This window comes from Hydra vulgaris, chromosome 13 (assembly GCF_038396675.1).
Source record: "Hydra vulgaris chromosome 13, alternate assembly HydraT2T_AEP".
NCBI classification, from domain to species: domain Eukaryota; kingdom Metazoa; phylum Cnidaria; class Hydrozoa; order Anthoathecata; family Hydridae; genus Hydra; species Hydra vulgaris.
In genome coordinates, this window is record NC_088932.1 from 46,111,044 (window position 1) to 46,182,500 (window position 71,457).

General features: G+C 27.8%; 2 protein-coding genes across 2 annotated transcripts in view; both read left to right on the plus strand.

Moving 5' to 3' along the window:
* Positions 1 to 9,662: 9,662 nt before the first annotated feature.
* Positions 9,663 to 53,966, plus strand: LOC136090140 (tropomyosin-like). Its single transcript, XM_065816244.1, has 5 exons — positions 9,663 to 9,953; positions 29,673 to 29,763; positions 30,110 to 30,212; positions 41,197 to 41,312; positions 53,407 to 53,966. Exons 1-5 carry the CDS (start codon positions 9,735 to 9,737, stop codon positions 53,454 to 53,456), a joined length of 579 nt encoding a protein of 192 aa, XP_065672316.1. The 5' UTR covers positions 9,663 to 9,734; the 3' UTR covers positions 53,457 to 53,966.
* Positions 53,967 to 70,077: 16,111 nt separating this feature from the next.
* The window catches only part of LOC105843350 (cytadherence high molecular weight protein 2), a 46,486-nt gene continuing 45,106 nt past the window's right edge, over positions 70,078 to 71,457 (plus strand). Inside the window, exon 1 of the mRNA XM_065816245.1 lies at positions 70,078 to 70,422. Coding sequence (XP_065672317.1) covers positions 70,207 to 70,422 — 216 coding nt within the window. The 5' untranslated portion in view covers positions 70,078 to 70,206. The remainder of the gene's footprint in view (positions 70,423 to 71,457) is intronic.

Sequence of the window (71,457 nt, forward strand, 5' to 3'; positions counted from 1 at the left end):
ATAATATTATATTACGAACTTTATATACTTTTATTAGTAAGTTTAATTTTGTAATAAAAAAAAAATTGAACAAAAATAAATAAATAACAAGAATAAAAACATGGAAAAAAAAATAATATTTAAAAAAATACAAAAATAGTAAAAAATATATATATAAAAGAAAAAGAAAATAAAAAAGAATGGATGTATGCGTATCTGTCAACATATGTATGTAGGCTACGTTTGGAGGTGAACCATCCTTTCGTAGTGGCATGGCGTTTTTGTCTTCAGAAGCGTAAACGTTAATTTATATATTTGGCAGTGGCTTAGCGTTTTTTTGTTGTCAGAAGCGTAAACGAAAAGTTGGTAATTTGGCTTAACACACAGCGATAATCATCGTATAACCATCTAGGTCCTTTAGCACAACCTTTTGAACAATCTGGAAATGTATCATATTCAGTATAATGGCTTTAATGAAAATAAATTTACCTTAGGTATATTTATTGATCTAACTAAAGCTTTTGACACTGTTGATCATTCCATCTTGTTAGAAAAATTAAAGTATTATGGGGTAATTAATAAGGACTTCAGTTGGATTAAAAGTTACCTTACTGATAGAACACAATATGTTCATAAAAAAGAATACGGAATTCTTAAAGTCCCTTGTGGAGTACCCCAAGGATCAATACTAGGCCCTCTCTTATTCTTAGTTTATATAAACGACTTAAGTAATGCATCAGTGAAATTAAACCCAATTATGTTTGCTGATGATACAAATCTCTTTCTTTCCAACTATAGTATCAAGCAACTTTATGCTGACATGAACTTTGAATTAAATAAGATAAATGATTGGTTTCAAGCAAATAAACTCTCATTAAACGTTAAAAAAACAAAGTATACATTATTTTATAAAAAGTCGCAAGGAGTAAACCTTCCCCTCAAACTACCAGATCTTTTTTTAAATAATAAAGAAATAAAACAGGAAGACTCTTTAAAGTTCTCAGGGATACTTGTGGACAAGCATTTATTTTGGCTTCCCCATATTAAATATTTACAATCAAGAGTTAGTACAGCCATCGGCATGATGTACCGAGTTCGTCCTTATGTTAATATTATATGTCTTAAATTAATTTACTTCTCTTTAATTCATTGTTTTATCAGTAATGCCAATATTACATGGGGCAGCACGCAAACTACTAAACTTAAAAAAATACTTTGTGTTCAAAAACATGCGTGTAGAATTATATACGGAAAAAAAAGAAGGGAGCACACGAAACCCTTAATGCTTGACATGAAAATGATGAATATTTATGAAATAAATATTTATCAACACCTAATTTTTATGTATAAGTAAATTTTAATTGTAAGTTTAAAAGTTTAAAAATATAAATGAAAAGTATTTCCTTAGAACAAACCAATCAAATTTCTTTAAATTGCCTAAGAAACTAAACAAGTTTACAGAGTGTTCAATAGCATTTCGCGGACCAAAAATATGGAACTATTTTAAAAAAAAAGAAGCTAAAAAAGATAATATGGTAAAATCATTAAACTCATTTAAGTTGCTAGCAAAAAAACACATTTTTAATTCGGAGGAATTACAAGAACTCCGTTTAGTTTTATCAAAATAGTTTTACTTTTTTATTCTTTGAAAAATTTAATTGTACATATCTTTTGTAGTTATTTATGCAATGGTGTATATATTTTAAATCCTTGAGTATTTAAATTTGAAGTTTTTACATCTTACTTTTATCTGCAGTTTATTTGAACATTTTGACGACATTTTATTTTTTCAAGGAGCTCTATGAAAAGATTGTGGTGGTATTGTATCACCCATATCTTCTTTGAGTCCCGGTCTGTTTTTTAAATTGTCTTATTTGTTTATATATTTTATTACGTGATAATCTTATGTAACTTATTTTATTAAACAGCAAAATATATTCTAAACTAAAAAAAAAAAAAAAAAAAGTCTGGAATTAAGGTTATATTGAATATGTTCAGTGATATATAGTGAATAATATACAGCGATGAATAAGGTTCAGTGATTATTTTCGACAAAATAGATTGTGCGCAAGTGATTTATCTAGAAAATTATGGACATTATTGTTCGCATGACACAGTTGGACAAAGTGTGGAAAAATACCAAAAAATTAATGTCGGCATTGCACGGTGAAAATTTGTCATAATGGTGAAGACATGTTTATTAGAGGAAATATCTAGTTAAAAAAACATTAAATTTTAATTTAAGCGTAACTTTATGCGATTATTTACTCGTTAATTTGATATGTGTTTCAAAACGCTATTTTGCATTTTTTATTTATCAACTTTATTACGCTACTATTGTTTTAAATTAACTTTATTGACTTTCATTTTAAGATATGTTATTTTAATTAACAATGTTTTTTTCGCTTATACTTTTAAAAACAATTTAATGTAAGTGTAATCATTAGTTTTTATGCATCAAAAACAGACAGTTTTCGATATTTTTTTTTGCTACTAACCTTTAATATTACGTATCAGATAAACTATCCTCCAATATCCTCCAAACATTTGACTATGTAAATTTCATGCTAAATGTATATAAATAGCCATGCATCAGAAATAATTTGCTACTTTTTGCAATAAAAACAGTTATAACAAAAGATTTGTCTTCGGTTAATGGTCAGTTGATGAGAAATACTGAATATCTAAAAAAGATGTTTTGTACGTAAAGAATACATACAAAATCTTTCATTACTGTTATAATATATAGTATATATAATATAAAGTTCTGTAAATATAAATTTAAAAAAGTTATTTTATGACAAATACATGCATTGAAAAGTATGTATTACATAGTAGTACTTAATAAAATGTAATACATACTGTGTATTACATAGTAGTACCAGTGGCGGATCAACCGGGGGGAAGGGAGGGGCTAGGGGGGCTATAGCCCTGGGCCCAACAATTTTAGGGGTCCCAATTCAAAGTAAATAAATTTTTATTAACTCTGAAAGTTAAATCTTTTATTAACTTAAAAGAGCCAAAGTTAAATTTACTAAACTGTCTGAAAACAAAAGCACAAAAATAAAATAACTGTCAACAAAAACGCTGCATAATATATTTTTTCCGGTCTTTAACAACGAAAGAGCGCAACTACTTCTACAAAAAAAAAATTACTAGATTGGTAGCAGCGCCTTATAGCAATAATTGAATGTAATATTTGTACAAATTGCTACAAAAACAATTCCCTTCAGAAAATTATTAATGACTTGAATAATGATATTGTTATTGAAAATGCATTAGCGATTGCAATTCTACAATTCTTTTGTACTTCCGCACAAAAGAGTTCTTGTATGAATGCATTTAATAGCGGAAGCGCTAAATTCGTGAAAGAGAAAAAAAGAACAGTTTAACACTTTTCAGGTTATACAGTTATAATTAAAATGCTAAGAAAATATGAAAGTGGAGCTTCTAAAAGAAGGTTGAAGAAAGAGAGAAAGGAAATGGTAGCTAAACTTCCGAAAATGACAAATTGTTTTTCATCAAACCAAACTAATATGCAATTTCCACAAACTGTAGATAATAATTAAGACAATGAGAGAAAAGATGAAAACAATAACACGGAAAATGAGGTAGCCTGCCAAAGTCCTTCAAATGAAATTAAAGAAGTTGAAAGTGTTGAATCTACAATGCATAATAATGAGCTTGACTCAGGTACTCCAATTTTTACTATCTTTAATGACACCTCTAACATCTGCTAAACAAACAATTCACTTTTTAGGCAGTTAATATTTTTATTCTATAAATTTTCACTTATTATTTTTTTATTAGGCTTATTTATCATGATTTTTTTTCTTAGATACCATTCTACGCGAAGACCCTGCTTTATAGCCATTACAATTAAAGGAAAATGAACGTATGAAGTATTTAAACAAGGGGTATGCTTTTTTTCAAAATAAAGAATCTTCGAAGCGGATGTTCAAAAACCAGTACAGATATTATTCGGTTAAATATTTTCAAAAAGTGATGAATAATGTCGAAAAGTGTGACCAAAAATGGTTAATGTTTTCTGAATCCACTGGATGTGTATTTTTTTACGTTTGCAAGTTGTTTTCAATCAATTACGACAACGTATTTGTCAAAAGTGGCTTTTACAATTAAAAAAAAGCTAAACAAACTATTTTCGGCCACGAAAACAGCAAGGAACATATTCAATGTATGATCAAGTGGATAGAATTCATAAAACAAAATACTCATGTCGATGAATATATGGTATGCCAGATTAAAAGGGAATTGAATTATTGGTCTGCATTAATTATTGGCATAATTATTGGTCTTAAATAGAATAGTAGCGGTTATTCGTTTTTTAGCCGGAAGAGGTTTAGCATTAAGTTATAGGATCGTCAAATAACGGAAATTACTTAGGCATATTAGAACTGTTGACTCAATTTAATCCAGTTTTAAAGCAACACATTGACACTTTTGCAAATAAAGGCATAGGTAATGTAAATTATTTGCCTAAAACTATTTGTGAAGAGCTAATTGGTATTATGTCTCAAAAGTTTTTAACGCACATTATTACCGAAATAAAAAAAGCAAAATACTGGGGAATTATCGTAGATTCGACTCCTGATATCTCACGTGGATCAACTTTCTGTGATATTTCGTTATTATCTAGATGGCCACGTGTATGAGCGATTTTTTGTTTTCTACAAATTAAAAGCCACGACGGTAAATCTTTGATTACTGACATTTTAGATCTACTGGAAAGATATGATATTGATATAACCAATTGGCGGGGACAGGCATACGATAATGCAAGCAATATGTCTGGTAAATACTCTGGATTACAAGAACGTTTGAAAGAGCGGAGTGAATTAGCTTTTTATATCCCCTGCGCTGAACATTCTTTAAATTTAGTAGGGCAGTGCAGTGTCAGTGAGTGCATCCATTCTAGCAACTATTTTGGCGTTCTCCAGAGTTTGTATTCATTTTTTGTTGCTTCAACACATAGATGGGATTTATTGAAAGGAAATCATGCTACACTCAAGCGCCTATCAGATACACGATGGTCATGTAGGTCAGATGCTTCAAAAAGTTTAGTAGAAAATTTTGATGGGATACATGTAGCGCTATGTCATATAGCTGAGGATACAGAAGAAAAACCTGATACTCGTCATGAAGCTTTGTGTTTATTAAATAAGATCACTAAGCTAGAGCTTGCACTCATGGCTGTACTTTGGTATCACATAGTTAAGAGGTTTAATGCAGTTAGCAAATTTCTTCAAAAAGTTGAATTAGATTTGCAAACAGCAAGCAGTATGTTACTTTTACTAATTGGCTTTGTAAAAAACTTACGAAACGACTTTACGAGATTTGAGAATGAATCAAAAAGACTTAGCTCGTTTATTGAAAAAGACTATTCGGATAAGAACAAAAGAAAGGTAATTAAAAAATTGAGTAACAGAGAAAACCAAGTTGACTCTTTAAGCGTATCCGACAAGTTTCGAATGAATACATTTTTTGTCATTATTGACAAACTTGTGACACAATTAACTATAAGAAGCGATGGTTACAACCACGTAAATAAGTTATTTGGGTTTCTATCGAAGCTGTTAACTATTAGTACCATGGAATTGCAAGTTAGCGCGAAAAAAATTGTAGAAGTGTACTCAAATGATTTAGGAGATAGTTTCATATTTGTAATAGAACAATTTGTAACATTATTAAAGTTGCCGCATCCGGGGGTTTTTTCGCATAAAAAAGATAAATCTGAGACTGAAAACACATTGATTCCTCTGCATGTTTAGAATTGGATTGTTGAAACCGATATTATTGATGTATTTCCAAATGTTTATATAGCATATCGCTTGTTTCTAACTATTTCCATAACAAATTGCGAGGCTGAGAGATCATTCTCTACTCTTAAAAGAGTTAAGAACATGCACCGATCAACAATGGTCCATAGTCGTTTAAGTAATATAGCAAGATTAACTATTGAGTCAAAATTATTAGAAACTTTGGATTTCAGCGATGTGATTGCAGAGCTTGCGGGGAAGAAAAGCAGAAAAAAATCACTCAATTTAATTCAATAAAATATGTATATAAATAAATATCAGTGATAGCGTTTTCAAGAGCGTCTTTGTTTTACTCATTTTTGTCGTTGTTAGTGTAACGGGGCCTCCTACTTTTAAATAGCCCCGGGCCCCGAAAAGTCTTAATCCGCCACTGAGTAGTACTTACGTCGAAATCGATATTTCAATAGCAGGGTGAACTTTTTTCAAAAGATATTCAAATAATAGTTCATTTCGTACTTTTTTAGGTAAAAGTTCATCAAACTACAGTACAGGAGCATGGGGTTGAAAAAAAGTCATAATTCTATTGTGTATTAATACGCAGCCTTTTCAATAAATGGTTAAAAATTTTCTATTAAGGTGGTACTAGCCCATAAAAATTAAAACAGTCAATTTATTTAATTTTGATGCAATTTTTTTTTTAAACTATGTGCATTAAAAAATTATTTAGAGTAAATATAATAAAAAGTATTAGTATACTCGAAAACATGCTGAGTCAGCAAAAAATATACAATTTTAACTACATTTTTAAACAAGGATTTCTCATGAAATAGTCAGTGTGTGAAGCTAAAATTTTGCAAAAAGGTTAACAACATGTTGATTGAGGGATTTGACCAGAATCACCATCAGAACTTTTACAGAATCAAAATGGCTGCACTTTAAAAAATAATTTTTTATTTTTATGTAAAATTTGTGCTGCTAATGTTAATATCTCGACAACAGCTAACTATAAAAGTCTCTTTTTGGTCAAATCCCTTCACAGTAACCTGATGAACAATCTGTGAAAATTTTAGCCATAATCTCCAAGTAGTTCAAAAGATATTCTTGTTCAAAGTTTAAAAATCTGTTAACAGAGAAAACGCAAGAAAACAAAATAAAACAACTTTAACAATATATATCTTGAAAAATTTCCAGACACATAGGAGTCATCCTTGCTAAATCCTTTTTTTATACCTCTCAATTTTTTCCTTCTTGATTTTGTCACTTCTTTTTCCTTCCTTTCCATATGAATGATGCGATTTTTGTCTTTTTTAATTGCACCGAGAAGGAAATATTTTCCACAATGAAATCCAAGTTGCTTAAATGTTTCTTTATGGGAAACGTAACCTCCATTAAAAGATATAACTGCAGAGAAAACAGCTAACTCTAAAACATTTTTTGAAACAAAATGTGTTTTGGGGCATTTTTCCCAGATTATTTGATTAAAAGACTCATTAGGATTTTGGGTATAGCTGTGTAAACATTTTGACAAAAGATTGTCCGAACTAAGTTCCATAAATATTGGGTGTAATAGGTCTTTTATAGCAACTGGTAGGTTTAACTTGTTTTTATAAGTGCATTGTCCTGTAATCTTATCCCTTTGCCATTTGCACCAGCTAGTATTGGTTCTGGGACAAAATTGATGACGCGTAGCTGCATCACCTTCGCAGTAGTGCCATAAAACTGCAAGTACAGCTTTTTTCATAGGGTAGAGTTTATCATTCTGACGAATAGCCATACCAAAGTAATTCTGCATTAAGTTAATACTTGCATCAGTTAGTCTTCCTTTACCTGAGAGAGTTTTACTGTCATTCAACTTTTCTTTTTTTTTTATTGCACGTAAATTCCGAAGTCTTGTTCCAAGTCTCTTTTGAACATGACCGAGACACTCTAGTTTTTTGGTATCAACATTTCTCCATAAGGTCTTGCTTCCCTTACTTTGCTGTATTCTTTAGTGTCCCCATCTCCTATGTAATGACTGTACCTTAAGTTAAACTTACTTAATGAAGAACAAAAAATTGAAATAGCACCAGCGGACTCCATAGCACCAGATGATTCGTGATGATTAATTGCACACTTATGTCTTGTTTTCCATAGTTCATAACCAGCTGATCCTTTTTTTTTTGAGCAAATCTCACAAGATTTACAAAATTTTGACATAGTGTAATAGTCTAAGACCTTTTTATTATCCTTTAAAATTGCAGATACCACGCCATTCAGGGATGAATAACCCTTTTTTTGCCATGTTCCATCAATAGAAATATGACAGTCAACAATATCATTGCTACACGCATTGATGTTAATCATTTGACGCACTTCATGAGCAGCTTTGTGGGTACTTTTTTCAGCAGATTTTTCATATGCACAATAAAGAGTCTTATTAATTTTTTTATAAGTAGTAAATGCAATAGAAAATGGCATATTCATCATTGTTGTAAATGTTTCAATTCCAGCATGACCTTTGCCTATCTCGCGAAAAGCCATAACTGTGCGATAGTTAATTTCATGTGCTTTTTTTACAGTTTTACTTTTTTGTAAAGGTATATATTGAGGAGAAGTATAAGAAAATCTGCATGCTGAACAAACACTACATTTTATACATAATTTAAGTGAAAACCCTTTGTGTTCATTTTTATTATGTGTAAGCTTAACAGGTGAGCTACACTCAGAACAGCGTGAGAACTCCTCAAATAAATCTTTCATAATGCCAAAATGTATAAATATAAAAAAATTAAGGTCGTTAGATGTTTGTTTATTTTTAGCTGAACTGCCAATACAATTAACTGCTTTGTTCAACTTTTTAGCACTTGTACTATTAGTACTACTAAACATATTTGAATAAGAAGCATTTTCAGGTGAAATGTTTTGTTGATCAGACATTTTATGTTGATTTCCATGAAAATAATTTCTTTTTATTCTTTTGCTATTTTTTTTATTTCCCATCTAAGAATAAAGCAGTAAAATGTGAAAAATAAATGCAATAAATTCAATAAAATAATCATAACAAACTGTTATTGATATACTGTTATAAATTCACTTCCTTCTCACTATACAATTCAATTTAATATTATTAATGGAATTAACGTATTTGCAAAGTTGATATAAAGCAAAGGAGATATATATGAAATGTAGAATAATAATAGAAATTAATTGTTTGATGAAATTTAAGTTAGCCCAAAAGTAAGCATTGTTTATTGTTGCTATGCGGTTGCTAAGGGCTTCTTTTTGAGATCACATTACCAAATTAACATTTTCTGTCACTAAATTACTTAAAAACATAGTAAAACAATACATTTTTGAAATCTACAATGATTTTATTTTTCAAATTTAGAAAAAAAAAAATCTGAAAATTTTGAAATTTGTCGGGCTAGTACCACCTTAAAGTGTTGTTTCTTCTATTAAATATATTTAATAGAAACAGCAACACTTTAATAGAAAATTTTATTTACTCTTAACGAATTTAATGTGTATTTTCTTTAATTTATCATAGGCTAAATTAAATAAAATACAAATTAAATTAAATTTAGAGTAAATAAAATTTCATAAGATATGAAGCTTCAAATGATAATGAAGCAACTCTGATGCGCTTTTTACTTGGCTTTAAGCGCGTCAGAATAAAGGGTGTTATTCTACATGGTTTTTACCCACCCGTACATTTTTGATTTACCATTTTTTTCTCAAACAGTATAAAAGATCGATAGTTTTTTAAATATATTTAACAAAAAATGTATATGGATTTATTAAATATTTCAAAAATGATAACAAAATTCAATCAGGTGACATTTGTAATAAGAAAATTGAAAAAGAATAAAAATAATTTAATACCATTTTATATAGAAACAAGGTTAAACAGAAGTCGCAATCAAAGTATCTCCGCGTCAGTAATTGTTTTGTCATTTTTTTGAGTAGTAATATAACATTTCTGTAATTATTGTTTATATAATGGGTATTGGTAGTTTAATTTATTATATTGTACCTGCAATGGTTTTGGGGGCAACGGTATACTATTCCTGGTCAATAACCTTGGATAATGCTGATTTAACATATAAATTAAACGAATCTAACTTGGCATCAAAGTATGCATCTTCTCAATTTCAAGAAGTTAGTAAAAAAATGGCAGAGGAGATAAGTGTTAAAGATCAGTTTTTAAAAGACTTTGATGTAAGTATTGTACTAAGATTTGAAAAACTTAATTTTAAACCTAAAAGTTTGTAAAAGATTATAGTTGCTGAAATCCGTGTTTCTAAAAAATATTGTTACAGTTCAAGGATACCTAAAAATAGTATGCAACAAATCTGAAGTAAATATCCAATTCAATATTTACTACTCTTTTACTTTAATTTTATAATTTTTGTAAATTTCTAAATAGATATTAATGTACTTATCATTAATTGTTTATTAAAACATCAATACACAGGCCATTGTGGTCCTTAATTTTGCTTTAATTCTTTTACAACTGTTGTAAAACCATAGTAAAAGATTCTAAAATTCTTAAATATTTTGGCTTTTACCAAATATAAAGTTAAACACAATTTAAGAACTACAAAATAGATTATATAGCATATTAATTATCCATAAGTAATTGAAAAAAAGAAGAGGTTGTAAAAGAATTATGCAAAAGACATAAAAATCCAATAACATTATAGCAAAAGATAAAGAACAAACACCTTGTCTAGGGCATTTAACTAGTTTCTGCATTTAATGTGTACAAAAAAATTGATCTGATAGTCCTTGCAGCTATGATCTTCAAATTTGCTATATGAATGCTATAAATAGATAAAAATAGAAAATACTTTGTTCTGCTTTTATATATTAGGATATTCCTTAACAAAATATATTTACTTTTAACTGATATTGCAAACCTTGATCACATTGTAGTGTTGAAAAATAACTCTGTAATAAACTAGGTTAATAGCTAACTTAAATTATAAAATAAGAAAAAATGGTAGTTGAGTTTTAATTTGTTAATACACTTTCAGTTAATTTTACTGTTAATACTATTTTAGAAAATAAAACCATTTGAAAAGTTTCTTTATAACAAGCTTTTAAAATTTAATTAAAACTGTAAATATAATGTGAAATAAGCAAAAAACAAGCCTTTTCAATGTTGGGATAATGGATTTAATATGGATAAAACAAAATGGATTCATTCAATATGATGTCAGGAATGATCTCTATTCTAAAGGTACACTTCTACTGCTCAATGATAAAGCTGGATTGATAGAAAAATTTAATGAATTTTTCCTAAGCATACTATAATTTTTTAGCATTCTGCTCTCAGAACTGAATGGCTGGTGATTGATCATGAATGCTAAAATAAACATTTGGTTCTTTTCAAAAACAGTCAGGTGATGTGATTATGTTTATATTATACTTGGTAACAAAGGTATGCTCCCTTGAAATATTATAGTAAAATCAATTTAAAAACAAAGAGTTACATTCATAGAAGAAGTTTTTATTTAATTTTATTTAAACAGTAAGATTTTAATCATTTGGGAATTTTTTATTTTTAAATAACTATATTTAAAAGAGAACAATTTTAAAAATTTAGGTTCAAACATTGATAAGTTATAAATATTTTTAACAATTTAATCATAACAAAATAACCAAACGGTTTTTACTGTCTTGTGTATTAAAAAAAGTTGAAGCATTTTAAAATCTTGAAGTAATTCAATAACACTTTCAATATTCTGATTTATTTTAACAAATTTTGCAGATATACTACTCTTTATGTTATTGACTCATGTTTTAAGAGAAAACTTCAATATTTTAAATATTTCAATCATACCATAGCTTGGCTTTAGTGTTGTAAGGGCTGTATAAACAATTTTTTGAGACTCATTTACAGTCCTGCTGTGTAGAGTTAAAAATCGTTTTGTATATTCATAATTGAGAACTTTAATAATGTTAGTGCATTTTTTTAATATAATACACATCCAGGCCTTGTTTTAAATAAAAAATACTTAATGCATTAGCTTTTAAAATTCTCTTAATTTTTTTTATTTTTTAAAGACATAAACTTTTTTAAACTATAATAATATTAATAACTTCAATAATATTAATAATTGTAATAATATTAATTACCATAAAATGACTTGAATATTATTTAACAGCTTTTTTATTATTATTATAAAGGAATGTTGTTGTTTTTTTTAATGTTTTTTTTTAATACTAAATAATTAAATTTATTATTACATTTAAAAAAATGTTTGATATTAACATTTTCTTTTGATATCAACATTTTTTTTTCTCGACAGTTGCATAAATGAATTAAAATATGTTAATTTTTTGAGTTTTTAAAATGATTATTTTTTAAATTTCTAATTACGGTTTTGCAACTACAATTAATTTTTTATTTAAAAGATATAGACGTGTAACCAATTAAAAATTACGTTAATTTATTTGCTTTATTTATTTAAAGTTTATTATTAAAATTGCATCGCTAAATATATTGTTTATTTAAAAAATAATCGTTGCGATTTAACTTGCATTATAAAAAAAAGTTAAGCTTACGTTTTGTGCAAACTTTTGATGCAGCCGTTTATTTAAAACTTAATTTTAAGTAAAAAAAAAAACATGTTTAGGAAGGAAAAACGAAAAAACAATTGCAATAAAAATAAGCTGATTTTTTTTTTAAGAACAAAAAAAAATTTAAAATTGAACAATATTTATTAATATCTTTAAATAGATTTGACAGTTAATTAAAACCAAACATTAACTTTAATTTTAATAAAGTTTAATACACATTTAAATTAAAATTAAATTTTATATTTTTTAAATCTAAATTAAATTTTATATTTTTCTTATCAGAATAAAATTAAATATTTTTATTAAATTAGTATTAAATTAAATCATATATTTTTCATCAGTAATTAAATTATGATTTTATGATCTTTGCTTCAAGCTTAAAAAATCAATCATCACAATAAAATAAAAACAAAATAAAAATAAACTTTAAATTTTATTTGAGTTTTTTCATTAGTAAATATTTATTAATGAAAAAATTTATTATTTAAATAGCGCTTATATCAAACATAATTGTTATTCAAACTTTTGTAACAAATATTTTTACATAAATGTCATTCAAAAGTTAATGTGACTTTTTTTAAAATTAATTACTTCTTTTATCTTACCACTTAAAGTATAATTTAGAAGTTAAAAAATGATAAAAAATCACTTAATCGAATTCGCTTACTGCTTACTTAAAATCGCTTAAGGCATGTGTAAATCGCTCTGAGCTTAATGCTTTAAAACAAGGTCTGTACATGGTTGTTAATAATCATTTATATTTTTTTCTTACATCATTGATAGCATTGTTTTATTTGTTGTTTTAGGCATTGAATTTTTAGTTATGACCATCGCGGTTACTACCGTGACGCCAGAAAAAACATAAAATTGCTTGTATGTTGATGGTTTTTAATAGCTTAAAGAGTGTCAAATGTTGCGACCCCCACTTGCAGAATTACCCATATATATACATGCGGTAGTGGTGTAGTGGTAGAGTGCTCGCTTCATAAGCGAGAGGTTCCAAGTTCGATTCCCACCATGTCCCTGGTAGTACCGCGCTCAACTTGTTTCTCTGCACAGCGGCCTTGTTTGTTGAGGTTTGTGTTTCGAAGTTATAGAGTTGAGAGAGGGTTATAACCACAAGTAGCCTTCTCATCTGTAGTGGCCTTCCTGGCCTTGGGGAGGTGAATTACAAAAAATATATATATATACATATGTATATTTATTTATATATATATATATATATATATATATATATATATATATATATATATATATATATATATTTATCAGACCCTGTTTTAAATCTTTAAGTTATTTTATGTATATCTAAAGCAATTCTGGTCAAGCGACTTTTTAAAAGTTTAAAGATGTCTTTTAGATTGTAAGATAAAAGAATTAAATGTTATAAAAACCACTTCAACATATAAATGATGATTATGTAAAAAAATTTAAAGTTTTTTTTACCTCATTCAAAATCCAAATATTATTTGGATTTTATCCACCAGTTTATTTGAAATGAACTGCTTGATGCACTACTAAAACATAAAAATGTGACTTAGTTTGAATGACAATTACATTTAATATTAGTGCTATTTAGTTTTTCTTTAAAAAAATAAATTATTTTTATTGCAGTTTTTATTTATTTTTTTTACTAAAAATTAAATTCCTTTTAAAAGTGTTTTAAACTATGAGACCTGACAAATGTGCAAACTTTTGATTAAAAAAGGCATGGCGTTCGTTTAAAGTTTTTAAAAATCAGCACATTACTTCAGCAAATTTTTTTCCAAATAATTATGTCCAAATATAAAAAACACATGTTTATGATAAAAAACATTCAGTTACAAATTTTAAAGATTTTTATAAGAAACCATGCTAAAGCATTATTACTTTTTTCAATAGAGTTTCTTTTCAATAAAATAATTTAGTATGCTATCGAAGAAAGTAACTGTGTTAAAACAACTTTTATTTTTAGTTCCTTTTATTTTATTTTTTTCAAGTTTTCTTTTATTTTGTTAATCGTAAATAAATTTAACAAACTAAACTGAGAAAAATTCACTGTTTAGTGTTAATAGATAACAGTTCACAATCAGTAGGTCAATGCATATTAATTATCATTAATTTGTGCGCACTTTGTAAATGCTTAAAAAATTGTTTTGAAAAAATAAAAATTGATTAAGTTCAATAAGGATCTTTGGTATATCTTATTATATATTAACTAGAATAAAAATTATTTAAAAAAAAAAAGAGTTTAAGAGATATATTTGATATATATATATATCTCTTAAACTTGATGTTCGCCGAAAAATAAAGATGCAAACATCAACGTTCATTAAAAAAAACAATTTGTCATGCCCTGGGTTAAATTTTTTTTTAACATAAATTAAGTGAAAAAAGTGAAAGTGCAACAAAAAACTTTTTTTTTTCAAAAATGATACTTAGAAAACTAAAATAACTTTTGCTTTTACAACTGGTAAATAGTAAATATTGCCATAATAAAATATTGCCAGGGCCAGGTTTGTGACCGGGGCTGCATAAACATTTATACATCCTAAAGTTTTTTATCCAAAATTCTTGTTATATATATATATATATAAATATATATATATATATATATATATATATATATATATATATATATATTTATATATAGATATTATAATATAATATTCATAATATAAATATTTATATATATATATTTATATATATATATATTTATATATATATATATATATATATATATTTATATATATATATGTGTATCAGGCCTTGTTAAGAAGTGTTATGCAGCTCGCATTTTGCCTGCGAAAAGGTGATTTGCCTACGCACTCAGCAGTTTTGCATTACACAAAAACTTTTATCTTTTAGAATATTTAAATTATCTTTTGATATCGTTTATGTGACGTTTATTCAGAAGAAATAAAGTCATAAGTGAAAGCATTTAACCGTAATTGTAAACTAATAGATTTTTTTGTTAAAGAAACAGTTTGTTTAATAATTTTTTTGTTGTTGTTAATAATTAGTTAAAAAAAATAAAGTGTTTTAAGTTTAAACTTTTCATCATATTTAACTTTAAGTTTTATATTTCATAAGTTTATAAACTTTCATTCACAAATAATGTTCATTTTACATGTAAATTTTAGTTTATTTATTTATAGCTTTTAAATAATTATTTTTTTTCTTCATCCCTTTAAGAAAGTACTAATAATGAGTTGTTTATTAAAAAATTTCCTCATCATAAATTTTCGAGACCCAGGTGTGATTTCACGAGTTGTATGGGAAGGGGATTGTTGCCTCCCCCTCTTCCCATATAAAAAGAGGGGAGTTAACATTCGACTAACAGTTGAATTTTTTTTTTTTTTGAGACATTTGTCACTTTTGAAGGATTCACTCTCCTCATTTCGTTCCAAAAATTGCCCCTGGCTGGACCATTCGGTAATGATATGTTAGAGAATTTAGTTTTTTTTTGTGAATATTTACCAATTTTAGAAGTAAATGATTTTTTAGTGTCAAAGTTTCTTTTTTGCATATGTTTCCATTATCATTAAATTTTTAGATTGATCTTAGAAAGAACGTCAATTAGAAATGATGAACTAGTTTATGATCAGTAGACAAATACTTACTAGTCAAGTTCTTTCAAAAAAATTGTTAACAGATTTTTTGCTTTGTTTAAGCACTGATTAAAACTGTAAAGTAGTATGAAACTATAATTATATTATATAAATAATTAAAACTTGTACTACTACTAGAGAGAAAGAAAAATAAGATCTTTTTATTTCTTGTAATTTTAAGCCAAAATGGCGTGAGATAACTTAAAACTTATATCCGGGTAAAGGCAGACGACGCTGTTTTCGAAGTGGGTAAGGGTGGGGGTCTTGACACACTCCCTTATATAAAAAAAAATTGTCAATTTATAGGTCAATTTCTTGAAAAAAAGGGCCTCTAAATAAAAAGTGGTGATATGGTGGGGGAGGAGGTATGTGCCCTGCCCCTCCCCCCCCCCCCCATGTGTTGTCGGGTTAGGTTGCACTGCACTGTTGCGGTACACTGAACCCCGGCACTGCGGGTTAAGCTGCAAACGATAGTTCAGATTCTGTTACTCGAGTATTTCAACTAAAATTAACTATTATCAATGATATTTAGGGAAAGGTTTACAAAAATATATTTAAAACAAGTACTTTAGAAAAAAACGCTAATATTTAGCATAATTGATTTTTTCTTATTTATGAAAATGTTTTCTCTGTAATTACGATGATATTAGGATGGTTTTTGGTAATGAGAGCTGTTACATTGCTCACAACGAAAATGTTACTTAGTTAATAACTATCGGGAAAAAAAAAAATTTATTTCCCGATTCAGAAAAAAATTTAAGACATGTGACTATTTAATTATATTTTAAAGTACAACAATTATTACACTTAGTAAGGCTGCCTATCATTTAATGCGCATTAAATTTGTTTTTTGGCTAGAATTGCTTTTTAAAAAAGATAATAATAAACGTGATTATAATAAAACAAAATAAACTTCTAACTTTTTCTAATTTTCTTTATAAGGGGTTTCATATTTGCTAAGGATTTCAATAAATCATTTAACCATTCTATATTTTTTTAAATACATAATCGAATGGATAACATTTTGAATAAAAACAGAGTAACTTTAAAAAATTTTTAAAAATGGAATCTTTCTGAAGTTTTTTGTACAGAAACTGCTGAGAATGGAACTATATATGTTGTAAAAATCTTTTGTAAAGTATGTGCTCTTCATCCAGAGAATATCCTGGCCAATACCAAAGGATATAATAAGAATTATATTACGATACATAAATGGGACATGCTACATTCAAAAAGATGGTGTTTCTCAACATTTACAAAGTGATGTCCACAGAAATACAATCCGATTTTCAAATGAAGACCTAAATGAAAACAAAGAAGCAAAAGCAAACAACAAAGAGTAACAGGTTAATAGTCAGACTTTATATTCATTTTATTTTTTAACCTCTAATTTTAAACAAAGATGTTAAAAATTTGAATTAGTTCACTTTTTATAAATAACAATCATTTTAAATTTTCAATACAAAATAATTATTTACTACGTCAATGAAGCCTTTTTAAAACAAGGTCATCAAACTATCTACTTTCCATGGAATTCGTCATTATTTTCATATATTTAAAATAATTATGATAATTTTTTTACAACTCATTTATGTCCTTTTAAGAAATTGTATCTTTTATTTCTATAAGGTGGAAACCAACAAACTCAGCACTAGTTCGTGTGTAACAATATTGAAAGAGAAAGAAAAATCTACAAATAATTCTTACAAAAACTTGGTAAAAATAGCTTATGAAATGGCTTGCCATCCAACTATGCCTCATGCGCATTTTTCTGTTCTCATAAGTTTTAGTTTCTTGTTAAATTTTTTTTTCAGCAAATAAATGTTAATTTTTTAAATATGCAAACCAAGTTCAAATAAGTTTAAACTTTAATCGTAGTTCCTAATTTATTACCTAAAAGTATTAATTTTTGACAATAATATTTTATTATATCTTCAGGTTGATTGTGCATGCATCACAGGATCAAACTTTATAAAATGTAAAGAAACAGGATTCGCTGGCAGAGAACTTATCAAGTGTTGTGCCAATACTGTGCGTGAGAAATGCTATAAAGTTCTCAAAAATTGCAACTTCTCAATTCTTAGCAATGAAAGTCAAGCACAAAAATCTGGAAAAGAAAAAATACTTGTTTTAGTCCGTACGGAGAAAAAATACTTGCTTTATTCCGTACGGAGCGCGACGGAATCCCAATATATATGGTTACCGAGTTGTTGGAGTTGTCACAATTTGGTGGAAGCAACTTAAACTCAGTAACTGCTAGTATTAACAGTGTCTTTGAGTCGGATAATTCATTTTTCAAAATATCTTACTGAAGATTATGATAAAAAACTAGTTTCTGCCACAGCTGACGGTGCAAATCTTAACTTTGGTGTAAAGAATGGTACCCTAACACAGCTAGAAAAATCTTGCAAATGGTTATTGAAAATACATTATATCAACCACAGAAAATATCTGGTACAAGATTTATCGGGCACAGGAGAAGAGCCCTTTCTAGTCTTCTCGAGACATGGCCAGCCTTTCTTTCAGCGTATGAAAATTATGCAAGTGACCAAAAAAATGGCAAAACAGTTGTAAAAGTAAAAGGTTTATTAAAATTATTTAAATGTCAATCATTTCTTTTTCAAGTAGGTTTATATTTATATTGTTTGGAAGTTATTGTCCCACCAAAAATTTTCTAAAAAAATGAGTTATTATCTCACGAAATTCCGACAACTATCTAACAAACTTTAATAAAAATAGACAATAAAATAAAATCAATTGGGGAAGAAGATGAATTTTATGACAGCTTTGTAATTCGCTATTTGGTCACTGATCAAAACGAAATTGAAGGTTCCCTTCAAAGAGCTGGTGATAAACAAAAACACCCCAAAAATCGTTCTTACATTAATGTAGCAATGGAGATGAATAGTTTTGATCACGAAAAAACAATTCAAAAAATGCATGAAATTAAGAGTGATTTTTCCTAAACTTCATGAGTTACTTGCGAGTAGATTTTAAGATTACTCTTGTAAATTTTCCATTTACAGAAGTATGAATTTTATCAATCCAATACTTTGGATAGCTGAAGACAAAAACTTGGGAGTGACGCAAATCAAGTTGATTAAACCATAATAAAGCCCCATTAATAAATGCTGGTTTTCAAAGAGATGCTTCATTACGAGAAAGGAAATTACTTAAACTTTTAGTCACAACTGAGTACGAGTCTCATCCGGTAAGATGTTTATGGTAAGTAATTTTTAAACATAGAATTAAAGAGTTTCCCAATATATGTCTACTAGTTTCTCTTATTATGTCTATATCCGGATCGAACTCGGAAGTCGAGAGAACTTTTAGTATTGTCACAAACATATTAGCAGATAAACGCCTATCAGGGAACCACGACACACTTGCCGATAGTGTAGTAATTCTCGGCAACAAAAGTATTTGGTCGAAAGATGAATACGATAATATTATTGACCTATCGTTGTTGAAGTATATGAAAAAACGAAGAAAATCTGATGTTGGTGATTCTAACAAAGTTAAAATAGCAAATATTCAAGATATACAAACATGCAGTGATACTGATGACATAAACAACAAAGATGATATGGTAGCAGACAATCTTAATGAATTAAATATATAAATTCCTTTTAAATATATAAATTATTTTTTGTCATAATAGTTTAAAAAATGCATGATTTCTTTTGATGTAAATATTTTATTAATAAGATGTTTTGTTTATTGTCAATTCAATTACGTAAAATTTTAATGACGTTCGTTAAATTTATGAAAATAAATTATGATCACGAATATGTTATCAGTAACTAATAAAATTCTTTATTGTTTAAAAACATTATTAAAAAGAGTTCACGAAATAAATAAGAAAAAATTTATTAACAGTTAATAAAATAACCAAAAACCAAAAATAAATAAAAAAATGTGTTACGTTTTTTTCAAAATAAAATTTAGTTCCTTTTTGAAAAAAATGATTTTTGAAATAGGAATTTGGATATTATTTGTAACTTTTTTTATAGTGAGAAAAAAAAACTGTCTGTATGATTTTTAACGCGTTAATACAAAAAATTTCATTAGAATGCGGTACTTGAAAAGATACTAGTGACGTAATATAACTTCTAACAATACAAAATATATTTGCTGAGTTGAGTTACTTTGAAATGCGTTACGCGTTTTCATTACACAGCGAAATCTTGTAACAAGGCCAGATGTATATGCATGTATACTGATATATAAACATCATCAAAATTATTATCATCATCAACTTTAGCCTTTAATTTTTATACCGCTTTACAAATATAAATAATCTTAAGCATTTTTTTTCTTTAAATAAAGCTTATTGATACAATATGTAACACACTCTCTCCAGGTTTTTTTAATTCCTCCACTACAATTATCTTCTGAAGCTGCTACCTCTCTATGCTGATACCCAATTTCTTGTCTTGTTAGAGTTTCACATATCCATCTGATCATCTTCTCTTTTGGCATATACTACACTATATAAATACCAAAGTTTATATAAATATGTAAAGATATTGTTTGATAGCATCTAATTAAATAGCAAACCTATATGTTAATATTCTTTTGTTTCCATATTATATATGCATAAATGCGCATCTTACCTTCTTTTTTGTCAGTTTTTAGCTAAGCATCATTCTACTCCACGTTTTTCACCTTCTTGTGCACTTGCTATATTAAACAGTAATCTTTTTTTTTCTTGTTTTACAAGAGCATTTCTTTTGAGAACAAATGTCTTTTTATTATTGCAAGAAGTCAATGTAAAAAGATGCTTTCTGATGTTAAGCTCTATTATTTTCAGTTAACTAAATCTTGTATCTTATCTCAGATGTCCAGAGGTTCTAGAGACTTTTTTAGTCTTAGTTACTTTGTGACTCTTGCTTAACGGAGTTGTTACAGCCTGTTAACAAACTCTTATAGCCTTAGGTGCAACATATTGTGCCTATGGCTGTAACAGTCTATGTGCAGCGCAAATTATATTTATAAAATAATATTTTTGCATGTATATATCAAAATAATAGCTATTTAAAATTGGGATTGTGTTTAGGATAGTGATGTTAATTTATACAATGGAACTATTGGGGTGAAAAAAAACATTAAACAGACTAAAAAGTACTAATTAATTAACTCAAAGAAGCTATCAAAATTAAAGACATTAGAAAAAATTGTTTATATATATTTTTTTTTTTTAGGGGACTGGGTGTTACAAAATTGTTGCTTAATATGGGGAGGGGAGTTAATAAAATGTTATGATACATTATGAGGTATCAAAAAATGTCAAAACCGTGCGACATAATTTATGGACAACCCCTTAACTAATTGTAAAACATCAAAATCACTCTGGCTTTCAATACTTAAGTTAATTCCAATTAAACTCTTATACAGCATGTGGTTCAGACAAGACTTCCATTATAGTCTTAAAAAAGTGTTCTCCAAAGCTCTCTTCAATTTATTCTGTTCGCTTAATTCAACCCTTGCTATAGTAAATTAAATAGTAATTCAAAAAAAAAAATGAAAACACTCTATAACAACAGCAAACAAAAATAAAAATAGTTAGCAACAACAGCACAAATAATGACAAACTTTACGCAAACAAAAAAGCAAAACACAAAAACTACAAAACGAAAATGCAAACACAAAAACTACTCCAAAATAAAATAAAATAATAATCTTTTGTTATTTTTGAAAAAAAAAGATGCAGAAAAGTTTGCAATTTATTTTAATGCTTTAATTAGTTCTTTTTATTATTATTTTGAACATTTGTTCACCTTTTTTTTCTTTTAACTTGGTACTTTGCTTTTAATTTATTTTTTTGCTTTGTTTTTGTTTTATTAAATCTTTTTGTTCTTTTGTTAATTTTCTTGTTTTATTTTTTGCTTCAATCTTTTTGTTTGTTTTTTTACCATTCAATATTTTTCTTATTTTTCTTTGTTTTTAACTTTTTAATACTTCAAAATAATTTCCTTTGTTTTTTTTTCTCTCTTTTTTTTTCTTATTACTGTTAAATAAACCCTTCCGTCTTTTGAATAAATGCTTCCGCCTTTATATATATATATATATATATATATATATATATATATATATATATATATATATATATATATATATATATATATATATATATATATATATATATATGTATATATATATATATAACTCCTGACTGGTTGTCAGAAAGTTTTGTTGACAAAATGTAAAAATTAAAATGCAAGACCGGAATTTTTTTTGTTACTTGTAGACTGCCTGCTCCAACCAAACCCTCAGTCGATGTAGCAGCACTCCCTTGCGAGTCAGGCTATAAGATAGTCGATGCAGCAATACACCATTGCAAGTCAGTTTATTTGTCAGTCGATGTAGCAGCACTCCGTTGCGAGTCAGGCTATAAGATAGTCGATGCAGCAACACACCATTGCAAGTCAGTTTATTTGTCAGTCGATGTAGCAGCACTCCGTTGCGAGTCAGGCTATAAGATAGTCGATGTAGCAACACTCTGTGCATGATTTACAATTTAAAAAAAATAAAAATAAAAACATTTAAAAAAAGATAATAATAATTAAAACATTGTTTATATTATTAAAAACATTAGGAATGTTTTTAAAAATATTCTGGTCAATTAAATTTGCGTTTTTGTGGGTTTTTTTTAAAACGATTAATTTGTAATTAAATTAATGGTTTTAACTATCTGACAACACACAAATGTTGGACGAAAGTCAAAAGTAATTAAAAGTGATGTATTTGTTGGCATAAGAATCATTTTTTTCCTTCCGTACTCCCAAATGTAACAATCTATAGAACTATATATATATATATATATATATATATATATATATATATATATATATATATATATATATATATATATATATATATATATATATATATATATATATATACAGTAGCGGCCGGTGACAATACACTTTGGTGGGGCCAGGAAATATTAACCGAACAATACTGCAACGACTTGCTGTCAGCTTAATTGATGTTTTGGTGTTTGTTAGGACGCTAGCGCTTTTTGATTAGTTGAGAGAGTTAAGGGCTAGCATACTTACATAATAAAGTATTTAATGACATTGAATCTTTTAAACCTACGTAAAAACCAGCAAAAAGTGACTGAAAACTGCCCTATAGTTCAAAAGTGTTTTGACTCTTTTTAAAGTAATAAAACACCATTCAGCATCAGCTGTAGACACAGGCGTGACCAAAACAAACTCTATCAACTTTGATACTTCAGAAAATACTTCAACCAGGTTATTTTCATGCATAATTGGATAGGGCATTAGTTGTGCCGATATCACAGCATTTTCAACAAAACAGTAATTCCGATATCAACTTAACTTCACTTAGTATTGGTTAGTTATTTTAATATTTTATATATGATTCCGAGGGAAATGTTGTTTATTAAAGTTGAAATTTTTCGGATCCAAAATTGGTTTTCAGATCACAATGACGAGAAATGTTTAGCCAATAAACTCTCAATTTTGTTCATGTTAATTTATCTTATTAATGAACCTAAATTATTGATAAGATAACTTTAAACTATATTGTAACTATGACTTTGGCATGATTTAAAAGCAAACTTTATCAACAGTAGTTTAGTCAAGAAGGGCTTCTTAATTAAGAATCAATAAAATAATAAAGAATGTAACATTACATATAAATTGAACTCTCTGATAGGTTCACATAAATTTTCTGAGAATGGCGAAAGGGTCAACAAAAACAAAAAAGATACTTTTACAACATTAAAAAATTTTTAAACATGTTTTTAGAAAAAAAACATTTCAATAAAACGTTCTGATTATTTTATTTCTATGGTAATGGTAAATGTCAAACATTTTAAAATAATCTAAACTTTGTATATTTTTTTAATTAGTGTCTTTTTGGAAGTATCAATTATTGAAGCTGTATTAAGAAATGTAACAGTACCATTAGTGGTACAGTTTTTGTGATTGAAAGAAATTTTGCTTTATATCTTCTGTTGTTTTAGTTGGTTGTACCTTTTTTGGTATCAAACTACTACTAATATTGACTAATTTTAAAATATTTCTTGAAAACCCAGTTGCAAATTTTGCTGATAAAAAATTCTCTAAAACTTGTGATTGATGCTTATCATCATGGTTGAAATTGGCTCTGGTTCAGCGCCGATCTAATTGGCAACTTAAAAGGTAGAATAACTCAACTGCCACCAAACAATGTAAACAATTTTCAATAGCTGATTCATTACGCTGCAGAATATAATACATGAGCTATTTGGAAAAAATAAACATCAGCAATCCCTCATTGAGAATAGAACAAGAACTTCAAAAGTACAAACAGTTTGTAGCTCTTATTAACTAAGACTAAGCTTTCTCGAGTCACAATATATAAACTTGCTAAGCATTCCCATACACTTGCGCAATTAATACACAAATCAAGATTCTCATTAATATGGCTGAGCCACTATTTTTTCCCTGTAAAAAAAAAACAAGCATTATAAATTTAAAAAAAATAAAACAATATATGCCTGAAAATGTAGTTTACTAACAAAAGTTATAAAATGTACAAGATTGTTGATTATAAAAGAAATGCGAAACTTTTTCATGATATTTTAAAATCAATTTTCTAAACTGTTTAATTTCCCTAGAATTTTGAAACTTATAATTTTCTTCTTTTTGCCATTATTATTTCTGTTATAGAATAAAATGACTTACCTCGAAAATCTAGTTTCTGAAAGTTAATATAAATTAATTTATATATATATATATATATATATATATATATATATATATATATATATTTATATATATATATATATACATATATATATATATATATATATATATATATATATATATATATATATATATATGTGTGTGTGTGTATATATATATGTATATATATATATATGTATATATATATACATATATATATATATAATTATATATATATATATGTATATATATATATGTATATATGGGTCATTCCATGCCAAGTGGTGCAAATTTAAATGAGGTCCCTCATGGACCATCTCAGATTTTATTGAAATTTTTTGATTTTGTACATATATATGTTAAAAGCATGTTTTGAAAGTTTTAGATCAATATCTAATATGGTTCTTGAGAAAACGCTATTTAAGTAGTGGGGTATTTTGCATAAAATTTCTCTCTACAAGAAAAAAGGGTTTTTTCATCATTTTTAACAGCCAATAACTTTTGAGCAAGTCAGTTTTATAATTCAATTATTATAAGATAGCAAGTGTGCTGTGGATACTTTGAAAAAAGAAAAAAATATTATTTCTGGCATCTTAACTTTTTCCATAATGGCGGGCTAAAGTTGATGTTTTTGTTTTAAGAATAAGTTTTTTTGTGATTTTAAAGACCTTAATCTTAAAAACTAGTTACAAAGTTAATACAAATCAAATTGCCTGCTGATCTACATGTGGTGGATAAACATTTTTAAAAAAATCAGTTGATTAAAGAGCTGCATTCAAAAGTTTTAGGTCTCCAAAATGAGTCAGATCGAGATTTTCGTAAAATTGATCTGTGATGCAAAGCATCTGTTACCTAAGATGGCACTTTTTTTTTTATAAAAAATTTTTTATACGCATCAATTAAAGACTGTTAATTAATAAAAACCAAAAAAATTAATGGGCGCTTATTTATAACCCCCAAAAGGTAGTCTCTAAAAGTCAGGTAAATTTTCCATAAAAAATTATTACTTTTCAAAAGTTTAGTTATTGTTTCATTTAATTCTATATATAGTATGTCAATCTAAAAAGTACTAATAAAACCAAATAAATTGTTGTATTTTAGAACTAATTAATAATAAGTAATATGCCTGAGCTTTCTACTTGCTGTATTGGTAAAGCATTAAATGAACAGTGCTATCTATCTAATAAAAGTAAACGCTACCAAGAACTGTCTAAACTAAACCAAGAGCTTATTTCTTTGAGAAGCAAAATAAATCCCATAGATTTTATTTGTAGCTATCAAGAGAAAGTTTACTTGTCGAGGTATGAGAATGAACATCGCAGGTATTGTTGTAATCCGTTGAACAAGCACGCAAAAAATGTGAAAAGTAAGTTTCAATATTTAATATCTTAATTTAATAAAAATACCTTAATAACACTAAATAAATAAAAAAAAAATATTTAATAATTATTTCCGTTATTTATTAGATTCTCTTAGAGTTATTAGTCTTTCATATGCCAAAGATTTTGGTTTAATACCTGGTCAAAAAATTTGCACTAGTTGCAGAAAAGTTCTGAATTGCAAACATAATACAAAAGAAAATGAACTCCAAGAAAAAGAAATTTATGTTGACAACCATACATTAAAAGAAGATCTTAATTCAAGTATTGCAAGTTTTGGATGCTCACCTCTAAAACTTGTTTCAAAAAAAGATAGAGTTGCATATGGAAAGCGTAAAATTGATAGCGTAAGAGCTCATACACAAAAGGCTGTTGCCAATGTGCTAGGTTTAGAAATAGCTGCACTTTGTGGAATTGAATCACCCTCAAAAAAATGTTTGAAAAAAACAAACACAGATTTAGACAATATTATGACTCAAATTAAGTCAAAATTTGAAAAAACATTGTCAAATTCTGAAAAAATCACACTTCTAACACTCACTCCAGACAGTTGGTCAATAGAGAAAACTCAGAAGTTTTTTTTTACTTCAAAAAGATCTGTAGTACAAGCCAGAAAATTAAGTAAAAAAAGTGGAATACTATCAAAACCTTCTCCGAAATCGGGTAGAAAACTAAGCGAAGATGTAATTACAGAGGTTGTTCATTTCTACGAATGCGATGAATATTCAAGGGTTTGTCCAGGAAAAAAAGAGTTTGTTTCAGTTAAAGTAGATAGTAAAAAGCAACATATCCAAAAGCGCCTTCTACTAGTCAATATGAAAGAGCTACATATTGAGTTTAAAAAGAAATATAATTATCTTAAAGTTGGATTTTCAAAATTTTGTGAGCTAAGGCCCAAGTGGTGCATTCCTGTGGGTGGTGCTTCTGGTCTGCATGCAGTTTGTGTTTGCCAGTACCATCAAAATGTAAAGCTCCTTGTACAGAAAATTCCTGGAATTTCTGATTAAAAAATCTTATTAAAATTAATGGTTTGTAGCATTGAAAATAGGGATTGTATGCTGCATAGCTGCGATAAATGTCCTGCTAAAAAGGTTTTGTTAGACTACATTGACACTTTGTTTACAGAAAAAGAAATTAGTGAAGTTAACTTTTATTAATGGCAAAAATCAAATTACCAATGTACTTTAGTACCAGCAACTCTACCTTTAGATGAATTTATTGAAACGGTTTATGAACAGTTAGATAGTTTACGAGTGCATCATTTTATATCAAAAAGTCAAGCCACCTACTACCAACATTTGAAAACTAATTTAAAAGAAAATCAAGCTTTGGTTCTTCTTGACTTTGCAGAAAACTATAGTTTTCTAATACAGGATGCAGTGCAAGGTTTTCACTGGAATAACAGCCAAGCAACTGTGCACCCCTTTGTTGCGTATTTTATAAAAGATGGAAAACTTGATAGTCAAAGTTATTGTGTTATATCAAATCATCTGAAACATGGAACAGATGCTGTTCATTGCTTTATCGATAATGTTATTGATAAACTTAAACAATTACAAACATTTGAACACATTATCTATTTTAGTGATGGAGCTGCATCACAATATAAAAATTACAAAAATCTTATCAACTTATGCTACCATAAACACGATTTTGACATGACTGCAGAGTGGCACTTTTTTGCAACATCGCATGGTAAAAGCCCTTGTGATGGTGTTGGTGGAACAGTGAAACGTCTTGTTGCACGAGCCAGTCTACAATCACTAAACGATCCTATTGACACACCAAGCAAAATGTACAGCTGGTGTGTTCAACACATCAAAGGAATATCTTTTTTTTTTGTTGACAAAGTTTCAATAGAAACACATACTACAAACTTCAATTTGGAAGAGAGATATCGTTCTTGTTCGACAATACCTGGGACACGAAACCACCACAGTTTTATCCCAATGTCACTTACCTCAATAAAAATAAGAAGAGTCTCATTTGATATTATTTGCACTAATGTGGATTTTTCTACTTGCAGAATTTATATTAATAAAATTTCCAGTTACTCACCAGGAGAATATGTGGCCTGCGTTTACGATGCTCAATGGTATTTAGGAAATATTCTTAGTATTTCAGAAGAGCATCAAGATCTTAATATGAAATTCATGAAAAAGTCTTTATGTAACAAGTTTACGTGGCCATGCAGAGATGATCTTTGTTGGGTACCTCTAATGCATATTTTATGCAAAGTGCAATCTCTTAAAGTCCAGTCAAACAGTGGATGATTTTATAGTATTGACTTAAAAGAAATCAATGAGATTATTTTATTATTTGAGAAATTTAACTTTTTGTAAATTTTATTATTTTTGTTTATTTTCTTAAAAACATTTTGTTCGTTTTTCATTAAAAAAATTATTGTATTATAAAGAGGGGAGGGGACAGAGGGAAGGGGACTTTATCTATTGGGATTTAAAAGTTCTTTATCTAAAGGGATTAAAAGGCTTTAAGCATTGATATTTTTTAATTGATATTTCATAATAAATAACATTATATAATTCAATGCATTTATTTATTATGTCAATTTCAGAATTTTATGGAAAATTTACCTGACTTTTAGAGACTACCTTTTGGGGGTTATAAATAAGCGCCCATTAATTTTTTTGGTTTTTATTAATTAACAGTCTTTAATTGATGCGTATAAAAAATTTTATAAAAAAAAAAAAGTGCCATCTTAGGTAACAGATGCTTTGCATCACAGATCAATTTTACGAAAATCTCGATCTGACTCATTTTGGAGACCTAAAACTTTTGAATGCAGCTCTTTAATCAACTGATTTTTTTAAAAATGTTTATCTACCACATGTAGATCAGCAGGCAATTTGATTTGTATTAACTTTGTAACTAGTTTTTAAGATTAAGGTCTTTAAAATCACAAAAAAACTTATTCTTAAAACAAAAAAATCAACTTTAGCCCGCCATTATGGAAAAAGTTAAGATGCCAGAAATAATATTTTTTTCTTTTTTCAAAGTATCCACAGCACACTTGCTATCTTATAATAATTGAATTATAAAACTGACTTGTTCAAAAGTTATTGGCTGTTAAAAATGATGAAAAAACCCTTTTTTCTTGTAGAGAGAAATTTTATGCAAAATACCCCACTACTTAAATAGCGTTTTCTCAAGAACCATATTAGATATTGATCTAAAATTTTCAAAACATGCTTTTAACATATATATGTACAAAATCAAAAAATTTCAATAAAATCTGAGATGGTCCATAAGGGACCTTTGCACCACTTGGCATGGAATGACCCATATATATATATATATATATATATATATATATATGTATATATAAATATATATATATATATATATATATATATATATATATATATATATATATATATATATATATATATATATATATATATATGTATATATATATATTGTATATCCATTATAGATATATTTAATTGTAGCTAATGATATTGTAAGTTCACTTGAATAATTAATTTAATGTAAAATTTTGTTATTACACAATGACTTCTGAATGTGTTTTTCTGAATAACCTCCTAAAATACATATAATCTAAACTAAAGAGCTCTCACTCCTTTCTCTGTAATTGGTATATTTTAGGTTCTTTATTTTCAAAATACTATAATTATTTTTTTATTTTTTTATTATTCTTTTTAGTTGGTGTTTCTTGGGCAGAACTTGCAATTAGAGTTTTCAGAATTGCGCAATACTTATCAATTTGTCCTCAAAAATGTGGAGAATTTTGGAAGTAATCTTGAAATTAGTTTCTTAAATATAAAGTTGTTCCTAATATTGAATTTTCTATTTGTAATACATTTTTAAATTCATCTTTTAAATAGCAAACAGTATTCTCTAAACTAGAGAACTTTTTCTACTAATTTTTCTGTACTGTACAAAACCCGAAAGCAATAATTTTTTACTAATTTATATTAAATAAATTTAAATATTAATTTCATTGTTTAATTGCATAAAGTAAATGTTTTAAAATTACAATAAAAAATTTAAAAATATAGTCATATTTACTAAAAAATTGTAAAAATAATTTTTTTGTCTTTCAGTATGTAAATAAATTTTCTCTTCACTTGTATTATTAGAAAAATATCAAACTGAAGTGGGAAATTGCAACAAAGAAAAGGAAGAGCTGAAAAAGAATATTGAAAAAACAACAGCAGATTTAAAAACTTCTCAAGATAAAAGGTAAATAAACTAAATTTGAATTAATACAATTGCTAATACTTATGCTAGTGACACTTAAAAATTATATATATATATATATATATATTCAGGGCCTATTCTAGGAAAAAAATTTGGGCAACGTTACTTTCTCCGTCTGGCAAACTTTAGCGGAAAATCAGTGGGTTTTTTTTTGCAAAAAAAACAATATTTGCTATAAAAAACTTAAAAAATCGTTAAAAAAAAAAGTCCTCAAATTTTAATTTGGATTGCGCCTGAAAACTGTCAGCACTATCGAAAATGGTCTAGAATAGTCCCTGATATATATATATAAAGAGAGGCAAGGAGAGGAATGGCGTGCAATCGAGCGCTATTGCTGACCATGCAAATGATTTTATTTTTTGACAACTTGACCACGACTGTTTTAGATGAATAAATGATTTTTAAACATTTTAGAGACGCGCTGAAAAAAGAAATGCTAGCTAAACTAGGAAGAAAAAGAAAAAAATTATGAAAAAAGAAAACAATTCCTTGCGAAAAAGAAAATATACAAGCACTAAAATAAAACACAAAAAACTCAAACTCGAAGCGAAAATTACTTTTTATTACATTTTTAATTGTGTTTAAAATAAATTATAGTTAATTTAAAAATTTAACTTTTGAAATGTTTTATTAAAGTTATACAAAACCCTTTTACAAATGTTTTTTAATGATTGTTTCATGAATGAACAAATTTTATTTAAATTACTAAAAAGTGTTTTATATATTATTTTTAAATTGTATAAACATTTTTTTTTTCCAAAAAGTTGTAAAAAAAAAATATTTACATGTTACATAAAAAAATTTTTAAATTTAATTTAAAGCCTTTGCATAAAATAAAAACTTAAGGAAAGATCAACGATTAAAAGTTATTAAGAATGTAACAATTTTTTTATGGCATTTAAATTGTTAAAACTACCATGGTCAAATTATAAAGAAAAAATAATATAAGCGTGGCAGTTACAGCGTGAGATTGCACGCCACGCCATTTCTGTCCAAGCCTGATATATATATATATATATATATATATATATATATATATATATATATATATATATATATATATATATATATATATATATATATATATATATATATATATACACACACACACACACACTGTCCAAAACATTAGCAACCAAAGTTCATTAGTTCAACCATCAGTTCCAAAACCAAAGTTCAACCATTAGTTCCAAAACATTAGCAACCAAATAAAAAAATGCTTTTTTTCTACTTTGAATACTAACTACAGCAATTTTATTTTTTTTATTACGCTTTGAATACAAAAAATGTTTAATATTACATATAAAAAAAAAGATTTGTACATGATAAGACTACTTGAAAATGAATAAACTTGTTTTTTTGTTTTTATTGGTATTTTAGCGCAGAAAATCAGCAGCACAAATGTGGAGATAATGCCCAAGGGAATTGTTGTGTTGTAATTGTTAGTACTTAACCAATGAGAATTAACTAATTGTTAATTTTTGTCCAGAGATGAATATGGAGAGTTGCAATTATTACAATATTAATTTAAGATCACGTATATATGCTGTTTTGGATTATAATGGCAGGAAACAAGTATAATTTAGCTTTTGGAGAACGTATTGTAAAAAATTACAAGAAAGGAGTCAAACAAAAGGAAATCGCAACAAAATACTCTATTAACAAGTCAATTGTATATCAAATATTCAAACAATTTAATAAAGGTAGAAACAGAACATAAGGGCGGAAGACCACTCAAAACATATCGTTTCACCGAGCGAAAAATTATTTGTCATGTTAAAAAAATCCTTTTGACAGCGCTTATGATACTATTAAAAACTGAAACTTTCCATGTCTCAAAATACAGTTTGTAGACGGTTACAACTTTCATGACTTTTGAGCTTTAGAGCAGCAAAAAAACCTTTCATTTCTCAGAAGAATAGATAAGCTAGAATTGAGTTTGCAAATTCTCATAGAGACTGGACTATAAATGATTGGAAAAGAGTACTCTGGAGCGATGAATCAGAGTACAATTTGAAGGTCCTGATTTAAAGTTTAAATTTAAAATTAAAATTTAAAAGTATGTAGACCTAAAGGTAAACGCTTAGATCCTAAATACACAAGAGGAACAATCAAGCATGGTGGTAGAAAAAGTGCAATGGTTTGGGGTTGTTTTTCTGGTTTTAGTGGAGTTGGACCTATTTACCGAATAAATGGCATTATAGATTAGTATGTTTATCGTGATATTCTCATGCAAAAAGTGGTTCCTCATACTGATAATAATATGCCTCTTTTATGGACATTTCAACAAGACAACAACCCCAAACACACCTCTAAACTTGTTCTCAACCAGATTGAAAATTTATGATACCTAGTTGAACTCTCCCTAAAACACAAATGACCCATTAAAAACGCTGATGAGCTATATAAAGCTATTGAAACCTCGTGGAATAATATTACACAAGAAAAAATTAATAAGCTCGTAGAGTCTATGCCGAGAAGATGTTCCTTGATCCTAAAAAGTAAATGATATGCTATTTACTATTGATATTAACATTTTTTAAAGTAGTTTTAAAAAAGTTGCTATTGTTTTGGAGGACCACATTTTTGCGTTAAAATACCAATACAAACAAAAATTCACGTTTATTTTTTTTCAAGTAGCCTTATTATGTTAAAATCTTTTTTCTTATATGTAACATTAACCATTTTTTTCATTTAAGGCGTAATTAAAAAAACAAAATTGCTGTAATATGTAATCAAAGTAGAAATTTTATTTTATTTTATTTGGTTACTAATGTTTTGGACGACAGTGTATATATGTATGTATGTGTGTATATATATGTATATTAGACCAGTTCAAAAAAAATGTTTTTTAATAATTAAGTGGCTAGATGTTTAAATGTTGTTAATTGATGAAAAAAAGTCATTAAAGTTTCAAAGCATTATTCCAATATTTAGTAACAGCTCAATTTAGTTTACTTTTCAATAGGGTCCTAAAATAAAAATAAAAAAGTTCCTTAAAAGTAGGTCAACCTGGTACTCAAAAGAAGCAAAATAATATATAAATTTCAAAAATAATAATTGTTTTATAAAAATAAATTTTTATTTTTATTAAAAACTTGTAAAAATGTACTTTTTTTATTTCTAGTTAAAAAACTATAGTTTTTGTGCAATTAAATCTAAAATAATAATTGTAGTATGAAATTATATTTTTTTTTTAAATTTCTATATAATTTCGCTACTTTTAAGACCAAACATGACATACTTTTGAAAAAAGAAGTTTTTTCAAAATAATAAGGACCTGTTAAAAAGTAAAGTTAATTGAGCTGTTCCTAAAACACATTATTTAAGTTTGCAGTTTTGAACTAATTTTCCTGACCACAAACCACATCAAATCAAAGGATAGCCCTAATAAAGTTCAAAAATTATTTTTTTTATATATAGTTTTGAAATTGTCTAATGTATATATATATATATGTATGTATGTATATATATGTATATATATATATATATATCCTTATTTCGTAGTTGAAAGAGACTTGTATGGTAAAAAAAGTCTTGTTTAATAACAATTTCGCAACTGCGGCAATTAAGCTACATTTATTGTCGTCGAAAAGTCAAATTAATTAAATTTCTGTGTACATTAAGTTTTTCCGCAATAATAACGACTAGAATGTTTTTTTTAATATTATAATATATTTTGAAAACTTGCCCAGAGTGTTGCTACATCAACTATCTTATAGCCTGCTGCAACAAGAGAGTGTTGCTACTTCAACTATCTTATAGCCTGCTGCTACAAGGAATTGCTTCTACATCAACTTTTATTATAGCCTGCTGCTACAAGGAATAACATATATATATATATATATATATATATATATATATATATATATATATATATATATATATATATATATATATATATATATATATATACAGTATTGGACAAAACATTTGCAACTAACATCGAACAATGCTAAAAAGTGTTCCTAATTTTACATGTCTCAAAAACGAAATGAACTATACTACCACAGCAAACAGTTCAGGAGTCTGGAGTCATAGCATGCCATGACATGAGCGATCAGCTGACAGGTGACAACACACAGGCAGAATTTTGTTGACAAGTGCCATTTTGCAGCGGACAAAACAAATGCAACTTTTTTGGTTTGTTTCATTTTCTTAAGTCTGGTCCGTGTCAACATCACAGAAGTTTTTTAATAATTAAAGGAAGTATCCAGAAGTTTCTAGAAGCATGCAGAAGCTTCGAGAAGTTTCCAGAAGAAGCATTTGGAAGCATCCAGTAGCATCCAGAAGTATCCAGAAACATTCAGAAGCATCCAGAAGCTTCCAGAAGCATCGAAAAAGAGCATCTAGAATCTTCCAGAACAGGTTCACACAGGTTCATTTTACTATATAAGAGACATGTAATTTGACATGTAATTCAGTCAATAAATGCAAGTCAATCAGTCAGTATTATCAAGACAGTTTATCGAAGTGAGTTTTATCAAAGTGCTTTATCGAAGAACATCAATACAAGAAGTGAAATAAAACAAGTGTTTCATTACATCAATACAGTCCACATCCAACCAAGACATTGTGTTCCACAGAGCATTATTGTATCATCACAAGGTAAATGTAACACGGTAAGCCTTGAGAAGCCTAAATATTTATTTTTATTATTTTCATGACTTCAAGTGCAAAAATGGCTCCCGACAGTCTTGGATTGGAACTAAGAAAGAAAATTATTGGCGATTACGTAAGTGGAATGTCACAAAAAACGTTCCACCACTTCTAGAGAGGATTCTATGATCGTCAGATCCGTCAAGAAGGATCCCTGGATATTATCAGTCGAGATACAAAAGTAATTAGAGCTGGCTGTATTGGACCGAACAATCAGACGACGTGCTGTTGAAGCCGGATTGTTTTCTCGACGCCCTACAAAGAAACTGCTGATTTCACTAAAAAAACCAGAAGAAAAGACTCCTGTTTGCTACATCTCATATTGACTGGAATGTGCAGAAATGGTGAACTGTCCTGTTCAGTGATGAATCGAAGTTCAACATCGTTGGGAACGATGACATTTGTTGTGTACGTTGACCGGCCGGAAATGCCTCAATTTACGTTACTGCCATAAGACCGTGAAGCATGGTAGAGGCAATGTAATGGTCTGGGGGTGTTTTTCTGCTAACGGTCTAGGTCCAATACATCAAAACGATGGAATGATGGACCGTTTCATGTATGAAAATATATCCTGAAAGATGTTATGTTACCTCATGCTGAATGGAATATGCCGATAAAATGGGTTTTTCAGCAAGACAACGATCCGAAACACACTGCAAAAGTAGTCAAGCAGTGGTTTCAAGACAACCACCTATCGGTGATGGATTGGCCGCCTCAATCTCCGGATCTGAACCCTATCAAGAACCGGTGGGAGATCGTCAACCGCAGAATTAATCTTGAAGGTGTTCATAATAAGGATCAACTGTTTGAATAAATTCAAAAGGCCTGGGCAGCGATTCTACAAAGTTTCATTAATCACCTGATCAAATCAATGCCTCAAAGATGCAAGGCTGTGATCGACAACAAAGGATTCGCCCCAAAATATTGATAGCGAAATACAGCTTGGTCAACATTTTGTCGAGTTGCACTTGTTTTGTCCAGAAGGAAATCAACTTTTTTTAATACTTTTGATTAATTAATTAATTTTCGTGTACAAATAATGAACTTTGTGATGAATAAAACTTGAAGAACTTTGTCTCTAAACAGTTACATAGTTATTTCTCTAAATTGAAAAAATGCAGCACTTTTATATTAAGAAACTAAATTAGCATTATTTGGTTGCACTCGTTTTGTCCGATACTGTATATATATATATATATCAGGGATGCGGAGTCCCAAAAAGGACTCCGGATTTGAAAGTCACAAAAAGATTACTTTATTCTAGTTTTCGGTATCCAGGAGCTCTGAAAATATAAATAAGTTTATGTACTACTAATAGGAAAAAAATTAAGACTTTTAGGTTATTGGAACAATTGTTTTTTAAGCCCAGAGTCCTTAGGTATAATGGCGGCAAGGACTTCGGGACTCCAGGACTCCGGGCTTAAAAACAATAAGTTTCAAGTCATTAAATCTCATGAATTTTTTTATTATAGCAGATAATAAGTCAACAAACATGTTTAGAGCTTCTGGACACTACAGACTTGGAAATAGTAGAGATATAAAGCCGGAGTCCTTTTGGGACTCCGCATCCCTGATATATATATATATATATATATATATATATATATATATATATATATATATATATATATATATATATATCATTAAAGATTAGATAAAATCTTACTTTCAAGGTGATTTGATAAATGTCCTTGAGGTCCCTTTGAGCAGTTACAAAATTCAACACAAGCTTCAGTCACATATGCAACATTTTATAGGATCATCAAACACACAAGGAAGTCAATTAATTTCGATAATTTCATTTGACAGGATAAATTTTAGTGGAAGGCTGTCCTCGTTGCGGCAAGAGTCATACAGATCTTGCAAAACTTTGATCACATGCTCACAGTATTGGTTGCTTTGAGCAATGTTGATTAGTGGTTTTCATTAAAATCTTCAGCGCAGAACAATTGACTGCTAAATAAAGGATTCATGAGTAGGTAAATGTGAAGTCATAAAAAAAAAGTACCAAGTTCGACTCCAATCATTGAAATTTTCAAAGTACAACTACGACTCCAAAGCAAAATGAAAAAATATTCTTATATATATTCTAATATCTTTAAAAAATACTACACAATAATTAAAAAATTTTTTTTTTGCCAAATATAAGAAAAATTCTTAGAGGTTAAATATTTTGTACATGCACTGTACATGCACTTGAATGAACAGATTTTACACAGCCTGTTACAAGTTTCAGACATCAGAATAAATGCAAGAAGGGCTAGAATGGTTAGAGAGTTCTAGCGAAATCTTTTCTACAAAGGGTTTCTTATTTATCTCAGTGTGATGGTTAAGAAAGGCTGATTTAAATTTATCGTAATTGCTCATCAAATCCTTCGCAAAGAAGTATTCAATGTATTGTGATTTTGTCAATCCATTGAGGATCACTGCCTGATATTCGAAACCATCAATGTGTTTCAAAGTGAATGACTCCATTTCTCCAGTTGAATCCCATTTACCAAGTGTTTCTTCACCTGAGCAGTTCTTATGTGTATTGCTTTGTATATTGCTGACTGGTACCTGGTTGGGATCTTGATGCCCTCACCAGAACACTGGCAGCACACCTTTGCTGCTCCGTGGAAAGATAGCTTTGCAATTGTAACAAGGCATTTTGCAATATGTGTTGGGTTATGCTTCCTTTTGCTCATTGATGCTGTAATCTCATCATCCCAATGAAGTGTCTTTGCTGTTTTCGAATGAGTGCATTCGACTTTCAGGCCAATCAGGTGGCACTTAGCTGGTAGACAATGTTGCTTTGATAACCTTCTTTTGCTTGGATGGGTAGATGGTCTTGGCACTAGCAGGTTTGCCAGTGGAAAAACCAACCTGGCCTTTGCTCTCAACTTGCATTTTATACAGGTTCTCATCCTTTTTGCACAATCATTCGCCTTTACCTTTAGTAATGTCAAACAGTTTATTCAATGCATTAAAGTTTTGTTTTTTTCTGGAGCGCTTATTGTCTTTCAAAAGTTTTGCTAATTTTGCATAACCAACTTGGTTGGATACATATGGAAAGTTCAATTTGAAATATGAAGCATCCAATGGCTTGGTTTTTCTAGAGCATGCAACTCCTTTCACTAAAGAATGCTTCACAAGTTGCAACTTTGCCTCTTCTTGATGACACTTGCAAATGAGTTTAGATCTCTGTCCAAGTTTCTTTATTCTTCTCAGTGTTAAAAGAGCTCTTTTTAAATGACATGTTATATTTTACTCAGCAACTGAAATAGAAAAAGTTTATATTAAATACGTAACAAATTAAAGAAACTGTTACTGAGTTTTCATATATTTTATTTAAAACAATTCAAATTTATAGAAAATAAAAAAGTAATACATAAAATATTAGATTCAATTTTATATGTTTGTATATAAAGCACAAATATTAATGTAGCTCCCTAAATATTAATCAAGATCTCGTTTAGTTAGGCAATAATATTGTTGACAAAGTTAGGATAATTTAGACTTAACTATCTGCTTTGAACACCTTATTTTTAATTTTACAACTCTACAGGAGCTGCTCTAGTGCACAACGTTCTACGATATTCTGGAAAGTTCCAAACAACTCTCGAAGGGCAAAAAGGGTAGTCGATTGCACCCAATAATTCCCCTACGATACAAGCCTGTCTCTATAATATGTAGTATATAAGTTATTATATAAGTTGGTTTAAAGACTTATATATAAGTATTGTTGAAATAAATATATATTACGCTAAAAATAAATATATATTACATTTTAAATTAGTTTGTGCGTGACCTTTTTTAATATTTCATTGGAATAAAGGTCATTTTATTCATTATTAGGCAAAAGTTTGTAAAAATCGTTTTCTATAGCCATTAGTGCTATAGAAAATGGTTTTTAAGAAAAAAAAGTAAAAAAGTCATCACTCTAATATATATATATATATATATATATATATATATATATATATACATACATACATACATACATACATACATACATACATACATACATACATACATACATACATACATACATACATACATACATACATACATACATATATACATACATACATACAGGGCTGTGGAGTCAGAGTCTCGACATTTGTAGCGGAGTTGCTTAACAAAATGGCAATTCCAATAGTTAAACTTTGCGGTATTGCAAGTGCATGTACAAAATATTTAACCTCTAAGAATTTTTCATATATTTGGCAAAAAAAAAAATTTTTAATTATTGTGTAGTATTTTTTAAAGATATTAGAATATATATAAGAATATTTTTTCATTTTGCTTTGGAGTCGTAGTTGTACTTTGAAAATTTCAACGATTGGAGTCGAACTTGGTACTTTTTTTTTATGACTTCACACCCCTGTATATATATATATATATATATATATATATATATATATATATATATATATATATATATATATATATATATATATATATATATATATATATATATATATATATGTATATATATATATATGTATATATATATATGTATATATATATATATATGTATATATATATATGTATATATATATATGTATATATATATATATATGTATATATATATATATGTATATGTATATATATATATGTATATATATATATATATATGTATATATATATATATGTATATATATATATATGTATATATATATGTGTGTATATATATATATATGTATATATATATGTGTGTATATTTATATATATATATATATATATATATATATATATATATATATATATATATTTATATATATATATATAGTGCGGTAGTGGTAGTGGTGTAGTGGTAAGAGCGCTTGCTTTGTAAGCGAGAGGTTCGACTCCCACCGCGTCCCTGGAAGTACCGCGCTCAACTTAGTTTCTCCGTGCAGCTGCCTTGCTCGGCAAGGTTCGTGTTTCGGAGTTAAAGAGAGGGTTGCACCACAAAAAACAACTAAAAAAAAAAATGAGTATCCTCCTCGACTGTAGTGGCTCCCCTCAGGCCTTGGGGAGGTGAATATTTTAAAAAATATATATATATATATAGTGTCTTGCCGACCTAAAAACGACTTGTGTAGTTATAGAAAATGTTTAATCTTGATATTGCTTTAAATGTAATTTAAATATAAAAAATTGGTATTGCGTTTTTCATATTCTATTTGACATTATTTTTTTAAATAATTTTTAGTTAGAAGCTTATATTATGCATTAACAACATATAAGGTATAAATAGGAACATTTGTATGGCTAACCTTTATGAGTCTTTAAATATATTAACTAAATTAATATAGTTGATAAATTAATATTTGAGTAACTATATGTTACTGTAGTATCTTAACTGGTTGTTATGATTTATTGTATAAGTAAATTTACTGTGACGTACTTTATTCATTCAGTAAATCAAAGTAAATATAACTTTAAAAAGTTCAGGGTTTTTAAAGCAAAAAACATTAAAACAAAAAAGTTACTGGTTTCTATTATTATTAAAATTCGCTTTAATGTCTTTTACCTTTTAAACTTTTCGCTTTAATGACCTTTTAATATAATATTGGCTTCCACGCAGATATTTTACGTAATTTAAATTCAAAAGTGCTTTACGTTGAATGAAAATCTCTGCGCCAAAAAAGCAAATGATCATGAAAAACTTAGACAAAAACATTACTTTTAAGAGTTGCCAAAAAAAATACTAAATTAGAAAAAAAGTAAATGAACAAGCAAAGAAAAAAAATTTGCTTAATTATTTTTTTTAAGAAAAAATTAATTGCGAAGGTGTGAAAAGCAATCGCGATATGCCTTATTCAAGCTCTGGTCTTCTAAGTAAGGATACCTCACTTTATTTAATAATTTATTTAAAAAATTTTATTTGCCTTCAAATGTAACAAATTGCATTTTTAAATATGGTTTTTTAACATAATGCTATAAACAAATATAAGCTAGAATACTATTAGCTATTGTGCAAATCAACAAAATAAATAGTAGAAACAAAGGTAAAGATATAATACTATAAGTTATTGTGCATATCAACAAAAAGGTTCTTACTAAGGCAAAGTTATATAAAACAAGAAAATTTTTAGAAAAATCTAAAATTAAAATACAAAGGCCAGCAAAGATAGTAAAATTTAATTTTAAATTGATGTTCTTTTTTTTATGTACTAATTGTGACTGACCAAAAGTGGAATGACATCCTTCAAAAATATAAATAAAAATTTGCAGAATTGGCAGAACCCAGTGCATATTCTTCATCCTGAATTTTTATGGTTTTAAAGTTCTAATTTTTTTTTAAATATTTATTATAATTTTTTTATTTAATATTTAGTGTTGAACTACAGAAAAAGTTAGACGAAAGCAACAAAAGTTTAGACGAAAGCAAAAAAAATTTAGAAGAAAGCAATAAGTCTTCAGCTTTGTTAAAAGCAAAAGTAGAAGAACTTGGTATGTTAGTTTAATATTTCTATTGAAATATGTGACCTTTAAAAATATGCAATTTTTATAAATAGCCACATGTCTGATCGACAAGTTATTTTTCTCTTGTTGCAGCCTGGATTTTTTTTTTTATTGTACAACATTAAACTGATTTTCTTTATTTTGGTATTTTTTACATCACCATTATTATTACATTTTAGTTTTATTACATTGTTGTTAGTATATTACTTTTTGTATGAAATAATGTTTATTAAGTTTTATTTTTAAAATCTGAAAAAAAAAAAAACATAAAATATTTGTTTCTCTGCACAGTAACATTGTTCTCCTAGTTTGTGTTTGTGGATTCAAAGGGTTGAGAAAGGGTTGTTTTAGCAAAAAGCTATTTTTTTAAATAAAGTTGCTTCCTAAACCTTAGGGTTAGGAATTTGAATAAAAAATTGTAGTTTATAGAAAAGTTAAAGAAACTCATGTTATTTTAGGGACTTTGTGAATTCAGATTCTTTATCATAAGTTAACACATATATTTAAGTTTTGTTTTTCAGTAGTTTTTTTAGTTTTTGGATTTAAAATTTAAAAAAAAAAGATATTTACTATCAGTTTATATAATACTTTCTCCAGCACCACGTTTAATAAATTTTTAGATTGTGTTTTTTCTGTCTGTACAAACAGTGTAGGGTGTCCTGAATAATTTTTAATTTGCTAATATGTTGAGAATGTTGCTTAGAATCTGCTCCTATTTTATGCACTGTGTGTAATGTTTCCATTTGCACTTTGTGAAGCAGAAGTTTAAAGTAATAAGATCTCTGTGATGATGATAAGTGTTAGATGTATTTTGTTACATTTGTGGAAGCAGTGCCATACCCAGACGTAATTCTATACCGTTTTACCATTATGGGCACTTGAATAAAAATCTTTTTATAATAGTTTAATGTAAATAAACACCGCATAAACAATTTCAAAAAACAATTTAAGTATTCGAAATGATTAAAGATTTTCTTAAATGTACAGGTGAAATCGCCATTTTGTATGTAGAATGTGTTCTTTAGAAAGCTTCATAACTATATATTTATAACTTCATAAGTTCATCAGAACAGAAGGGAAGTTTTTCGCAAGGCCTAAGCCTTTTTTGTAAAGGACCCTTTTCTTTTTTTTTTTTAGGTACAAGCAACTATATAACCCTAGGTACAAGACTCAATAGCCCCATGAAAAATGTCATCTATTAACAAACCCGGATTGAGAGGAAACTTACTGAAAATCGTATTTAGTACTTAAATATTAGGCAATATAATATACAAGAACTTATAGAAAAGCATTTTTCTAGAATTGTTCTAGAATTGTACATTTTAGATGTTTTTCTAGAATTTCTAGAAAAACCATCTAAAATGTCAGCGGCAAAAATTTGCTCTCATCAAAAATGTTTTCAGATTATAACTTGTCGTAGTAGTAGTTTTCTGAGAATCAAAATAAGATTATAAAATTAAAATAATCACCAAAATAGGATTATAAAATAAAATAATCACCTGATGGGTTTGTCCAGACCTGTTTTGGTACCGCTGGAGCAAAAAAAGCGCCCCAAAATTGTTTTTTGTTATTTTTCTTTTGCTTATTTATTAAAAATAGGAAAAAAAGTTTCAGTTTCAATTGCAGTAGTAACTTATAACTTTCTGTAAGTAAGTAGTAAATAATTTTCTGTTTTTTTTACAGAGTTCATTTTTTCTTCAGCGCATTAAAATGAATTAAAAATTGATTATGTAACTTAACTCATTTAAAGTTTAAAACTGTCACTCAGTTAATAAACTATCGTTAGACTTACAAAACTCAATTTAAAAACTTGTTATGAAACTTCATTTAAAGATAATGGAATGTATGATAAACTTTTTTTTTTTTTTTTGAAAGATAGAACAATTTTAAAATATGAATTTTAATTTTATTTTGTTTATTCATAAATTAAAATTTAACAAGTAAAACCATGATAAAAAAATAAAGTTTTAGTTGTAAACTCTGATAAAGTGTCTGAACCTCTGATGGAGCATCAGAGGTTAAGACTGAACACAAACATACATACACTAACTTATAAGTGAATAAACACTGCACCTGAGGTTATTGACATGACAGATATTAGATAGTATTGATGACAGGAAGTACACTTCTATTTTTTGCTTAGTAAGTGAATCCTACAAGGCAAAAAGACATGGAACAGGTTGCACTGGATTACATGTTACCAGTACCAGGTTGATCATGATCACCATACGCCTGAACTAATGCTGTAAGATATAAGCAACAAGAACTTATGATTTTTTTAGTTTCATCTCACGCTGTGCTATGTGGGAAACTTATGCCACTTATAACTGTGTGATGACTAATTAAGACTTCAAATAATTTGTATATAAATTTAAAGTTATCTGCTGTCCTCAGTGTGCGTAATCTCACCTTTAAGTATAGTTTAATATCACTTTTAAATATATAGTTTTTTTGAAATTCTCATATTTTTTATTTCTTACATATATTTTAATCTATAGTTTACTAAGTGATGCAATATATTAGGTTTGCATACCAATAAATACTAAAAAACTAAATTACCTGTATACAATAAACAACTGATTTATATAAAAATTTACAAGTATGACCCATGGCTATTTAAGAGTAAATATCTGAAGTTTCATTTAGATCAGATTATAAATTAAAAAATGGTAAAGACAACATTCTATTTTATTGAATACGTCTCAAGCAAGACCAATAGTTAAATTTTGGGCACTGTGTAAAGAATAGTTTCGGTAACTTAGTAACTTAAAATGGTGCTCAGGAACTAATAACTCGAACCTCCAAGGGACCAAGAAAAGCGGTTCAACTAAACAAATGTTTGACTTAAGTAAAGTAAAACAATTGTTTTTACTTTCAAGAGACTATAGAAAACAGTTTGAGTTAACTGATGTTTGATTTACTCGGAATTACCTGTCATAAAGTTACAAAGTTTTAATTCTTAGTTTTAGCTTTTGGTTGAATGCATTACTTATTGCTGTTAAACCAAGTAAAGTCTCTTGTTTTAATCTCATTTTATAATTTTGAATTATGTAACATATTGTAATCGTATTTTTTTGATGATAAAATGTGTTAGCTGACACATTTAGCGTAAGTTAGCGTTAGCCGACACATTGAGCATAAGTTAGCGTTAGCCAACACATTTAGCATAAGTTAGCTTTAGCCGACACATTTGTAATTCCTATTTTGAATACTTTAAAGATTGCTTTGATCTATTTTTTTTATCTATTAAATTTTAAAATATTCTCATATATGTTGAAAGCAGGGTTGATAGGTTTAAACCCATGGTTTAAACCATTTGAAAAAATATCAATTTAAACCAAACTATTATTTTTTAAATTTACTGCAGGAAAGTAAAGCAGGGTTATGTTTTGAAATAGAACTATATCTTTCTTGTAAATACTGTGTAAATATGTGAAAAAACATGAATAATTTTAACTTATTAAAAAACATGAAAATGTTTCTAAAAATTAATTTCTTTTATATATTAAATTTAAAGTATGTTATTTATTTGAGATTTATTTGCCTAAATAAAAAAATTTTTAAATGCAGCAACAGATCAATGTGATATATATATGATATATATATATATATATATATATATATATATATATATATATATATATATATATATATATATATATATATATATATATATATATATATATATATATATATATATATATATATATATATATATACAGGGCTTGTGATAAAGAAAATCGTCAAGCATGTTATATCGAGCTCTTAAAATTAGAATATGTTTTCATCGAGCGTCATTATGTGCGCTCAAGATAACGAGCGCGATCATGAAAATTGCTGAAGGTGATGCTCATAAAAGCTCTTTATTTTTTATATCTTTTTTTATTTGTTACATAATTCTTTCGTCAAAAAATGTTTGAATTAGTATCACACTCATGAAACTACTTCAACGAAGTAGATTTTTATACTTCTTGTATATTGTCAGATCGCGATTTTATTTTTAACTATTTATGTTATAAAAAAATAATATCAAACAAAAATGCAACTTCTTATTGATTTAGTATTGAAGTATAATTTAGTGACTTAGTTTTGCTTTGTTGTTTTGATATATGTATTTTAAAATGTTATGCTGTAAACTTAATTAACGGTTAATTGTTTTTATATTTCTTGATATTTTTTATTCAAATTAATTATTTATTTTTTTCTAAAATTTCTTTTTTAAATTACGTTTTTTTTTATCTTAAAAAAAATAACACAAGAATAATTTAAAATAATAATAAATAAGAATAATAACTTTCCATTTAATAAATGTTGACATCATTACTTTGTTTCTTTTTCGAATGTCCTTGATTGCGAACATTCTAAACAACGGAATCGTTTCAAATTTGAGTTAAAATAAATAATAGTTAATAAAAAACCTATACTATGAACAAAAACGAATTTTAAAAATTACTCTATTATTGTTATTTATTTTTATTATAAACGATGTGTGGAACATTACAAACAATAAATCAAATAAATCTTATTTGATATTTTCACAAGATTAAAAATACTCTGCAGTTTTAATTTTCTTATAATGGTTTTCTAATTTTCTATTCTTATTTTATTTGCACATTTTTGTATTCACATTGCGTTTCCACGTGAACATTCCATTATTGAGATTAGTGGCTATTATTGACCTCAAACTGTTCATTCATTACGTTAGTGCAAGAGAGAACGACATAGTGCTTTTTATATTTTATATTAATGCTTTGATAATAGAATATCTTTAATAAAAGATCTTTTTTGAATATTTTATGAAAATAAAAAAATAATCCCGAACTATTGGACGAGCATTATTTTATACGCTCGTTATAAGCTGAACGAGGGATGTTTATCACGCATAGAATGTTTGAAAATACTGTTTACGGGCGCATTTTACGAGCGGAGCACGATTGCGCTCGCTTCATCACAAGCCCTGTATATATATATATATATATATATATATATATATATATATATATATATATATATATATATATATATATACATAAATATATATATGTATATATATATATATATATATATATCACTTTCACCTGTTGTGCAGTGAATTCTTCAGAGATGCATAAAAAGTTAAAAAGAGTGTAGCAGAGTGAGATAAAAAGTAGCCTTTAAGTAGTAAAACGCTAAAAATTAAACAGTAAAATTTAGAAAATATAAACAGAATAGTAAGAATTATTAATTGTTGTGCTAATGAAAAGTTGTTAGTGTGGAGGTTAAATGTGATGGATAGAAAGTGTCAGTGACGGAGCACTGACACTTTCTATCCAAAAATTGTTAGTGTAGAGGTTAAATGTGATGGATAGAAAGTGTCAGTGACCACATGGTAATTACTTTTTTTTACAAGTAATTACCATATGGTCTGTTTTATTAGCGAGATTAACGTACATTATAGATATGTGTTGTATCATATCATAGATGCCTCACGGATAGTATGGCATTGTTGCTTATAGTACAGTATGAACACAAAGAGACCTTCAGCTTTCATCTGAGACTTGTATCCACAATCAGGATCTGCTCTGGGTGTACACTAGAGTATCTTTTTGTCAGAATGTTCCTTTACAGTTTTTTTATTATAATTCACCTCCTCAAGGCCAAAAAGGCCAATACAGATGAGGAGGCTACTTGTGGTTATAACCCTCTCTCAACTCTATAACTCCGAAACACGAACCTCGACAAACAAGACTGCTGCGCGGAGAAACAAGTTGAGCATGGTACTACCAGGGATGTAGTGGGAATCGAACTCGAAACCTCTCTCTTGCAGTTGTAGGTTTAGGATGTTGAATGCTAGATCTTCTTGACTCAATGTATGGGTTTTGCTTGTGTCTCTATTTATGACTAGACTAAATTCATTCTATTATCTTCTAATGAGGGTACAGCTCTAAAACTCAGTTTTATGGTTCTGAGGCTGACTGGTAGTCAGGTTTCTTGAACTCTGTGGTAGGTCTCAGAGAGGTAGGTCTCAACAGCTGTAAAATATCAGGTAAAAAATCACTAACAGTGCCACGTTGTGCATAAATAGTGTCCCTGTTTGTAATTTTGGTGTGCATTGTTAAGGCCACATTTGGAGCCTTTTGTTACGGCTTAGGGTTTATTAATAGTAACAAGGCAGTTGCTTGGACTATTAAATAGTGCACTGTGTGCTATCTGTGTTTTGAGTCAAATTTTTTAACAAATTAAAATATGACTCAAGTACCAAATAAAACACTACTCATCAGCAAGTTCTCTAAATCTAACATTCACTAATATTTGTGGTCTTCGAAGTAACTTTTCTTCTGTTGAGTCTTATCTCTTGCAAAGTTCACCAGAGCTACTTTCTCTTGTGAACTTTGCAAGAGATAAGACTTTCTCTGTGAGACTAATTTTAGTTCAGCTGTATCATCTTGTGATATTAGTGTTAATGATTATCTTCCTTTAATTTGTAAAGACTCTAATTGTCACATGCTTGGCCTGTACATTTACATTTGTTAGAATTCACCCATTTGTTGAGAAACTAGGTTTGAATCCACAGACTATTCTTTTATGTGCTTTCATTTAGCACCACTTCACTCTATTGTCTTTCTCTTTGTTCTATATCGCTCTCCTTCATCTTAAAATTACGCTCTTATTTACGAATTTATTCATAAATAATATCTACGATGTTATTTATGAATAAATTGACTTAGCCCTTTCACTTTATCCTTCAGCCAATATCGTTGTTGTTGGTGACTTTAATGCTCATCACACTGAATGGCTTGGCTCTAATGTCAGTGACTCTGCTGGCATTAAGGCCCATAACTTTTGTCTTTCTCAATCTCTAACACAAATAGTCAACTTTCCAACTTGCTTTCCAGACAATCCAAATCATTTGCCTTCTCTACTCGAATTATGTCTTGTTTCTAGATCCTAGTCAGTTTCTCCACATTCACCTTACATTTGATCACGGTTTAAAATCTCTAAATCTATTATTTCATTCTTCTTCACCATCAGAATCACCCTATCATTTTACCTCTTACAACTACCTTAAAGATGACTGGGATTTTTTCCATGATTTTATTTATGATGCCCCTTGGGTAGAAATCTTTCGTCTTCCTGCTGAAAAATATGTTTCTTTCGTAACTTTTTGGATTTAGGTTGGTATAAAATCTTTTATTCCCTCTCAAGAAGAGTAAGGCTTGACGATTCCAAGTCAAACCTCACTCTGCTTCGTGGTTTTCATCAAACTATGCTGCTGCAATTTTCAATCGTAACCATTTCTTTCATATCTATCAACAAAACATAGATGAGTTTTTTCTAGGAGTTCCCGGTATTCCGGAAGTTCATTTAAAAGTCCTTTAATTTTCCAAAAATTTATGGAGGTTTTTTGTTATTAATTTGAAAAAAATTATATAAAATTTTAAATACGACAACATTTACATTTAAACAAATATGTTTTCTATAATTGAAATTTTCACGAGATCAATTTTTGCAACAATTTTTTTTTCTTTTTAGTTCATTTAAATTAACTTTTTTGAGTAATAGAAACTCCTTTTTGTAAAAAGTTAAATTATCTAAATTCTGTTTTAAAAGTTTTTGTTGTCAATAATACGATCAAGAATTTTTTATTATTTTTAAGAATTTTTTTAAAATAATTTTCTGGGATTTTCATAGAAAAAAATTTTCAAAAACTCATCAATGGCAAAACCATTCTCCAGAAAACAGACCTCTGTTTACTATTGCTAGAAACCATTGTAAAAAGGTTTTGTCTAATGCCAAAACCCGCTATTCTCAGGTCACTAAATCTCGTATTTCATCTCAAAAATTAGGCTCTCATGAGTTCTGGAGAATCTTTAACAGTGTCTATAAAAAGAGCAAATCTGTTATTCTACCTCTCATGGTTAGATTTTGTCCCCTCACCTAAAAACAAAGCTGAATTTTTTGCTAAGAACTTCTCATCAATATCATCTCTTGACTCCACTTGCCTTCTACCTGATATAGCTGACAAACAGGTAAATCCTAAACAGCTTCTGTATCTAAAGTGTTTTCCTGCTTAGATTATTCTGTAGCTTGTGGTTTGGACAACATAACTGTTATAGTCTTGCATAAGTGTTTGCCGGAACTGTCGTCTATACTTTATAGATAAAATTATTTAACAAGTGCTTATCAGAGTTTTGTTTTCAAGCCTGCTAGAAAGCAGTATCTGTTATCCTTATTTTCAAAAAATCTGGAGAGCGATCTGACTTGTCTAACTACCATCCCATTAGTCTTCTTCCTATCATAAGCAAGGTTTTTGAGTCTTTAATTAACAAACGCTTAATCTCTCATCTTGAATCTAATAACTTTCTGATCATCAATATGGATTTCGATCTTCTCGTTCTACTGCTGATTTGTTAATGCTAATAACTTATAGGTTTTATTATCCATTAGATGGTGTTAATGCTAATAACTTATAGGTTTATGTATGTTAATGCTAATAACTTATAGGTTTTATTATCCATTAGATGTTGCGGAGAAGCTAAGGCTGTTGCTCTTGACATTTCTAAAGCTTTTGATAAAGTTTAGCATGCTGGTCTTCTCCTTAAGCTCTTTTTTTATGGTGTATCAGATAACACTTTTAAGATTATTTAATCCTTCCTTACCAATCATAGTATAAAAGTTGTCCTTGATGGACAGCACTCTTTTTTATATCCTGTAACATCAGAGGTTACTCAAGGTTCTCTCTTTGGCCCTATACTTTATTTAATTTACATTAACGATCTCCCAGAAATTCTCACAAGGTGGCATTGTTTGCTCATGATACTACCATTTATTCTTGTCTTGATAAGAAGTCAACACTCTCTGATTGCCAGGATTGATAAGGATTTCACTTCTGCTACAGCATGATACTCTCAGTGGCTGGACTTGGATAAAGCTCAATTTTTTTTCCAGCTAATCATTATCACAATAATCTAGATCTTCCTATATTTATGAACGGTAATGTACTCGATGAGTCATCTACCCTACCCATCTACCTTTTAGGATTAACTCTTACTTCGAATCTTTCTTGGAAACCATATATCAAATCAATTGCTAAATTAGCATCTGCTAAGGCTGCATATCTTTATTGTGCACACCACTTTCTTATGATTTTATTCTTTATCTATAAATCTTAAATTCATCCTTGTATGGAATATTATTGCTATATCTGGGATGGATCTTTGAATGATGACCTTTCTCTTTTAGACAAGGTGCAAAATCCATTGAAAACATTGTTGGACCTGTTCTTGTCAACCTTTAACCATTATCACATCGTCGCAATGTTGCTTCTCTTTGTCTTTTCTATAAATACTATATTGGGCACTGCTCTAAAGAGCTAGCGTCTCTTGTACCATCTACTAAAATTCATTCTCGCATTAGTTGTCATTCAATCAAGTCTTATCCTTTTACTGTGACTAAAACTTCTTATTGGTCTATTTTTTTTTTCGAACATCAGTTCTTTGGAATTTACTTCCTTTATCTTGTTTTCTTATAACTTGCAATCTTTTAAGTTGTCTGTTAATTGTTATCTTGCTCTATAAACTTCATTTTTTCTTTTCCAGTAACTTCCAACTCTAATAGTGGTTGCTTGCAGCCTTGTTGGAAGTGAAATTTGTTTAAAATAAAAATAGGGGTTTTTTGACATGGGTGACAGTAAATAAAGTGATTTATTGCATTATGATGAGGGTTGATGATATTAGGGAACTATTTTTATTACTTATAACTGTGCATGTGATATAGTCGATATGAGTATGTGTACATGTTGTAGTATGTGTCGTTCCTGTGAGTTATTAGTACAAAATTAGTTTGAAAATCATTTTAACTGGTATAATGTAAGCTAAATGTGGATTCTTATTGTCATAATGTTGTCATATATTGGGAGTAAACTTGTACGAAAATGTTCTCTTATGTTGGGAGTTTTACACTTGTAAAAAAATATGTTTTCATATATGTTTGTGAGTAAACTTGTATAAAATATTAAAAATAACTTTATAGTTATAATCAATATGAAAGCCTTTTAAAAATAAAGATAAAAAAATATAAATATAGATAGATAAAAATATAAAATAGTTTTATACAGTACAATCTCTCTAATTCGAATCTTACAATCTCGTTAACTCGAAAACTTCCATAATTCGATTAAATGCAAAGTCACCATGAAATGCGCTCAAGAAACTCTTACTTTTAACTTTCTATAATTAGAATTTTTTAACTCAAAAACCTCCACAATTTGAATGGATTTTTCAGACCCATCAGTAAGATTCTCTCTGTAAATCGAACTTTTTTATATTCTGACGTGTAAAATCTCTTTAAATTGTCGAACTTTTTTTTCAAATTTCGGGTGTTTTTAGTTTTTAAAAAACAATTAGTGTGGATTATTTTATTTTGTATAAAATAAATCATGGCCTCAAAAAGACTGCATAAAGAAAACAACGTAAAGTGGAAGTACAAAGCTCTACTGGAATCGGAGAAAGGAAAAACAAACAAAGAGTTTTGGAAAATTTTTGATATTCCACCAAACACTCTTTCAACCTGAAGAAGGTAAAAGATAAAAATGTTTGACGCTTTTTGTCAAGGAAAATTGGCTAAATGGGTGAAAGTTGATATGTATTAGATAGTAAACAAAGCTGTCCTTAAATGGTTCAAATGAATGAGAGCTGATAATGTCCAAATTAGTAGAAAAAGCTTTATTTTTAGCGAAAGAGTTAAGCTTTAAAAATTTTCAAGCTTCGGATGGATGGCTCGACAAATTTGAGAAACGTAAATTATTTTCTTATTTTATTTTATTCAATTTTAAAAATTGCTTTAATTATGCAGACTCTTGATTAGGTGGAGCTTATCTTTCTTCCACCGAATACAAACTCGATCCCCCAACCTATGGATCAAGGAATTATCCCATCTCTTAAAGCAAAATATCGCTCATTTGCAATGAAAAAGCAGATTTCTTTTTCTTGGAAAAAGATATCAAGGCGTATAAGTTTTCTATTTTAACTGCTATGTTTATGGAATTCCATTCCAGACCAAACCTTTATAAATTGTTTCAAGAAATCAGGAATATTATTAGAAGCAGTAGAAAAGCATATTAATGTTAATAATAATCCTTTCTGTGGCTTATATGTAGTGGAAGCTGTAATGGAAAACTTTAAAGATTATCTTGAATTGTTAAAAGCAAAGTTTGATGCAGATTTTTACCTCACGGCCGACGAGTTAGTAGACATAGATTTCGATGTTGGCATTGCCAACAAAATCAGATGAGGACATCGTTGCAAATGATGATGAGCGCGTTGATGTTTCTAACGATGCTACAAAACCAAGTTTGAACGAAGTTTTTAGAATAAAGACTAATTTTCACTGTACTTGAAAATAACAGTCTTTATTCTAACTTTAGAGATTTATATATTAAAGAGCCTTTTGATAAAGGCTCTTAAATATATAAATCGTGTCATCAACATGGATTTACAAGCTCATAAAATGCAATCTACAATTACCGACTTTTTTTTGAAAATGTAAAAGTCTAAAACATATAATGCATATTGCATTTAGGCCTAAGAATTATTTGTTTGTTTAATTTCTATTGTTACTTTGACGAGAATATTTGAAAAAAACTTTTTATAATTCGAAAATCTCTCTAATTCGAACTTTTATTTTTCCCCATAAAATTCGAATTAGAGAGATTGTACTGTATTACAAAAAAATCATGTAAATTCAAATCAAATGAATAATACAAACTCAGACTTCTTTTTGAAAAGATTTTTGTTTTGTTTTGTATGTTTCACTTCTTTTTTTTTTGACATTTTTTTTTTTTGCATATTTTTTATGAATTTATAACAAATAATATTTAATATGAGTTAAGTAATATCTAAGCATGAATCATTACGTTTATGTAAAGAAGAGAAATATATAACTATAAAAATGATGAGTTTTGGCAATGTAGAAGTTAATACTATATCGTTATAAGCAATATGTATATTCCATTATATATTTTTTATTTAGCATTACATACTTAGCTAATAATTATACAAATGATTATGTTTTGAAAAAAAAAACTTTTTTTATATATAAACAGAAAAGAAGATTGTGACGTCAACTCCAACTGCAGAAGTAAAAGCAACTTAGATAATTAAATTGGTTGCTATAAAAAATGTAGCTCTTCATGAAGAAAGCATAAATATTGTATGATCCAAGCAAATTCTTTTTCTTGATCACTTCGATACTCTCAGTGCACACAATGTAGCCATATCTAAGAAGTTCCCGCGATTTTACGTTTGTGTTATGTTTTTATATTTATAATATTATTTATGTAATTTTTTTAACTTCTTTGTGTAACGTTTTTTGTAATTTTTTTTACTTCTATTAGTTTTCAAGTTAATTTTTTATCATTTTGGTATCAGTAATGTTTGCAATAAAATGTTTCTTAAAGTTTTCCTTGCTTTTTTATACGATACGATAAACTAGACAAGGGTCTAACTCATGTTAATTTTTTTAAATAATATCTCAGATTTTCTCTTTAAATAAGTTCCTTCTTTTTTTTATTCCCTTTATTTAAATTTTTATATTTATAAAATTATTTATGCAATTTTTAAGTTAATTTTTCTTCAATGTTTACATTAAAATGTTTCTCAAGTTTCTTTTTTGTTTATATAATATAGTTTAAATAAGGACGTAGTTCATGTGTTTTTTTAAATATATCAGATTTATCTTTTAATGCTTAAATAAATGCTTATTTGATACCAGATGTGCCGCTAGGACTAAACTTTTTCAAGTTGTTATTAAAAACGCAAAAGTTGTAATTAAGGTATCGTGGAATGTTATTGAGAAACAACATGAAGACAAGCAATCACCATATGTAAATGATAGCAATCATCATATGTAAATGATAGAAGCAATATGTTTTTAAGAAATCGTAAAATATAAATGAAACTCAACATGTTATTCGGAATATGTAAATGATAGAAATAACATGCTATTAAGAAATCGTAAATAGTGATTGACTGAAATTCGGTTTCGGACAAAATTTCAATTCCAACCGGTACCTACATTTCGGTTACGATACTTTTTATAAATTCGGTAAGAAGCAAAATTTTGGTTGAATAACATCGAAAGCGGAAAAATTTGTTTGATTTTTATTGAATTTTAAAAAATAGTTATTTTTAATAATTTCCACAAAATGTTTTACCATTATTAAATGAAATTTCATCAAACAAATTAATTTTAAGTAGCATTTCAACGTAACGTTTTTTGGGGTAAAGTTTTATCAGGTCATTCACTGACAGGAGTTCGATTTAATTCAGTCAAATGTTTAGGTCATATCAGGTAGTGATTTTATAATAATTATTTTATTTGGCACCACTATTTCCCTTTGTTTTGTATAATAAATACTATTTATAACTTTTAGTTTGTTCATATTTTTGTTTTCAGACTTTTTAGCTGAGCGATTTCCAAGGAAAAATTATGCTATGTTTAGAAAAGGAATTATTGCAAAGTGCAATGAAAAGCAAACTTGCAAAACAAAGCATTGATTTTTTTAAGAAAACTGTTTTTGATAGAGGACATAATGTTAATAACAATAATAATTGATATATTTAATAACAATAACTGCTTGCTGACTTCAATATTCTGTTGTTCTTTTTCTCTTTTTTTGTTGTTGTGAATTTAACTCATTGGTTTTTAAATGATAAAAATTTTAAAAGATAATAAATGGAGGAAGACCCTAGACGACATTTCTATTAAATATCTTTCGACAAATGGCAATCTGATAAGATTTCAAACAAGATTGAATGGGATTCATGTACATATAAAAGTATAAAATATTAATATCCTAAAGATTTATATGTACAGTGGTTCTATTCATTCTTGTTCCAAAGTCTTATAGGAGTTTTTATTCTAAAAGACACCAAATAAACAATTTCCTATAGTTATATATCCTACTCTATTGAGTTGGATTTCTGAAAATATAAAACTATAGGGTATTGTTCATTTGGTGTTTTATAGGATAAATCTCCTATATGGTTTTGGAACAGGGTTAAATAGAATTTCTGTACGTCCATATCAAAATAATTTTATATACGGTACCTTGCAGGATAGGACTCCTATAAGATTTTGGAACAGAATTTTGAAGGATTCCTGTATGTCCACACCTATAGGATTTTTATATCCGGTGTCTTATAGGATCAGACTCATAAGATTTTGGAACAGGATTGTATAGGTACCCTATCCTACTGAAATTCCTATAGGTTGTATTTAATTGCATTATCCGATAGAAAATCCTGTTCCAATTTCTTTTAGGAATGTCCTTTATACTTTTTATAGGATATCCTATCAGACTTTTTGACTTGGGTATCTTCTATTGGAGCATTAGGAACTCACCCCGTATACGCATGTCCTTACTAATAAAATAAACGCCCTACAAATTTTTTACAATTTTACTGTTTTTACAATTTTTAAGTACATTTATATAACCAATGGTGTGTGTTTGTGGTCCAAGATGGTTTATAACTAACTATTAATACAATACAACTATTATTGCCTGCGATTATTGAAATAGTAAATCAAATAACTAATTTTTTAAAGGTTTTGAAAATAATAAGTTTACTTTTATCAAAAGCATTTGATACTGTGGATCATTGCATTCTCGAAAGATAAATTAGGACATTACGGAATAATTAATAAAATCTATTTTTGGATTAAAAATTATCTTACCAACAGAAAACAATATGTACATAATGTCTAATCTGGAGTATTAAATGACTTATGGGAGTCCCCCAAGGATTGGTTCTTGGTCCACTACTTTTTCTAATAAATATAAATGACTTCTGTAATACATCCTTAAAACTGAATTCTGTCATGTTTGCAGATGACACGAATCTATATCTCACCAACAATGAAATCAAAAAATTATATGCAGACATGATTATAGAACTGGATAAAGTAAACAACTGGTTTAAGGCTAACAAACTCTCGCTTAATGCTGAGAAAACAAAGTATATACTATTTCATAAAAAAACACGAGAGGAAAATCTTCGTCTCAAGTTATGCCTAACCTATTCCTAAATGATAAACTATCATTGTTGATGAATAGTTATACTGTCTTCCTTATATAATATAAATCCAGTCGAAAATCATCAAAATCATAGGTTTGATGTATTGAGTTCGTTCTTACGTCAATATAAAAAGTCTTAAATCAATCTACTTTGGGCTAATTCATAGCTTCATCAGCTTTACAAACGTTTCATGGGCAAATACTCAAACATCAAAGCTTAAAAATCTGTATAGTTTACAAAAACATGCTAGCAGAATCATTTACTATAAGGATAGGCGTGAACACGCTAAACCCTTAATAAAAGATATGAATGTGATGAATGTGTTTAAAATAAATGTCTACCAGCATTTAATTTTCATTTATCGTTACAATTACAATATCTCTCATATAAGCTTTAATAACAAGTTTGAATTAAATAAAAATGAAAACTATAATCATAGAGCAAATATGTTAAACACATATAAGCTGCTTCGGATAATAAATAAATATTCAGAATATAGCATTTCATATCGAGATCCTAAAGTATTGAATACCTTTCAAAAAGAATTCAAACGTATGGTAAATTCGTTAAGTTCATTCAAGTTTATAAAAAAAAAAGAAATTTTTAAAACTTGAGAAACGTTTTTGGTAATGTCACTACTCTACTTTTGTTGTTGCTTAACAATCTTATTAGCGAATTACGCATTTTATTGCGATATTTATTACGATATATAATTGAAATTTTATTACGTATTACATATTACGATATTTTATTGAAATTTTGTTAAAGGGACTCTATGAAAAGTTTGCGATGACGTACTTTCATCCTCATCTTCTTTGAGCCCCTCTCTGTTTTACTTACTTTTTTTTTATGACGTACGAAGTTGTAAAATTCTTATGTTATATTAAAACAGAAAAAAAAAGAAAAAAATATAGTTACAAAGTTACAATATTTAATAAACAAAGATAACCAGCTTGAATTAAAATCATTTTGCTTCATATGAGAAGACAATGAGCATGACACATATTGCATTTTGTTTATGAAGTTGAAACCCAAATTGTTAATTATTTGAAAGAGCACTATTTAAAAGTTGTAGCTGGATACCTCAGTCGGTTTTAGTGTCAAATGAAAAGTTAAAACCTGGACTGTTGTGCGATATGAAATTAAATCCAGACATCGCCAGTTTAGCGCATAAACCGTTGTTTGGTATACAAAAACGTTGGTCAATAATAGACGCTAATTTTGATTAGAATTTATGACTATTTGCGACTGCTCTTATGCTAAGCCAACAATATCTTCGAATATAAGAACATTGTATAGCAAAATATAGCATGAAGTTTAGAAAAATAAGAAATAACATTTCAAAGTTTTCTATATTTTTCAGATATTTATGCTGCACATAATCAAAACCACAAAACTTTTACCTGCTTCGTAAAAGTATTTTGAAATTAATACATAGTGGATTTTTTTTGCTTCAAATCATAGAAAGTCACCGTAGACGGTATTGGTGGCACTGTAAATTGATTAAATCCAAATGCAAGTCTACAAAGGTCCAATAATAACCAAATATTGAATAATATCGAATCTTTTTTTTCTGGTGAACATCGTGCAGAACGAATGCGTTTTTCTTCATAGTGAAAAAAGTTCTCTTTGTGTATTTTTTTCTTAAAGAAATATATTTAGAAATATATTATGACTAAATCAGACGACTTTGTTTCCATTGTTATAATAAGAATAAGAATAATAGGAATTATAACAACAACAATAATAATAACCAAAAGATTGTTCATTAAAGAATTCTTAGTTACGCTCTGCAACTATGGACTTTCTGCAGCTAAGTTTACGTCACACATTAGGTATTCCTCGCATGCTTTTTCAGGAGATCGGAAAAAATTAGTCAATTTTTTCTGCTGCTTTATGTCTGTCAGATATTTCTTTTTGCTGTTTGCGTTTTAAATTTCCACTTTTTTCTGTTCTTAATGCAAAAGTAATAATCTTAATTTATGATTCATAAACGTTACAAATAATAAATGCAATAAACTAATAATTTAAAAGTTGTATATAAAATATTTCAATACATATGTACCTACCCAGCCGGCATTTGGTCCTATAAAGACGTCTTTTGAACGTTCAATAGACGTTCAGAACGTCTTTTGAACATTCATAAGATGTCGTTTTTGGACCAAATGTTTATAAATATAAATAAATTAAAAAGCGAACAATTAAGAATTTTGAATGATATTATTTGTTCTCAAATAATTTTTTTTTTCATATTAAAATGTAATAAAAAAGAAAATATGTCTTCACAAATAAACAGTTTTTGTATTTAAATTGTACACTATAATTTTACTTTTTTTAGTCAATAAAAAAAGATGAAAAAAGTTCGAATACTTTCGAACCTTTTCCCGAAATATTTTTAAGGTATTCAAGTTCCAATTTTTTATAAAAAGTTTTCAGTCTTTATATTTGATGACATTACAAAAAATCTATTAAAAAATTTATAAAGCTATTTAAGTAATTTTTTAAATTTTAAATTTAACTTTTGCTACATAATTATGCAGCAAAAGTTATATTTAAAATTTTAGTCCATAACTTATCGTTAAATTTAAGTCCATAACTTAACTAATATTAAGCATAATATGAGTTAAGTTATTTCAGCCTTTTTATCAATTAAAAAAATATATATGTATTACATTGACAAGTTGTAAGTATTGCTTTCAGCATTTTTATTAATTAAATAAAATAAATGTGAATTACATTATAAAGTTAAAAATAAAAATATACATTTGATGAAAAGCAGACTAGAAACTAGTCTGTTAACATGAGTAACTTCTTACGCCGTTCCGTCATATTATTTTGTGTATTAAAAAGCCAGAGATTTAAAATATTTTTATGCCCTTGCTATACTGATTTAGAGGCGCCAACAAACCCACAACTGCTGTGGAATATATATTTAAAATATTGGGTTAAAACGGCAATTCATTTTTTTTTATTGACTTTATTTCGCTGATTAAAACAACATTACAACTTTTAATATAAAATAAATAACTCGTAAACATAGAAAAAAAACCTTGATAAAAAACGTTTTTAATTTTTTTTATTTATAATGTATATACACATACACATATATGCACACACACACACACACACACACACACACACACACACACACACACACACACACACACACACACACACACACACACACACACACACACACACACACACATATATATATATATATATATATATATATATATATATACGTATATATAATATATATATGTATACATATATATAATATATATATATATATATATATATATATATATATATATATATATATATATATATATATATATATATATATATATATATATATGTATATATATATATATATATATATATATATATATATATATATATATATACTGTTATAATCAGTCAGGGATTCAAAGAAGGTTAGGATGATTCGTTTATCATCGCAACCTTTTCATAAAGCCCCTTTAGTCACTCATTAAAAAAAATAAAAAGAAAAACACTTTAATTTTAAAGTAAAATAAAAATTCAATAAAGCAAAACTCATTTATTTTAGTGTAAAAAACTGAAAACAAAAAAATATTAAAACACATAAGAAAAAAAAATAAAAATAAAAAATTTAAATAAATCTGAAAACAAATACTGTAAACTAAAATATGTTTTTTAATTAAGGAGATACTTTTTAGTTTGTCGTTTAAACGATGAAATGCTTTTTAGGTCTTTAATATTTTTATTTTGGAAATGATTCCATATTGATGGGCCACGGTTTGTAATTAAAAAACTTAACTGCTGTGATTTAATTTTCCCTAGGTGATAGTCAGACCTCGTATTTGAACGCAGATTATATTTTTTAGAAAATGACATCAAGAAATTATCTCAAAAAACGCATGGTAGAAGATTGTTTTTACACTTATACATAAAAATTAATATCTGTAATGTGTTAAGTTTCTCAATATCTAGAACCATCATGCTTTTTATCACTGGGGCCGGGTTTGCTAACCTATTTATATAACTAATTGCTGTGCATGCATGGTTTTGCAGACTACAATTTTAGAAATTTGTTTTTATGGGTGCTGGCCCATACAATATTTCCATACAAAAGCTGACTATGTACAAGACTAAAGTAAAGCATATTACGTGATTTACTATCTAGAAAAGGTCTTGACTTATACCAAACACCTATTATAGAGGACACCTTTGTTTCAAAAAGACCAATATGGTTTCTCCATGACAAATTTTCATCAAAAAGTACTCCCATAAAATTTTGTGTGTTTTTCATGTTTTATTTTATTTTTATTAATAAACAGTTTAGGCAGCTTTAACGGAAGATTAATTTTTTTATTTTTTATGAAAAAGAGTAAAAGCTAGTTTTTTCACAATTTAAGGATAATTTGCTTGCTATGAACCAGAGGTTGAAATTTATTTGCTGTGAACCAGAGGTTGAAATTTATTTGCTATGAACCAAAGGTTGAAATTTATTTGCTATGAACCAGAGGTTGAAATTTATTTGCTGTGAACCAAAGGTTGAAATTTTTGAGTTCAATATTTATAGTTTCAAACAAAGTCTTTGCATCAGGATGATAAATTAATAAATTTGTATCGTCACCATACATAATTGTAGATATTTTTTAGGAAGCTTTATGCATATCGTTAATATATATTAAAAAAAATAATGGACATTGGATTGAACCCTGAGGAACTCCAGACGTAATATCAAGGGCTCCAGCTTTTCTAGTAATACAAATTGCTTTCTGTAAGACAAGTAGCTTTGAATTCACTTAAATGTTGAGCCTATTATGCCGTAATATTTTAGCTTGAAAAGTAAAAAACTGTGATCAACTGTTTCAAAGGCCTTGGAAAGATCAATAAAAACTTCTAATACCAGTTCGGGTAGTAGTAACAGTATCAAAAACAGCCAAACTGATTAATCTCGAAAAGGGACTTTCTAGAATAACATCGAAATAGAGAATAACATCAAAGTTGTAAAAAAAGGAATTGTATCGAAAATCTGAAAAACAGAATAATCTCGAAATTGTGAAAAAAGGAATAATATCGAAAAGGGACTTTTCGGAATAATATCGAAAAAGAGAATACATCGAAGTTGTTAAAAAAAAAAAAATAGTATCGAAAATCCGAAAAGCAGAATAATCCCGAAATAGCTCAAAAGAGAATAATATCGAAAAGGGACTTACCGGAATAAAATCGAAATTGTGAAAAAAGGAATACTATCGAAAGTTAAAAAAAAACGGAATTAAATCGAAGTTGTGAAAAAAGGAACAATATCTAAAGGGGACTTTCCGGAATAATATCGAAAATGTGAAATAAGGAATTGGTTTGAAAATCCCAAAAGCAGAATAAATAGATGGCCAGTATTTTGTGGTTTTAAATTAAAGTGTAGTTATTATACTGTATAGTTATATAATTTATACAATATAAACGAAAAGTTCTATTAGTAGAACAAAAAATACTGAATGTTGTGTTGTTGGCTATTTATAAAACGATTTAAAACAAGATGTTTTGATTTTATTTACATTTAATGTCAACAAACCATAAAAAGTTACAAAATTTAAAGACAAAATCAATAAAGACTTACAAACCATAAAAAGTTTAAAGGGTAAAGTTATTTGTAAATATGCAAAACTATATGCCAAGTAAGTCATTTGTTATATGTGCAAGAAAATTTCAAGAAAAAAATACTTTAAAACAAGGAGAGCAGGATAAAAAATCCTGCTTAATAAAACAATTAAAATAGCTTATTAAAAAATCCTGATTAAGAAAACAAGAAGAGCATGCTAAAAGATCCTTTTTAATAAAAGATTATAAACAATACCCACTCTACCTCCAAATACCATGGAAAAATTACTATTACATGTAGTCATCTGGTCATTCAGTTCCAGAATGTTTAACATTGTAGATACTAAAAAATTATTGAGCACGCAATTTTAAATACATTTCTGGTATGGTATGTAGCTATCAAATGTTAAAAATTAATTATCATATTGTATTTTACAAGATCTTATTTAATAAAATTTCCATACCAGAAGTTATTGAGTTTATTATACTAGTTGCTGAGAGCTTAAATGAAAATATTTTACAAGTTGTCTATTATCTTTACATAATGTTTTATAATAGTTATAAAAATTCCCTACATATTTATGTTGGAACACTTTCCTACTTACTTACAAAATCATGCAGAATCTGTTTGGTTTGGTTTGGTTTTTGAAGAACTTTAAAAAAAATAAAGAAGAAATTAGAAAGCACTGATAGATATGCATTATTTTAGTGTTATACTTCCATGCAATTATTCAAAGCATACATTATATCACCATTAAAAATTATTTAGAAAGATTTTCCATTGCTTTCTTTATTGAAAACACATTCTGGTAATATTGACACAATAGAATATGCTAAATTATTACTCAATATTGGCCTAAAATGTTGCAAGATAACTGTTAAATATTTGATGAAATGTATTTACAGAAATATACAGAATACTCTGAACTTTGAACTAAAAAAACTTAAGTCTAAACTTTTCAAAAATGGTATACAATAAAAAATTGTTAAGAACGTTTATTAAATAATAGGAATATTCCTATAGGAATAGGTTTATTAAATATAATGAATATTATTAATAAAAAAACTGCTTCAGTTATAAAAATTGATAGCAATTGATTGAGAAATGAAACCATTGAAACTGTGAATATTTTTTAAACAGTGCTTTTGGTGTGCAAACTTATATATTATATTAATAAGTTCTCTAACGACATTTGAGAATATTGAGTTTCTTACATAAATTTCAAGTTTTAATTCGAATTGAATTTCATTGCACGTGCAAATTAAACTGTTTATTGTGCGTGCAAATTAAACTGTTTTTTTAAACTGCTGTTCTCCATCGTAGATAATGCTAACTTCGTGTAAAGTTGATGCGATATTTAGTTGAAAAGTTAGGAAATATTCATCGAACTCTTAAGTAAGTTTGTTATTGAAAAGTTACTTAGTATTAAAAGTTTCTTAAGAAAATCATATTTTCAATGTTAATCATTAAAACGAGTTTTCGATCTTATCCGTTTTTATTGTTTTCGATATTGTTCCACATTTGTGAATTTCAACATAAAAACTTTTCGATATTAATCTGAAAATCGCATTTTTGATCTTAATCATTAAAATGGGTTTCAGTCAGTTATTTTTCGATATTAATCATTTTTTCGATCAGTTAATTTTCGATACTATTCCGCTTTCCCACCAGTTCATCACTATCAAATATATTTATATAAGTATATATTAAAACGATCAGACGACTTATATATTATATATAACAGTCTATACTTTGCATATAAATACATTTTAACGGTAGGCTTACCATAATTTTGAAGTTGTAAACCGGGACACACAGGGGTTGCGGCGGCGTAGGGGGGGGGGTTATTTAGAAAGAGGTATCGGTGTATGTGTGTTTAGGGGGGGGGGGGGATATATTATATACATATAAATTTATAACAAACAACACTGAAAACCATTTCAGTAAGCAGAAATAATATATTAGTAAATAGGTTTATAATACTTACATAGTACAGTATATAATATATCCTAAACTGTATCGTTGGAACATTAAGCTATTCTGGTGAATATTTCATTCTGGCAAATGAAATAAAAAAAGTTTTAGAAGAAATTAATCCTAATAAAGTTTTGGGCATTGTGACTGACAATGCTGCAAATATGAAAAATGCATGGACTCGTCTAAAAGATTGTTATCCCCATCTTCATTGCTATGGATGGATTTCACATGGTTTAAATTTACTGTTCACAGATTTAATACTAAACCGTCTAATAAATACACTTAATAAATAGCTCTTTAAATTTTTTATTTTTTAAATAGTTTAATAAATAGCTTAAATTAGCTTTAGATAGTTTAATAAATACATTAAATATTTTAATAAATAGCTCTTTAAATTTTTTAAAACATTAACTTTAAATTGGTGTTTATACATTATATTTGTGATTATAATGATCATATACTATAAATAGACAGAATAAAACAAAAACTCTTCCAAATTATTTACCAAGAAAAATAAAAAACTTGTTTAAAAAGTCAAAAAAACATCAAAAACCCCCAAAAAACACGTTTTTTTGACCCAAAAAAACGCAAGAGGAAAAAAAAACGTTTTTTGCAACTCTAGATTAGATACACCAACGTCTTTTTATTGAAAATACTTGAATAATTGAATCCATTTGTCAACATAAGGGATTTGGGTTTTCAATTAACTCCATTCTTTCTTTTTCGATGCAAAAAATGTTTTTGCACTTGAGATCTCATCAAAAAGACTGTCAATATTAATTTTTTGTTGATCATCTAAACCATGAAATTTGTTTATAGCTTTAGCAGGTTGTTCAATATCCTCCCACTTTAGAACGTGATCAAGTCCAACTCATGCAAGTATCTCAGTCCTACCAAAATTATTTTCCCACAGTTCAAAATAAGAGGTACATTGTTTATAAAAGAAATTTGCATCTGTTAGAAATGTATAAACACCCTGGGCACTAAATTTTCAATGCTGGATTATTTTTCTATATTCCACGTCTACAAAATCACAAAATTCCTTTAACTCAGTTACTCGAACTGTGTAGAAATGAAAGTACTTATATATTTTCACAACAAGAGTTCCATTGGAAGACCATCCACAGCAGATTGAAGTGTATTGTGCACAATATGTGCACCACAACCAGTGCCAACAATATTAACACCAAGTTCTTGTTTAAGCCTGTTGTAAACATTATTTTTAGCTTTTCTATGTACTCCAGTAAAATTTGTGTTGCAATTTTCAGAACAAAAAGCAGCTATTTTTTATTAACTTCATGACGCTGCAATGTTAAAATTAACTTATCAGTCAACATTTTAGATGTTTCACCATCAACAGATTCAAAATCAAGAAGTTTTATCTTGGCACCTTCCAGTGGTAAAAAGGACCTAACAACAACTGGTGATAGTTCTACTTCTCTTCTATTTGATGTGTCATTAGAAACATTTACAAAATGTGTCTTCTGTGAGTCATTATGTAACTCTTTTACAGATAAAGGTGCCAGAACATTTAAAATTATTGCTTGACATTTGGTTCTTACAAAATACTTTAAGATCTGTTTTGAACTACAGTCAGATGCACAGTGTGCATGGACAAAACCTAAAAAATAAATATTTATTATATTCAAAACCATATAATAAAACATATTTGTAATACTTTAATTTAAAGTTTTGAAAATTGTTTCGAGTAAAATAGTATCTTTTAAAGCCACAAAAATTAGTTGCAGTTTCATGTTTAATAAAAAAACTTTTGTTCTTTTAAAAAAGCGTGAATTTATATATATATATATATATATATATATATATATATATATATATATATATATATATATATATATATATATATATATATACAGTGGTGGCTTGTCAATAGGGGCCATAGGGGCCCAGCCCCACCTAGATTTATTTAAAATAAAGTACTTGGTAATGTATATATGTATTTTTCTATGTAAATATGCACCTATTAGCCTAAACTATTTGCAGACAGGTTTTATAAAAATAAATAGTTCCAAGTTTAAAGTCAAATATTTGTAATACTCGAATTTAAAGTTTTGAAAATTGTTTTGAGTAAAATAGTATCTTTTAAAGCCACAAAAATTAGTTGCAGTTTCATGTTTAATAAAAAAACTTTTGTTCTTTTAAAAAAGCGTGAATTTTTTTTTTAATCATAGCTATAATAAACAGTAACTTTTAAAATTTTATACGCTTACAGAATTAGTTTATATATTTAAAATATTTAACAGTAAAGCTTTTCGAAAAAAAATCTAAAGTTAAGATCAGTCTCTATAATACACTTATAATCTGGCTTTAAAATAACGAGGCGAATTTTTAACATTTATTACTTTTATTTTGTACAAAAAGTGTCATATAATTTAGGGAACCTACGAGAACCTATATTAAACTGTAAATTTGAACTGTAAATGTAATACGTATACAACAAATTTGAACTAAATGTATTGCCCCTAATTTCGCCTTTTGGGTTTCTTTAACATTTTAAAACAATGACTTGTAACATATGTTATTTGCTTGAAATCAACTTTTATTTCTTGTAAACAAAAATACATATTATTTTGTTTGTTATTTAGTTCAACACAAATTGCACTGTTTACTTAACAATTTATTTGTTTTTTTGTTTAGTAATAAAATAAAAATTGGTGACATTTACGAACTTTTACAACAAAATAAACTAGTTCCTAATGATATACCATTCTTTTCATTGAAATTAACTGTTCTAGTTTCTGCAGATATTAAACTAGAGGATTCTAAGTGAAACACTTTATAAAATTATAATGTAAAAAGTTAATAGCTGCAAACAATGATAATACTCATTTTAAGAGAAGTAATGAAAATTGGCTCAAGATTTTCAATACACCTACAGTACATTAAATGCTACATAATCACTTAAAGTTGGAAACCATGTGGTCCTTTGAAAAGCTTGTAACAGAACAAAAAGAATAAGCCTAAGAATGTTAGTAATATTTTATTTAGCCATAAATTACTTCATGCAATAAAATTAAAACTAAGAAGTGAGTTTAACTACGAAACTGGCACAAAAATTTATGAAATTCGAAATAAAAAACCCATTAAACCTGCTTTGATATAATGACATGATGAAACTTTATCATTAACTATTAATGGTGATATGTCAAAATCAACATACCAGCTTCTAAGAAATAGTGCTGAAAAAAAAGGCTGCTACATATCCTTTATATAATGGTATAAAATCTTAAAAAGCTAAATGCTATCCCAAGGACATTTATATAGATGGCTAGTCAGTACAAATATCGCTAAAAGATCATCTAAAACACACTCTTAAAAAGCTATGTGATATACAAACTACTGTGCTAATCACAATACTAAGGAATTAACTAAACTAACGTTTATATGCAAAGCTGGTTTTGATTGCGCTACAAGATATAGTGTTTACAAACAGGTAAGTTAAAATGAAAATAGTGACGTATGAAGAGTGCCTGTTGATTATTTGTATAGTACCTTTAAAACCCAGTAGACTTTATAATAATAAAAACGTTGTAATATCATTCACCCAGAATCTGCGGCCAATATATTAAAAATAAAAGTAATACATTATTATATATAGAGATGATAAATAATCTTCAGACTTATTCAAAACGTCGTGAACATGTAATAATATCAATAATAGAGTTTGAAATCTATTCACTTATTTACATTTTTTATTTATTCCTATATATTTATTTATATATTTCAAATTGATTATATAATAATATCGATAATAGAGTTTGAAATCTATTCACTTATTTACATTTTTTAATTATTCCTATATATTTATTTATATATTTCAAATTGATTATATAATAATATCGATAATAGAGTTTCAAATCTAGTGATAAATTTTCATTTTTTCCGAAGTATAATTTAGTGCGCATTTTTATTTTTAAAGTTTGTTGCATCAATTTTTATTTTAAGTTTATTCCACCAGAAGAGTTTGTTATTCAGTTCCACGATTTTAAGAAGTTATATGATTTGAAATTAAAAAAATTTAAATCCACGTTTTTAAAGTTTTATAAAGTTTATTTAATAATTTTTAGTATTGGCAACTTTTTAACTAAAATTTATAATAAAAGTAAATATATCTTAATAAAAAGTGATTCTTTGGACATAAAGAGTTTTAGTAAAAATAAAAGATTAAAATAATTTCGTCCACCATATGTCTAATATCCGGCCCAGTGCGAGATGTCTTGAAGCTGGAATCATGCATTGCTGCGTGAATGGCAGATGTAGCCTCCTTTGCTGCAATAAATCAATCACCTTAATTGGGTCTATCATTTTTTAAAAATCCTTTAATAGATGAAGAACACGCGGCAGCCGAAACTCCAGCTACACATACACTAATAAAGTCAACGGTTAGCGTTATTCAAGATGATTCCAAAATAAGACTTTGAATTCCTAATAAAACGCAGACCTAGAAAGTAACTGTTAGTATTTATATTAGTATCAAATTAATATGATTTTCGTTGTCTGCTTTTTTTTTCAAAATTCAAAACCATGAATTTTGTTTTGGACAAAAAAATCAAAAAATTCATTTTTTCCGAAAATGGGACAAAACGAAAACCGTTGGACGCTGGGATGAATCCGGGACAATCCCAGTCAAAACGGGACGTATGGTAAGCCTACTTAACAGCATGAACTTAAGTAAATAATAAAAGATCATTTTCAAAGTTAAAGATTATTTAAAAATTGATTAAGATTAGTCATGAGCCAACACCTGCTCGAATGGGGGATGTTGTCCCGAATGGGGGTGTAGGGGTGTCCCCCCTTCCCTAAGCTGTTATATATGCATTTGAGTTGGCAAATTTGTACATTAAGCCTTTTAGTTGGTAAATGTCAAAAATCGAGGGCTTTTGTGTGTGTGTGTGTGTGTGTGTGTGTGTGTGTGTGTGTGTGTGTGTCTAGCTGACAAAAAACACATATGATACCCCTCCCCCTTCCCCTACAATGAGAGACTTCTTCGGGACAGCCCTGGCTCAAGTCAATACTTTTGATAAGTACTGAAATAAAAATACTTTCTGACCATAAAAGTGTCGCTTTTATGGTCTAGCTAAGGTCTAACATAAAACTGTAAGTTTTATAGTCTGCTAAGGTGTCAATTTGTAGTTAAGTGTCAAACTAAGCAGTTTCTTTTAAGTATTTTGACTTTAGTTGTCTTATTACTAAGCTTCTGTTAAAAAGCATGTTAATGCGTTTGATAATTAGTATATTACATATATGTATTAGTGATTTACACTGTTTGAGTTAATTGGGGGCATCCATAAAGTATGCAATCTGTAAAACTACTGCTTTAGTACCCTCAAGAAATCAAGCTTTAGGAAAGGAGAAGCGATACAAATATCGATAAAATATACTTATTCAAATATATTTATTGAAATAAATTTATCAATTAAGTTATTGAACTTCAATATAAACAAACTTTAATGGCAAAAGTCGCAAAAAATTTACAACAAATCAACATTGCACCAGTCGGTGGCCAGCGAGCTCCTTAGACTAACCAGTATCTGGGAGCTCTTAGCCCCTGACCTCATTTAATATCCAAATAACCTATTTGCTACGCAACTTAGTGCTGCATGTGTGCTTTTTATTTTTAGTACTGTATTATGCTTATTATTTTAAGGCATATTTATCATCTTAACTAAGCATGTCAGAATTATATTTGGGTGATATACATAGTTTTTACTGACTAAAGAATTTAAAATGTGCCATATTTTTAAAACGGTATAAAAGATGATAGTTTATCTAAAATACTTAACAAAAAAAGTATATAGATTTATTGAATGTCTACCGATTTTAATAAATATATTTGAAATAAAATAATTCAGGGCCGACGACACGGGTTAAAAAGTGGAGGAGGGGACAAAATTGCCAGTTTCTGTAAAAAATCCTCTTTTACTTAAAATTTCTATATAAAAAAAGGAAAAATCCCTAGGAAAAAAAACAAACAAACAGGAAGGAGTGGGAAGGATTGGGAATGGGAGGGGGAGGGGAAAGGAAGGGGGAAGAAAGGGGCGTGTCGGGCCCCCCCTTTCCCTTCCTCTCCGGTGGCGTTGGCTATTTAATTGGAAAAGAATAAAAATACTTTAAATAATATAAAATAGTTGTACATAGAAACTAGACTGAACGCAGGTACCGGTATCTCAACGTCAATATTTGTTTAGTCCTTTTTAAAGTAGTAATCCAATATCTTTTTGTTGTTGTTTATATAATGGCTGTTGGCAGTTTAATTTGGTATATTGTACCTGCAATAATTTTGGGGGCAATGCTATATTATTCCTGGTCAATAACCTTGGAAAATGCTGATTTAAAGTATAAAATAAACGAATCTAATTTAGCAATAAAGTATGAACCATTATCTCAAGAAGTTAATAAAAAGATTGCAGAGGAGATAAAAGCTAAAAATCAGTTCTTAAAAGAATTTGATGTAAGTATCGTAGTCAGATTTATTAAAATTAATTTAAGACGTCAAAATATGGAAAAGTTTAAAGTTACCTAATGTTTTTTCATCCATGCTTTTGAAAAATATTGTTACAATTCAAGGATAGTATACAACCATTCTGAAAAAAACATTTTTTATACTGTTTGTAAATTGCTAAATAAATATTGATACACTTATCATTAACTATTATTTAAAACAATGTTACCCTGGCCATCGTTGTGGCCTCTAAATATGTTAAAAAACATAGAAAAAATATGTTTAAAAATAAAAATAAGTAAAGCATCCTTGAATTTAAAAATACCTTTGAATTACCGCTGAAAAAATTCTTGTATTTTAGTTAAATAATTTTTGAGAAAATTTTATTGAAAGCTACTCTTGATTTCAATGCACATTTACTGCACAAAGTGGAAATTTATATCAGTTTATTTGCATATGTATTTTTGTTGGATTACAATATTTAAGAAATGCAGAGAAATATTGTGAAAGAATTATGCAAAAAGTATAAGTTTGCTGATGTAAATTTCAACCTCACATAAGAAATTCATAATGGAGTTTTTTTCAGTGGAGCTCTCTATAAAATTATATAAAGAGTTAAAGGACAAGCACTATGTTAAGTGGATTTAGCTAGCTCTTGTGGGTTCCCAAATATTGCCTTTGTTCCATAATATTGCCATGTATATTTATATGTACATGTATGTATATATATAAAGCTTGGTCAGGAAGCAAGTGCAATTGCACTATATTCCTGACCACAAATATAATATTTAATTGCGATAAATTGGTGACAGCTTTTTAGATGTTTTGAAAACATTACAAAAATGCACAAAAAAACTTTAACTTGACTGGCGGGAGACAATTACAAAAAAAACTTTAAAAGAAAAGAGTTCTTAATGAAAAAAAAAAACTTAATTAAAACAAAAAAAATTAAGTTTAGAATTAATAATTTCTAAGCTTCGTTCTTTTAAAAAAATTTTTTAAAGTTATGCGACACTCCTTTATATAAAATCTTTAGTTTTAGCA

Coding starts and splice junctions, on each gene's coding strand:
- LOC136090140 (XM_065816244.1), top strand. CDS start 9,735: ATGGGTATTGGTAGTTTAATTTATTATATTGTACCTGCAATGGTTTTG. Junction 30,213..41,196: donor AAAACTTCTCAAGATAAAAG/GTAAATAAACTA, acceptor TTTAATATTTAG/TGTTGAACTACAGAAAAAGT. Junction 41,313..53,406: donor AGCAAAAGTAGAAGAACTTG/GTATGTTAGTTT, acceptor ATATATAAACAG/AAAAGAAGATTGTGACGTCA.